Source organism: Bidens hawaiensis, unplaced genomic scaffold (genome assembly GCF_021521415.1).
Source record: "Bidens hawaiensis isolate Kalapana, Puna unplaced genomic scaffold, B.hawaiensis_p1.1 tig00000416_1, whole genome shotgun sequence".
In the NCBI taxonomy this organism is placed as follows: domain Eukaryota; kingdom Viridiplantae; phylum Streptophyta; class Magnoliopsida; order Asterales; family Asteraceae; genus Bidens; species Bidens hawaiensis.
Window position 1 is genome coordinate 4,458,479 of NW_027491029.1, and position 72,089 is coordinate 4,530,567.

General features: G+C 37.3%; 2 protein-coding genes across 2 annotated transcripts; one reads left to right on the plus strand and one right to left on the minus strand.

Moving 5' to 3' along the window:
• Positions 1-34,239: 34,239 nt before the first annotated feature.
• On the minus strand, positions 34,240-34,923 carry LOC143624610 (serine/threonine-protein phosphatase 7 long form homolog). Its single transcript, XM_077095199.1, has one exon. The coding sequence runs from the start codon at positions 34,921-34,923 to the stop codon at positions 34,240-34,242; it is 684 nt and encodes a 227-aa protein (XP_076951314.1).
• A 21,676-nt stretch (positions 34,924-56,599) lies between these two features.
• Positions 56,600-68,685, plus strand: LOC143624790 (uncharacterized). Its single transcript, XM_077095326.1, has 11 exons — positions 56,600-56,721; positions 56,789-56,811; positions 57,184-57,301; positions 57,416-57,563; positions 62,301-62,513; positions 62,613-62,747; positions 64,388-64,525; positions 64,794-65,009; positions 65,705-65,829; positions 67,999-68,056; positions 68,500-68,685. Exons 1-11 carry the CDS (start codon positions 56,603-56,605, stop codon positions 68,608-68,610), a joined length of 1,404 nt encoding a protein of 467 aa, XP_076951441.1. The 5' UTR covers positions 56,600-56,602; the 3' UTR covers positions 68,611-68,685.
• Positions 68,686-72,089: the final 3,404 nt, after the last annotated feature.

Sequence of the window (72,089 nt, forward strand, 5' to 3'; positions counted from 1 at the left end):
CATCTAGTTCGATACTTATCCTAGCGAACTGGTAACGAATTGAAACCTTTAACGAACTGGTTAATTAAACGAATTGGACTTATAACGAACTGGGCCCTTAGCGAATCAGTCCGTATAGCGAACCAGTCCAAGTAGCGAATTGGACCTTCTAATTCGTTATTCCTTTTAACGAATGGTCCATACGAATTGGGATCTAGTTGGTTAACTTTTCTTAACGAATTTCCTGACGAAATGCTTCGAATTCATTAACTCTCCATTAACGAATTACCTCTAATTCGTTGACTTCCCTTAGCGAATTAGGGTTAGGTCAGGGAATGTCAGAACATTCCCTGACATCCTTAACCTCGTATTAACTTTTCCTGCGCCGCCTTTCCGGCTGCGCCGCCGGAAAACCACGGATTCGCCGGAAAAAACGAGTTTAGACTCGTTTTTCACCGTTTTTCGCCCCGTTCGATCCAAATCTGAGCTAGGGTGATCCCTAAGCTCATCTTAGGTTCGGTTTATACCCGAATCCACCCGGATCTCGTGACTTAAACGGTTTAACGGTGTCGGCTCGTCGTTTCGTGTTTATCTCTAACGGGTTTAAGCTCACACAATATCATACTATCATTACCTTGGATCGGGATCGGTTTCCTTGGTGAATTCGGCTTGAGAGAGAGAGAGAGAGAGAGAGAGAGTTATTAGAGAGAGAGCTTAAGTGTGTGTTTTGAGAGGTGTATGGAATATGTGTGAATGAATGAAAAATGGGTATTAAGGGTTTATATATTTATTGGTCATGGGCTTAGCCCATGGTCTTTCCTTCTTTCCTTCATAACCCAAGTCCATAACCCATATCCATTTACCCAACACTAGCCCGACTCGTAATAACTCCTATTTCATTTATTAACCGAAACTAGAAAAACGGGATGTTACAGTAATACTACCATTCGAAACATCTCCTTCCTTCGTAATCATTCCCCCAGAATTTCCCGCGTATGATACATAACCCCGTTGAATATTCTTCACATTGGTTAGTAGGTCAATGTTGCCGGTAATATGACGGGAACGTCCACTATCCATAGTACAGTTTTCACCATATATAGTCTTGGATAAACTCTGCACATAAAGGTAAAATGATTAGTTCAAAAAGGCAGCCCAGGCCTCAGTCTTGGCCACCTCCTTAATTTCACTTGAAGAGTTAATCTTGAAGGAATCCAAATGCGGTTTAGCTGCTTGTGAATAAGTCACAGGCCTTTTTAACTTTCGTCTCAAGTATGCAGCTTGAACTACATTTATGTTCACATTTTTACAAATTGGTTCAGTATGAAAAATTTGGGTTTTGACTTAACATTGTTTTCATCAACATGAATCACCTTGCATGGATTCACATTAGAAAACATGATGGGAGTCTCATCATCATAAGAAATTGGTCTTTTTAGAATTTCTTTAACCAAAGGAACTGGTTTGGATTGTTCCTTGATAAATGAATGAATATTCTGTGATTTCTTCATTCCATAGTTTCTAACAACGTGCCCATGTTTGCCACATAAGAAGCATGTTCTCATATCAACAAACGTACGTTGTGGTTTGACAGAAACTAGTGAAACAGAAGATTGATGAGAAACACCAGAAACATGCATTTATTCAAGTCATTAAACGTAACAGATTTCTTTTTTATATAAAAATCAAGGTTTTAACAATTAGAAAAACTCTGTAACGTGTCAGTTGCAGAGAAGTTAAAAAATTGAACATTCTTAACAAATTTTAGCAATTGTTTGGCTTTAACCAATGGATCTATTATGTTTGATACTTTAGATTTAGCACAAGCATGCTCAAGATCTTGTATCTTTGAAGTTTCATTGTTAAAGACACTTTTGATCAACTCAGGCTTGATCAAATTAAGTGGGATGTCTTTTTCAGAGAACACTTTGCTAAGACCTTTTTAACTTATACACTCGACCAGTGTTTACATTAGAAGGAGCTGGATTGATGAAACACATCAAATCCGCATTAGAAACTTTTGTTTTTTTTAATTTATTAGCCTTAACCTTATTTGGTTTAGTCTCTTTTATCTTAGATGTGCTTGATCCATACACAGATTTCTCAAATTCTTGAGGTTCACACAAAATGTGATTCGAACGCGGACTGTTCGATTACTTGTCTAAAAATCTGGTTCAACTACATCTTCAATAATGACTTTCTCAACAAAGACTTTGTTGCTTTGAATTTGTGGTTCTTGAGTTGAAGATTAGTGAATTTTTCTTTGTTACTTTGTTTCGGTGTCTCCACATGAAAAACTGGTTCGATTACAACTTCTTCTTCTCCCGCAAACGGATTTTGGGAATAGTCATTATGAAATGGTGGATGAATCTTAACAAATCCTAAACCGTTTTTAGAACCCTTTTGTTAACCAGATATTTCATTAATTTCATTCAAAAATAAGGATAAATTTCTAAACTTGTCTAGTTTGCTTTTCAACTCCAAAACCTCATTTTCAAACTCAGTTTTTAGTTATTTGTTTGAGAATTTCTTGAAATTGTTTTTCATTAATCGCCATTTTCACTGAAAGTTCTGCTTTCATATCATGATTACTTGCAGATAATACCTCAATCTTATCTGTAGATTTCTTATGTGACTCTAATGATTGTCTGTATGTATCCTTGATTGAAGCGAGTTCTTTCACTAGTGAATCATTTTGAACATTAATTAAGTCAACTTTTGACTTAAATGTTTCCCAATTTGAACAGGACACATTTTATGATAATTTAATATATGCAGATGAAGGACTAACCTCGTCGATTTCTTCCATGCATGCAAAGGTAGTCGGTTTCATGTTGCAAGAAACATCTGAATCTGGTTCAGTTTCAACTTCACTTTTAGAAGTCAATCCCACTCCACTAGCATCTTGAAAATTTTTTGCTTGATCAAACATTGCTAGATTAGATTGATTGCCATTGCCCAACAGTCGTTGATTCCAATCAATCCTTTCAACTGTGAGTAAAGCTTGTGATCCCGCAACCTTTGAATAATCTCCCAGAAGGTTTATCTTTTACTTCATTGAAAGTCTTTCCTGAACTTCTGTCTTGAGAATGGGGTCCATTGTATTCTTTCTTTGGCTTATCACATTCCTTAGCAAAATGACCGAACTCTTGGCAACTATAAAATTTGACCTTAGGTTTGTCAAATCCAACCCGCTTGTTTAATGACGGTAAATATGTACCAGTTCATTGCACAAACTTCTTCACTTTTCGTACAATCATAGCCATGTTCCATTTGAGGTCCATTATTTCTAGATCGTCGGGATCAAGCTGATGATAGTCTTTGTCAGTCAATTCACTCGTATCAATTTTTCTACCCAACAAATTTTCGTATGAAGTCTTGAATGCACAAAGAAAGGCAAAATTCTATTCAGCCTCTTTTATATTTACATTCGGTGGTGCAGTGAAGACATTAGCAGTTGATCCACTTGAATTAGCATTTGAGTCAGATGCCATGAAACATACATTTGGATCACTGAAGGAAGATGATCCATCTTATGAAGTTTGAGTGAGAAATGCATTAATCGGAGCTGTAGAACTCATCAAAGGTAAGCAACCTCCATGTTGGTTCTTGAGTTTCCTTCAACGACTTTTGGCATTTCAAGACATACTCTCTATCTTCAACTTTCTGCATGAATACTATTGTAGTAAGATCTTCATTCTTAAAGAAATTATTCTCTTTAAGCACCATTAGAAACGTTGAGTAAGAACTTGGAAGAGCATTTTTCACAATATCAATCTTTTCGACCTCACTAGGTTCCATCTTCAGCTTATTCATCTCAGCGATAAGATGATTGAACCTTATAAGAATCTCCTTAACAGTCTCTCCTTTCAATAAGTTAAAATTACGAAACTGAAACTTTAGCATAACCTTCTTACTTTCCTCGGTATTTCCCATACTTCTCATTTTAATGTGTTGAAACAAGGAAGCACATATTTTTAAACTTCCCATGTGATGGAAAATATTATCGGGTAATGCCATCGTCAACGTGGAATATGTCTTTGTTTCCATATCTAAAGCTTTTATTTCTTCTTGAGAATACTGATTAAAAGCCTTTGGGGTAAAATCAGTCGTTTCACTTGTCACACCCCAACCTACGGCGGAAATGCGGGGGCGCGAACTGATTGTCATAGCTCTCAAGGTTACTATCAAGCACAATAGTTAAATGACAGTATCTATTAATTTAATTAAGTTTCCAAATAAATCAAATACAACAAATACATAATCCATAAACGTACAACAATGCAACTTATATCACCAATGATCTTGATTAATTATTTTCTAACTTAAATTCTTCACTAAGTCTTCATCAACCTGCATTAAGTTTCTATGATAACCTGCATATGCGTATAAAATAGAATTTTGTCAACAACACATGTTGAGTGAGTAACACACCAGTTTAGTTTTACATATAGTATATATAACAAAAATACGTAGCTCCAACAAGTCATATGAGAATAACAAATTAACCAAATGAGCAAGTATAACTGAGATGTCAAGAAGCACAAAGGCTAATGACTGACGTATGATCATACTAGACTAAGATTATGTTGGACCTCTCCGAGTGTGGAAGCATACAAAGCAAGTAAGCACATAAACAAGTAAGGTATTAGTTGTTAACACATAAGACAATAGTTGCAGTTTTTTGTATAAGTATTTGTGAAAAGTATATTTACGCATATGTCCCCAAAACGTGAGAAAACAAGTAAAATAGGGGAATGTGGTACTCACCTCGATAGAAGAACAGAAGGTGATTAAGATAATGGGAAAGTCACACTCGAACGTTAAAGCCTAATAATGAAAAACGAGAGCAAACAGATATGCTAAGTACAAGATTTAATTACGACAACTAGTTAAACAATAATATTATAATATATTATAATATATATAAAGACTTATTATATAAAATTATATCCCTTTAACATATTCTTATAATCTATTATATTAATTTATTAGTTTGGTTTATATAGGTAAAACACATCTTAAAAACATTATTAGTTTATTAATCCGCTTAAAAGTATTATAATATTTAATATATAAAAATATTATATGAAATAATTATATCTTTAAAAACTATAAGTTTGTTAAATTATATAAATATATATAAAGTTTGCCTTTTGTATATATATATTAAGCCAAAAATATTAGTTTACGTTATATTATAAATATATATTTGTCTACATATATGTGTAACATCCCGTTTTTCGGGTTTCGATTAATAAATGAAAGTATGAGTTATTAGGAGTCGGGCTAGTGCTGGGCTAAATGGAATTGGGTTGGACTTGGTTTATGAAGGAAAGAGGAAAAGACCTTGGGATTGAGCCCATGATCTATAAATATATAAACCTTTAATACCCATTTACTTTCATTTCACACATATTCCATACACCTCCCAAAACACACACTTAAGCTCTCTCTCTCTCTAGCCGAAACATAGAAGAAGAACCGATCCCGATCCAATGTATGATAGTATGATATTGTATGAGCTTAAACCCGTTAGATATAATCACAAAATGACGAGCCAACACCTTTACATCGTTAAAGTCATGAGATCCGGGTGGAATCGGGGTATAAACCGAACCTAAGATGAGCTAAAACCTATCTTAAACATTTGGCTCTGATACCAATCTGTCACACCCCAACCTACGGCGGAAATGTCGAGGCGCGAACTGATTGTCACAGCTCTCAAGGTTACTATCAAGCACAATATTTAAATGACAATACCTATTAATTTAATTAAGTTCTCAAATAAATCAAATACAACAAATACATAATCCATAAACATACAAAAATACAACTTTTATCACAAATGATCTTGATTAATTATTTTCTAACTTAAATTCTTCACTAAGTCTTCATCAACTTGCATTAAGTTTCTAAGATAACCTGCATATGCGTATAAAATAGAATTTTGTCAACAACACATGTTGAGTGAGTAACACACCAGTTTAGTTTTACATATAGTATATATAACAAAAATACGTAGCTCCAACAAGTCATATGAGAATAACAAATTAACCAAATGAGCAAGTATATAACTGAGATGTCGAGAAGCACAAAGGCTAATGACTGACGTATGATCATACTAGACTGATATTATGTTGGACCTCTCCGAATACGGAAGCATACAAAGCAAGTAAGCACATAAACAAGTAAGGTATTAGTTGTTAACACATAAGACAATAGTTGCAGTTTTGTGTATAAGTATTTGTGGAAAGTATATTTACGCACATGTCCCCAAAACGTGAGAAAACAAGTAAAATAGGGGAATGTGGTACTCACCTCGATAGACGAACAGAAGGTGATTAAGATAATGGGAAAGTCACACTCGAACGTTAAAGCCTAATACTGAGAAACAAGAGCAAACGGATATGCTAAGTACAAGATTTAATTACGACAACTAGTTAAACAATAATATTATAATATATTATTATATATATAAAGACTTATTATATAAAATTATATCCCTTTAACATATTCTTATAATCTATTATATAAAATTATTAGTTTGGTTTATATAGGTAAAACACATCTTAAAAACATTATTAGTTTATTAATCCGCTTTAAAGTATTATAATATTTAATATATAAATATATTATATGAAATAATTATATCTTTAAAAACTATAAGTTTGTTAAATTATATAAATATATATAAAGTTTGCCTTTTGTATATATATATATATATATATATATATATATTAAGCCAGAAATATTAGTTTACGTTATATTATAAATACGTATATATATTTCTACATATATGTACATACACGGACGAAAGAAAACACAAGTTCTATAATCGATTCTTTATAAAATATTTCTATTTTTTCTTTATTATTACTATTATACTTATAAAAATGATGTAAAAAGAAAATTAACAAAAGTATCTAAAAACCCGGGGTGGCAGGGGTTCGAATCTGCTACCTGCCCCCGTGAGTCAAGAGAACTAACCAGCTGGGCTACCAGCAATATGCAAACGAGTTTGGTTTCTATTAATTAAATAAACAAACAGATCTTACAAATTTCTGATCAAGAACCCTAACCATCAACTTAATTAATCCGTCGATATTAATCAAATCATTATTGGGGCTTTTGATCAGCACGTAAACACGATTCAAACCATGTAAAAAATTACCTTTAATTGTGATCGGACAGGGCGAACAAAAGCAGAACAGGATCGGCGAAGAACGGAGATGAACAGGGTACCAGCAGCTCGTTATAACTAAATTAGTTATGGGGGTTTCATTGTCGATAGGTAAGAGATGGTGCGGCCAGAAATAATTGAATTATTATGGTCCTCTTAATGTATAACCATAAACGGGTGATGTCGGTTTACTATAATAAGGAATCCGTATCCAATTGATCATAGTTTCTAAATTACTTATGTCGGTGGACTCGTTTAGGCAAGAATTACAATACACGAGATTCAATTTCCAAGTTTAACCGCGAAGATTGAGGTCCAAGTTAATGGTTTATGAATTCAGGTCCAAGAAAGGAAAAATGGATACGGGTTTGGGTAAATGGATACTTAGTTTGTTATGTGGGTTATAACAAAGATATTACAATCTGGTCCCTGGAGTTTAGGAATGGACACAAGAAGTTAAAACCGAATACTTTGGGTTAAAAGTGTATAAACATTAAAGATATATTATAGATAATTAAATATAAAGTTAATAATAATATAATTAAATAAATTTAAACTCGATTAACGCAATATATTTAATAAGATGACTCGAACATCATAACGAAGCGGGTACTATATAAATTAGAAAACCCAAGTTGTTACAGTCTCCCCTACTTTAGGAAATTTCGTCCCGCAATTTAATAATACTATAATAAACCATTTAATTTTGAGGAAAGGAAAGATTTTAAAATAAAAATCAATAACTTATCATAGAATAGAACTTTGTATAGTTAAAATAACGCTCCAAATGCAAATCCGATAAGAACATTTATATATAGGATGTACCAGTGGCGTATCCACAATGTCTTTATCATTTCTACATTTGTACCGTTATCCCAACTACTTTCAATTCTATATTATGACACACAACTTAACGCTTCATGATTTCCATGCAAGGACTTCGATAATTATGTTCCGGACCATAATTATTGTTATCGTCGGATGGTCCACATGATTCGTCTCATCGTGTGGATTTACAAATGATTAAAACATGATTTTTAAGAAAACAAAAGTTTTAATGAGTTTTTTTTTTATACTTAAAACGCTAGAAAAATTAACAAAACAATTTCAAAAGTTGCAGTGGATTTTAGTAAGATAAAGAAATTTCTAAACATCTTTTAAACGTGAAAGTATAAGTATTTAAAGTTGAAAATATGCTTCTTATTAATAGTTGAGGTCTATAAAATGTGTTATGATGGGTAAAGGTAAGAAAATTAGTATAAAGGTAGACTTTAATAAACAATCCATTTAATCAAAAGAAACTTCATTTATTATAGAAGATAAATAGTCCAAATACGGAAATAACTCAAAGCAATAAAGAGGCGTTACAATACGTAAAGAAAAAGAAAAAATAAATTAAGATAGGTAAAGGGAACGGCAAAGGTCTTCGATATCTTTGAGTAGCTTAATTGATGTGACTTGAGGCACTATGAGGAGTTGCAGGAGTAGGAGCAGTTGGGTAGATTGATTCGGCTTTGTTTGGAAAACCGGAGCTTGAACGGGTTGTAAGAGAGTTTTTGGGTAGAAATATGTTTGGTAAACTTGAGTTTGAGGTTTGGTAAGGTTGACCTTGATTGATGGGAGGAGCTTGAGGAACATGAGGTTGATGGGTTTGAGCCGGGTAAGCATGGGTCAAGTAGTAAGGTGTAGTCGTAGATTGGGCTTGATGAGCTTGGGTAACTTGAGGGCACGCGTTACGAAGGTGATTTGGGTTTCCACAATGGTAGCAAGCACGGGTATTAGGAACACCGGGTTGAGCAAGAGGGGTAGGTTGTTGCGGAACAACTTGTGAAGTAGGCATGTGTTAACAAGATGGCCATAACGGTTACATTGGGTGTAGCGACGGCATAGGGATTTAACCAAGTGATGACGGTTACAAATTGAGCATAACGGGAAAGGACCTAGTTAGGGTTTCTTGTTTGAGAAGACTTGCGGGTGAGTAGGACTTGTTGTAGCAAGATTTTTACGTTTCTTGTTGTGAGGATGAGTGGAGGTAGATGGTTTGTAGTCACCAGCAGAGGTATTAGTGGGAGAAGTTGAATGCACTGACGTTTTGAATTTGCGTCACTATCCTAGGGATCGCAGCCGTTATTTCCTTGGCGATACAGACAGCCATACGATGGTCGTGAGAATCAAACGATTGATGTCGAGGATGACGACGGTTTCTTAAATGAGACATTCTACGAGGACCAAAAGAATAAAGGTTTATAAGATGACAGATAAGTTGAGGAAATTCATAAGAATGGTAAAATGTTTAACTATGAAGACAACTTATAATAATGTTTCCTTTAGAAGTAAGAGGAATTGCGTCATGAGGATTAAAAGTAAAAGTTTATAACATGAGGGGGTACATTGCGTAAATAGTTATTAGATGACGTAGTCAATATGAAATGTGTGATGACTACATGAGGGGTTAAGTCAATTTAAAATTTAGATTTTTATTAAGTTTATGTTAGGACATGAAATGTCATGTGTATGTCCCCAGTTCTATCAGGATGGTTCGATATGAAAATAACGATCGTGAAACCAAGTTAACGGACTGAAAATGTCAAAAGAAACTGATTCGATCGAATCAGTGACTGATTCGATCGAACCAGGACTCATTCGATCGAATGAGATACTCATTCGATCGAATCAGTATACGATATATAAACGAAACTTAGGAAATTTCACAAGGGAGAGCACACATTACACACAGTCACGAACCTGCTACTGCCGAAAATCCTCTCTGCCAATCTTCGTCGTGTCGGTCTTTTCCTCCGTCCCTAGGTGTCAAACCGTCTTAGGAATCGTAACCGTGCGTTGTTGATCACCACCGAATCGCCGTGTTAGAGGATTCCGCACTCTAACACGTTGCCCCGTGAATCGTTGGGAAACCGTGTCCCGCACCGGTCCGACTAAGTGGTATCAGAGCCTTTGGTTCTTGATTCACGTTAGATTCGTGGTGAAATTCGTGTTTTTCTCGCGAAAATCGTAATTTTTGCCGGAAAATTCCGAATTTTTGGTGTTTTTGATCTTGGTGTTCGTCGTGTTCTTGTCAAAAACTGTTAAAATTGTCATATTTTGGTGTTTTGATCTTAGAATTGTGTGTTAAAAGTTCGAGTTTTGTCAAGAACGTTCTTCGCGTTCTTCTTGTTCTTCGTATTTTTGGTGGTTTTGATCCGTTTTTTGGTTGGTCTTAAGTTGTTTTTGTGTTAAAAGTCATATTTCGATCTTAATTTGCCTCTTGATCTTTCAAAATTCGTGTTTTTGATTCAAAATTCGAAAATCCGTCAAAATCTTCTAATTTTAGAATTTCCAGAAATTTCGATCGAACCAGTCTATTTTTGGAACTCATTCGATCGAATAGCCTTCCTATTCGATCGAACAAGTTTGAACTTTGACCGAATCAGTTTTTCCCGCCGAGAATTACTCCTAGTTCATTCGATCGAACCAGATTTGTTCATTCGATCGAATTAGTCACCATTCGATCGAATAAGTCTTTTATTCGATCCGCCGATTAGATCTTTGTCTTATTCGACTGTCAGAACCCGTTCGATTGAACCAGAAACTCTTTCGATCGAACCTCTCAACCCATTCGATCGAACCAGATTCACATTCGATCGAATAACTTTCAGAAGATCAGATCAGTATTTCAGAGAGACATTCGATCGAACCAGAACACATTCGATCGAATACTCATCCGATCGAATCAAACCCATTCGATCAACAGTTCAACGTTAAAGCAAAGAAACAAAGATGGCTGCAAGTTCGAGTACCAACAAGAGGATTCAATCGATTCTCGAAAGTGATTCTGAATCGGGAAGCTATAACAAGCCACCAAAGCTAATGACTTTAAACGATTTTACAACCTGGAAGACAAGATTTCAAATTCATATAACAGGTGTGAATCCTGGACTTTGGGAAGCTGTTCAGACAACTTGGGTGCATCCGACAAATGATGATGGTGAGACTTTGAGTTACTTTAGGCTGTCTGAAGATCAAAGGATAGCCTTTGATGCTGAGAAGAAAGCCTTCTCGTTACTGTCACAAGCACTTTCAAGCGATCTCTTCCATCAGTTTAACCAGTTTACAACAGCGTCAACTCTTTGGAACGCACTGGTTGAACGATGTGAAGGATCTGACTCACTTAGAGAAATTCACGCACGGGAGCTCAAGCGTGAATTTGATTTGTTTGGTCCAGAATCGGGAGAAGACATTGAATCGTTACTGTCGAGATTCTATCATCTAATGTCAGAACTCAAGTCCTATAATGTCAAAACAACAGGGACTGAAAAGGTTAGATGTCTTGCTCAAGGACTTCCAACCAGCTGGAACACCTTCCTGACAGTAATGAGAAGAAGTCATCAGCTGGAGACGATTCTCCTGTCTGATTTTATTAAAGAAATCAGACAAGAAGAGGCTGAACTAAGAGCCTCCTCCAGAAAACCGAGATCAGCTTCTGACAAATCACTCTACATGTCAAAACCTCCTATGTCAGATTCAACTGATCATGCTCCGATGAAGACCGCTTTTGTCTCCTCAACGTCAAATCAATCAAAGGGGACTGAAACGAGATCTTCCGTCCCATCATCAACTTCTGGAAATTCAAGTACTAACTCCGGACCCAAGTCAACGGAGAAAGCAACGTTGAATACTGAAGGCTTGGGAACAGTAACAGTGGAGGTTGCCAAAGAACACATGGCAACTCTAGGCACGATAATTGAGTCCTACAGTTTAATGGTGGCGGGTAAGCTAGGAAATAGTCATCTGGACAGTGATGACTATGAACAGCTTGACGAAGATGATATGGAACGCATAGACATTATGTGGGCTCTTGGCAGTGCGTTCCGAAGGGCCAGAAAGTGGACGAAGAAAACAGGTCAGGCCCTCTCAATAAACAACAAATCCAAGTTCGGCTTTGATAAAAACAAAGTAAAATGCTACAACTGTGGCGAACTTGGTCACTTTGCCAAGGAGTGTTCGAAGCCAAGAAGGGAAGGTCACCAATATCCCTTCCGAACCACTTCATCATCATCCACTCCTGCTGAAGCTGCTGCAACTGTCAACCTTGAGAGACAACTGGTCCCTCAAAATCAAACCGCAGCAAACAACGTCAACATCAACAATGAAACTGCTCTTGCAGTTCAAGGGGATGAAGGCGAGACATGGAACTTCAGCATCAACATGGCTGATGTCACAATAGTAGATGGAAACTCTGAAACCGAGTCTGTTGTTTCCTCGACCAATGAAGAATATATTGTCGATGAACCAGCTGCTGAAGTCCATGAAGAAGAACCTGAGGTTGAAGTGGTATCTTTGGAGATTAAGGAGGATCACGATAAAGAGTTAAATGTTCCTCAAATATCTCCATGTTCGACAATTCCCGCAGAGGCTGCTAAAGTTGAAGAAGTCAACGAAGTAGAGTCTAAAGCAACTTCTGCATCGTTTCTGGAAAAAGCTGGGAATCTTTGCTTTGCATTCATGGCAGAGACATCAAATGCCAAGGTAAGTTCTAACCCATCAACTCCCAAACCAGAAAATGTTAAATGTTTAAAATGTGAATTGTATGAACAAGAAATTCAATCTCTAAAAGAGAGAATTGAAGATCTCGAGGCTTACAAACAAGCAGCCTCAAGATCTTTAATGGAACTGACTGACGCGCTTGCACAGAATAAGGCTTGGAAGCTGAAAGAGTCTGCTTTTAAAGAAAAGATTGATAGCCTTAAGCGTCAGAACAAGGAACTTGAAATATGTGTTCTGAATCAACAAGATTCTATCAATTTTCACATAAATAAGAATAATGTTTTGAAAAAAGAATTGGAAAACTTGAAAGCTGATTTTGAATCATTGAATTTCAAATTAAAAAGTTACTCAAATTCATCTTATTTATTAGAACACATCATTCCCGAGTTCCGAGGCAAAAAGGAAAAAGGCGTGGGATATAACAATGTCCCACCCCCGATCCTGAATCAATTTGCAAGAACACCAGGAGCTGTGCCGGATGATGAATCAAATGATTATATACCCGAGGACACAAACCAAATTTCTAAGTCTAAGGGAAAAGAAGTCATTGACCCGGCTCCTGAGTCCAAACAAAATGTTGTTGCCACAGACTTAGGTTCCACAACTAAGTCGGGCCCACCACCATCTAAGTCAAAGGCAACAACAACAAGAAATTCTCAGAAGAAAAAGTTTAATCCTAAATCTGAGAAAGTCTATATGGAACATAGTACCCAGTTTGTAAAGGAGGGTAACGTTAATGAAAAACATAATTTCCCAAAACACCCTCCTAGACAAACTACACCCCAAAATGTCAAATCCAGGGGGTACTATGATAACAGACAAAACCAGAGCTATTTCTCTCCACCAAGTCAAAGGGGGAGAAACTACTGTTTTTCGTGTGGAGAGGTAGGGCATATAGCAAGATTTTGCTATAAGTACACGGATCCTAAGCAGTACATATCGACTCCGAATCCGAGGTATGCCAAGTCACCTCCTAGGAGGCGACCGACCATTGACGTTCAAGGTCAAGAACGGTTTCACACACCGAGGTCGGTTTCTCCTCGGAAACCTCAGCCAACCTCACCACACCAATCCCCAAACCCCTCAGATCCAAATGTTTCCACTTCGACAAGTGAAACTCAGTCTTCAACCAGCTATCTCAAACATGTTGAGAAGAAGACTGACTTTTGGAAACCAAAGAAAACTAACACTGTTGATAACAACGTCAAATCTGAAAACAGTGTTAATGAGGGTAAATGGATTGAATTGTTCATTCGTGATGAAGATGGAAAACCCAAGACCGTAAGGGCTTGGGTTTCCAATGATATTTAAACCTTTTGTTTTTGTGTGCAGGTTGCTCTATATGATCCAAGATTCAACATGTGGATCATAGACTCAGGAGCTTCCAGGCACATGACTGGAAACATGAATCTCCTTTCAAGTGTCAGACAAATAAAAGGAGGTGCAGTTTCCTTTGCAGGAAATCAAGGAGGTTATATCACGGCCCAAGGAATTGTGTCTAATGGGCGAATTTCGTTTGAGAAAGTTAATTTCATCAAAGAGTTGGAGAACAACCTGTTGTCGATAAGTCAAATCTGCGACAAAGGTTTCAAAGTTATGTTTGACGACCGAGATTGCCACATCTTGGCTAAGGATTTCAACTTTCCTGAAGACAAGGTTTTAATGTCAGCTGCACGCCAGAGTGATCTCTACATTCTGGATATGGCTAAGGCAGGGTCATCGTCTCCAACGGCGACATGTTTTGTGTCCAAGGCATCCGAACGTGATACTGTCTTATGGCATAGACGGATGGGACACATAAATGTCAGGAACATGAACAAGCTTGTGCACAACAGACTAGTTGAGGGAGTTAATCTGAGAAGCTTTCGTCTCCCTGATTCGTGTGTGCAGTGCAAAGCAGGAAAGCAAATAAAAAGGTCCCACAAGTCTAAGAGTTTCCACTCGATTGATATTCCGTTGGAACTCCTTCATATGGATCTTTTTGGCCCAATAAGCATCAAAAGTATCTCTGGGCACTCATACTGTCTAGTGGTTACTGATGAATATTCTAGATTCTCTTGGGTGTTTTTCTTGAAAGTAAAATCAGAAACGTTTGGATGTATACAACTGCTGGTTACAACTATTGAATCTCAATACAATCTGAAGGTTCGAAGAATGCGGTCAGATAACGGTACAGAATTTAAAAATGCGAATGTTGAAAATTTCTGCAAAGAAAAAGGGATCGTTCAGGAGTTCAGTGCTCCATATGTTCCACAAATGAACGGGGTTGCTGAAAGGAAAAATCGTACGTTAATCGAGACAGCAAGAACAATGTTAGCCGACTCAGTGTTACCTGTTACGTTTTGGAGTGAGGCAATTGCCAACGCCTGTTTCACATTAAATCGGGTAGGCATTGTCAAGCGCCACGGCAAGACAAGTTTCGAGCTTCTTCAACGACGAAGGCCTAACTTAGAGCACCTGGAACCATTCGGAGCTCTTTGCACGTTACTTAAAAGGCACGTTGATAATAAGTTCGAGGAGAAGATTATCAAGGGTTATTTTCTGGGTTACAGCGTACCTCTCAAAAGGGTCTTCAATAGAACAACAAAATTAGTTGAAGAATGGTACCATGTCGATGTTCAACGCTACACAGAACCAGCCAAGGGGACAGGAGAAGACTGGTTGTTTGATTATGACAAATTGTTCAAGTCTTTCAATCTGTATGAGATTGCTATTCAAATGATGTATGAGGCGCAAAATGCACCTCCTGATGAATCTTTGCAATCTTCAACTCATCCTGGTCCGTCATCATCTTCCTCCACAGAGTCTAGCGATCAAGTTCAAGAATCTTCCGAATCTGAATCTGAAGATGAATCTCCAGCAGATGATGTACAATCGGCACCAACTCAGGTTACTTCACAACCTTCATCGTCAAATCAAGAAGTGCCGAATGCAGATCAGCCTCTAACGTCTACTTCAGAGGCACCACAATCCGCTCCAGTTCCTGAGCCGAACTTAACTAACTTGGAACAAAATGTTGTCGTTCCTGACAATCCGGTTGTTAGGACTGAACGTGATCATCCACAAGACAACATTATAGGGGACATTCAACAGGGTGTCAAAACTCGTCGACAGCTGAATTTTGGTCTCTACACAGAAATGATGGAGTCAGGATCAGTTGCTCTTAATGCCCATGAATGCTTCTTAGCACAAGAAGAACCACACAGCACCACCGATGCGCTGAAAGATCCCAACTGGGTCTCAGCCATGCAAGAGGAATTATTGCAGTTTAAAAGACTTGGTGTGTGGAAGCTGGTGGATCTCCCCAAAGGACAGAAGAAAATTGGCACTAAGTGGGTACTAAAATGTAAACGTGACGATCGTGGAGTGATTGTTCGCAACAAAGCCCGCCTGGTGGTCCAAGGGTTTAGGCAAATCGAAGGCCTAGACTACAATGAGGTATATGCTCCGGTTGCTCGTTTGGAGGCAATCCGGATGTTCTTGGCGTATGCATCTTTCAAGAAATTCAAAGTATATCAGATGGACGTCAAGAGTGCCTTTTTGTACGGTCACATCGAAGAGACCGTATATGTGGCACAACCTCCAGGTTTTGAAGACCCATATCACAAGGACAAAGCCTATCTGCTCAACAAGGCTTTGTACGGTCTTCACCAAGCCCCGAGAGCTTGGTATAAAGAACTATCCAAACACCTTCTGAACAACGGGTTTAGAAGGGGAACCATTGACTGCACGCTATTCTCAAAAGAAAAAGAAGGAGATCTAATTATGGTACAAGTGTACGTGGACGACATCATCTTCGGGTCCACGAATAAAACACTTTGTAAGGAGTTCGAACAAGTGATGAAAGAAAAATTTGAAATGAGCTCCATGGGTGAGATGAAGTTCTTCTTAGGACTTCAAGTTGATCAAAAAGATTCCGGTATCTTCATTCACCAGACAAAATACGTCAATGACATCTTGAAACGGTTTGAGATGTTGAGTTCTTCTTCACAGGGAACTCCTTTAGAGGTTAATCACGGGATTAATCCTGACTAGAAGGGTGAATTGATCAATCCAACTCACTATAGAGGGATCATCGGATCTCTAATGTACCTGACTGCTTCTCGGCCAGACATAATGTTTGCTACGTGTCTCTGTGCACGTTACCAGTCAAAGCCGAAGGTCTCCCATCTGATTGCAGTCAAAAGAATTTTGCGTTATCTGAAGGGTACTCCAGATTGGGGTCTTTGGTATCCTTATGATGACAACTTCGATCTTCATGCGTATAGTGATTCGGATTATGGTGGTTGTAAACTCGATTACAAATCAACAACAGCAGGATGTCAGTTCTTTGGAAGTCGTTTAGTAACGTGGCAATGCAAAAAGCAGACGTCAGTCTCCACTTCAACAGCTGAGGCGGAATATATTGCGGCTGCCAGTTGCTGTTCTCAAGTTATTTGGATTCAGCAACAAATGCGTGACTACGGTATTGAATGTTCTACTACTCCCATATATATTGATAATTCTGCTGCAATTTCAATTACCAAAAATCCGGTCCATTTTAGCAAAACGAAGCACATCGAAATTCGATATCACTTCCTTCGTGACTGCTACGAAAAGAAGTTAATCGATGTGATAAAAATCCCCACTCAGGAACAACGCGCTGATCTCTTCACTAAAGCATTTGATAAACCACGGTTTTTATATTTACTAGAGATCAACGGCGTTAAACGTATATCAGATGATGTTCCTGAAGATATCATTTAAATTGTTTTCATTTTTTCTTTTCTTAAAAAATTTGAAAAATCCAAAAAGATTTTGTTTTTTATAAATTCTAGGGGGAGAAAGGTTTCAAGAAAAACCAAAAACAATATAAAATACAAAAACCCAAAAACATTATAAAAAAAAAAAAAAAAATTTCAAAATTTTGAGAAGTTGATCTTGTTACAAGAAAGGTGATAGTACACAGACGCTATCATACTGAGACATCAAAAAGATTTGTTATTTCTGTACAGCTTATTTTCATTTTTCTTATATTAAATTTTTATACATCACTATCGCTTAAAATTATGTCGGTTACCTCAGTTTGATGGACATATTTTCGGATGTGTTTTGGTCCTTACTTCTACTAGTAGATTATGAGGATAGCCATTAACCAGATGACTGAAAGTGATCGGGGCGGGTTTTGATGGGTTTTTATTCTTTCGCTGAAAAATAGTCGGTTATACTTAGTTAGAAGGACACATACTCGTATGTGGTCGGTCCAGTTGATCCATTGGATCTTCAGGATAGCCGTTTACCTGAAGACTTTGACTTGATCGGGGCGAAATAATTTAAACGTTATTTTTTTTAAAAGACATTCATATATATTCAGAAAATGAGAAATTGATCCAACCTTGGAAAATGATAGATACACTGATTCTGTGTGCTTAACTAGTGAAGTTATTAGGCTTAAAAGGCTTTAGAACGGTCATTGTGTGTCATGGTAGCTTTTTATGGTGCGTAAAAGTAGATGTGATACAAACTACATCTACTCGATTTTACGTGGAAACTCCTTAAGAGTTTTGTATGTCTTCATATATATCTTTCCGAATGATAGGCAGAAAAGCGATTACCCAGTCATACACGAGCCCATAAGTGTTCTGATTCCTGTAAAGATAGTGTGTGAAGAAACTGCAGTGATCCAGATTCGGGACTTGCAATTGTTTACTACTCTGAAGTCTATGTAACATTCAAAAAAAAAAAAAAAAAAAAAAAAAAAAAAAAAAAAAATTACCTTATGAGTGATTGAAACATTCTAGAGTTAACAATGTCAAGACTTCTCAATCATGGAGTAAGAAAGAAAACAGGAAGCAGATGAAGACACTTACAACCTTAATCAGACACTATGGGTCAAGGTCAATTCGGGGTGACTTGGGGAAAGCCAAATACGCTTTGAGAATAGATAGGAGGCATCATAATCTCTGAGTTGTTACCCACTTAAATTTTGAGACATAATTGAACCTAACTCGTATCACAGAAACGATGAAAACCATTTTAAGTTATTTACATGCTCACAACCTGTTTCTTTATGTCATAATACAGCTAAACACGGATCTGTGTGACAGTCACGTAATTAGTATGATTCCTGTTCGGATCTTTCTCACAAAAAGAATATTCATTATGTCTTGTTTAACTTCGTATATTCTGTTAAAAAAAAAAAAAAAAAAAAAAAAAAAAAAAAGTCTCAGTAGATAGTCATATACGTCTGTATGATTTCTTATTATAGATCCTTCTCAACCAAAAATAATGTGTTTTAAATTTTTGTACAGTTGTTTATTTCAGTTTGAATATTATAAAAAAAAAAAAAAAAAAAAAAAAAAAAAAACATACAAAAAGATTTTTATTCTGAATTAATTTTTTTTTAATTTTATTCTGTTTTTTTTTAATGAGAAATCATCGTGACAGGTAGTCTGATCCCTGTCTGTTCCTACTAAATGTTTATCCAGTGTGTAGGAATGAAAGAAAACTTCATGCAGGTTGCTAAATGTTCATCTGTGCAACAGGCTGTGCATGAAAGAAAGAATGAAGTGACAAGAAAATCCAAAGATGTTTGAGCCTGATATTTTTCCATTTGTTACTAATGTATCATGATCTATATGTTCTGTAGGAACGAAGCTCTCAGGATTGGAAAATGTCTAAGAAAACTAACCAAGTGTCAAAAGTTTATGTTTTCGTGCAGGTTCAAAGGCATCACGATCGATGGATGGGAAATAAGAAATTTAAAAAATTTATTTTTCAAATGTTTTCCCTCATTCGATCGAATAGGTTGCTATTCGAATGAATAACTCGATCGAATGGACAGTTTCGATCGAATCAGTGTGTGAGAGAATGCGAACAGTTGTGAAGAGACTCATTCGATCGAATAGAATCTCATTCGATCGAATGATCCAAACGAACAAGTCCATTCGATCGAATAAGTCCAAAAACAGTATAAATATTCAAACTTATTCGATCGGACAGAATTATTCGAAAAATATTACGGATTTTCTCTCTCAAATTTGTTTTTCTCAAACCCTCTTTTTGATCCGATCATTTTATTCAGTTTTTCACGTAGATTACAAAAATGTAAGTTTTACTTGTTTTTAACCGTGTTTTGATCGGGTTTTTGGTCGTTTTGGTTTTCCGGGTTCGGGTGTTCTTCATTTCTGGGCTTCTGCTTGAATGAGTCGAATCAGTCTATTCGATCGAACGAGTTCCTTATTCGATCGAATGTGACTTATTCGATTAGTAGTTCAATCGAATCAGAAGTAAATGATAAGATCTATCTCATTCGATTGTCTGTTATCGAACCAGATCTCATTCGATCGAATGAATAGCTCACCCGATCGAATGTGTTGCTCGTTCGATCGAACTAGTCCAGAAAATTTGAAAATTTTAAACGCATTCAGTCGTTTCGATATCTGTTCGTTCTAACACGTTTAAGTTTACAGATTCAATGGCTGAAGTTGCAGAAGTGGTTGCTCCATTCAAAACGTCTATCAAGCACAATATCGTGGCTTTCCTGGACGAAAAGTCTAGCCACGGGAAGGATTTTGCAACAGTTATCAAATTTCTGAAGAGGTCAAGGATTTCTGGACCTATCTCGAGGATCGTTGAGCCTATAATGTCAATTCAACAAGAGTTCTGGAGGAATGCCACGCACGACAAAACAGTCGTGCCGTCGGTTATTCGCTCCACGGTCAGAGGGCATGCCATCGTAATATCTGCCCAGGTAATCCGAGAAGTCTGCGGCTTTGTAGACTTAGAATCAGACCCTACATCATTACATCCTGCGGCAACTAGAGGATGTTTCGCAAGAATGAAGTATGACGGCGATCTCAATGCCGGTCTGCTTCACAAAGCCAACCTGTGCCCCGAATTCAAGTATCTGGCACACGTGGTGATGCATTGCTTGGGGCCTCAACGAACTAGCTTTGACAAGCTGAGGGAAAGCATGCAGTTCACCGTAGCTGCTCTGGTGATGAACCGCCCCTACAACTTCTCTCAAATGACGTTTGGTCATATGGTGGAAAACATCACGTTGAAACAAGGGAAGAGCGAGAAGTTTCTTCAGTACCCGAGGTTCGTTCAGATGATAGTTGATACTCAAGCACCGGGTCTACTGAAAGAAAATGAAGGTGATGTGGTGAAACTGGACCACATGAAGAATGAGACTCTCAACCGTCTCAAATCCTACAAAGAACGTCCCACCAGGCCACCACTCAAACGATGCTTCGGGCATATAGTCAATCCGTCCTACAGGGCCCCTCCGAAGAGGAAGTGGAGAAATGCTGCCAGTGATTCAGACGTCGAGAATTTACCGTATCAGGAATCCAGCGACGATTCTGACACTGAGGAGGTGGCGGTCCCGGAAGACACAAGGACAGAAGAGGAAAAACAGGCTGATTGGTATTTAAATGTTGAGGATCTGGAGGCTGGTGAAGAAGTTAGAGCCGAGAAACAACCGGCTGAGATAGATGCGACTGAAGAAAGGCCTGCAAAGAGGCAGAAGAAGAAGGTTACAAGAAAGTATCGGAGTTTATTTTCCGATCAACCACGTCCTTCAATGGTACCATCAGTTGGGACTTCTGCTGCCCCTCCTGCTCAACCAGCACAGCCACCAACACCGCAGTCAGCACCACAACCTACTCCTCAACCTCAACCGGAAATGTCTATACCTCAAAAGGTTGCATCTGAAATTGCTGATCTTCACAAGGCTATGATGAAGATGTTATTGTTCAAGACAGAGCAAGAAGAACAAAATCGACTCAGAGATGAGCAGATTGCTAAACTTCAAGCTGAGAACGAAATGCTCAGGCTTGAAAACAGTCAGCTAAATGCTACTGTCGCTGAACAAGGATCTTCGATCAACAAGCTGAAAGAGTCAAATCTAAGCCTTGAAGCAAAAGTGACCGAGCTGAAAGGAGATGTTCTTCGTCTGGAAGGTCCAACCAATGTCGATGTGGACACAGACGAACTGGACTCTTCTGATGATGGAGGTGAAGGTATTTAAGAGAAATTTGAGTGAATGTAGTGAGGACTTAAATGTTAAATCTTTTTAATTAATGATTTGTGTGTAAACTTAGTTTCATATGTAATGGTATTGTATTTCATGTTTATGATATTACATATGTTTATTTAAAATTTGTGTTACATTGTGGTTTTTAATCAACCAGGTGATGCTGATCCGTTTAATGTCCAACCGCTGCAATCAAAAACAGCAGCGGAATATTTCACGTTTTTACTGGACAATCCATATGAGCAGCAAAACTTCGCAAGTGGAGACTTGGAAGAAGGTGAAATTTCACACAATTTCACAGAAGAAGAACTGGAACAAATGTTTGAGCTATGCAATGAAGAAACAGGCAAGTATCTGGCTTTGCCTTCAACAGAACAAACATCTTCTTCGGCTGCTACACCTGACTCAACATCATCTACGGCCGCTGATCCCTCTCAATTTGATGAAGTTGAAATGGAAGACTTGACACAGGAAGAATATCCAGAATACTACACGTCTCAAACTGACAATCTTCCTAACTCTGCAAGTTTCTTCCAAAATGTAACAGAGGAGGAAATACAGAAGAAGGCTGACAAAAGGTCAAACACAATGAAACAGCCTTCTGAAGCAGATCAAGCCGAATTCGTTGAGAAAACAGAAGAATGCAAGAAAGCTTTCAACGCTATTCTTGAGAAGATAAGGTCCAGACGACAAGCAAAGCCGACCATTCCTCACACAACGTCTTATAAAATGAAGGGTCGTAGAACTTCAGGAGAGATTATTGCTTGGGCGTGTCTGAAGGATCTTAATTGCATTGCTATCAAGAGAGAAAAAGGGGTTGAGTACTTTCAACGTATCACTGACTTGAAGACTCTTCCTACTTATGATCTAAACCGTCTGAACTATCTTGATATGCTTTACGCCAGTTCATCTCCATTTGCCACGTACTATCAGAGTGTATTGCGAAAGGAATACAACTCAAAATGGAAGATGATCACTCCACAGAGGCCAAAGAGATATACAAGTAAAAAGGAGATCGATCCGATCACCAACAGGCCAATGATTATCTTGAAGTACATGCCACCACTCGCGATGAAGAAGATTCCTCTAAGAAAGATGAAGCAGGACTTCTACAAAGCATTCAGGCATTGGTACTATGATGGAAGACTGCATGAAGCAGTTATCGTGCTCAACGACAATGGAAATTGGAGCACAATTCGCATATTTGATCCTATGTGGCTCACAAACTTGTCACGGGAGGATGTCTATACACTATACAAGACAGAGATTCTTTATGCCCCCGAAGACAGAGAGCAAGCATTAACGTATAGAAATGTCATTAGGATTTGCTTTGCCTATGACATACATGCAGGATCAAACTGGAAAGAGCAACAGAAGAAGTATGCACAAGAAACTGAAGCTTAATTGTCATGTTTATTTTGTTTCTTGTTGTAATTCAAGGTTTAATCTTCTGATTGTAATTGTTCTTGAGTTGAATGTAATTTGTTTTGGAACATTGTGATAGATTGTGCTTAAATGTTTATCTAAAATTCCAATTGACAGCTTCTCAGGATTTGCGGAACCTATGGTAAGTCTGACTGACTGAACCATTTGATCTTGAGAGAACTTCATGAAGAAAGGAGTTCGTGGATGCAACGTGCGCACCACTAGCTTTGAGAAAAGAGAGAGTGAGATAACTCCAAGGGGGAGTTACGATCGAGCAAGAGAACTCGATTGATTATAAGTAAATAGAACTGGCTCCAAGGGGGAGTTTGTTAGGACATGAAATGTCATGTGTATGTCCCCAGTTCTATCAGGATGGTTCGATATGAAAATAACGATCATGAAACCAAGTTAACGGACTGAAAATGTCAAAAGAAACTGATTCGATCGAATCAGTGACTGATTCGATCGAACCAGGACTCATTCGATCGAATGAGATACTCATTCGATCGAATCAGTATACGATATATAAACGAAACTTAGGAAATTTCACAAGGGAGAGCACACATTACACACAGTCACGAACCTGCTACTGCCGAAAATCCTCTCTGCCAATCTTCGTCGTGTCGGTCTTTTCCTCCGTTCCTAGGTGTCAAACCGTCTTAGGAATCGTAACCGTGCGTTGTTGATCACCACCGAATCGCCGTGTTAGAGGATTCCGCACTCTAACACGTTGCCCCGTGAATCGTTGGGAAACCGTGTCCCGCACCGGTCCGACAGTTTACAATAAACTAACGAAATGTAAATTGTGGATGTTGGCCTCCCATGAGCTTTCCATGGCAATTTGAATGACCCAACAAAACTAACGAGTAAAAAAAGAACTTAGTTGGACAGCCCATGAGCGTTACATGGCAATTTTATTGTCCCAACTAATTAGTGAATTAACAATGCAATGAAGTTTGTCGGCCCAATGAGTGTTACACTGCGCTTTAACCGACCAAACTAAATAACGAACTATCGAAATAAATATGGGTAGTTGGAGTATCTTGTGAACCACCACGTTTGATTATTCCAACAAAAATACGAAAACAAGTTAAGAAATGGATAGTAGGAGTGCCCATGGGTTTCATGGATTTTTCACCCAACTAAACATTTAAATAACGGAACAAAATAATCGGGAAAACCGAGTTTAGCCACGAATCACCGTGAATTCGGTTAAAATCAACCTAAGGTGTCGGTCATATGGCATTATGGGTCTTGCTTGGGTCCATAGGGTTGAGTACTGTGGTCAGGTTATCACCCAAGTAAGGAATAGCGTCTTACCTTTGGTTCTTGGAACCGTTTTGCCAATGCCCAACTCACAGTTTCTCTTCCCCTTTCATTTATCATAGGGACATGCCACATAACCTAACCTTAAGGTGTACGAGTGAAAACAACAGGTGGAAATTCTTAAGGAATTTCCAGAAAATAAAAGCAATCTAATTTTTGAAAAGTTTTATTTGAAAGTTGAGGCATAGCCTCGGAGTTTGTGTGTGTGTGCATAACAATACAATAATTAATCAATAATTATCTAGGAAAGCTGTAAACAATTTAATTTGAACACATAAGGTAAACAGATAGGCACGTATAGGGGTCCTAAACATGTGTCTAATGAAATTTCTAACGACCTATCTTAAACCTTCGGCTCTGATACCAATCTGTCACACCCCAACCTACGGCGGAAATGTCGAGGCGCGAACTGATTGTCACAGCTCTCAAGGGTTACTATCAAGCACAATATTTATATGACAATATCTATTAGTTTAATTAAGTTCTCAAATAAATCAAATACAACAAATACATAATCCATAAACGTACAACAATGCAACTTATATCACCAATGATCTTGATTAATTATTTTCTAACTTAAATTCTTCACTAAGTCTTCATCAACCTGCATTAAGTTTCTATGATAACCTGCATATGCGTATAAAATAGAATTTTGTCAACAACACATGTTGAGTGAGTAACACACCAGTTTAGTTTTACATATAGTATATATAACAAAAATACGTAGCTCCAACAAGTCGTATGAGAATAACAAATTAACCAAATGAGCAAGTATAACTGAGATGTCAAGAAGCACAAAGGCTAATGACTGACGTATGATCATACTAGACTGATATTATGTTGGACCTCTCCGAATACGGAAGCATACAAAGCAAGTAAGCACATAAACAAGTAAGGTATTAGTTGTTAACACATAAGACAATAGTTGCAGTTTTGTGTATAAGTATTTGTGAAAAGTATATTTACGCATATGTCCCCAAAACGTGAGAAAACAAGTAAAATAGGGGAATGTGGTACTCACCTCGATAGAAGAACAGAAGGTGATTAAGATAATGGGAAAGTCACACTCGAACGTTAAAGCCTAATAATGAAAAACGAGAGCAAACAGATATGCTAAGTACAAGATTTAATTACGACAACTAGTTAAACAATAATATTATAATATATTATAATATACATAAAGACTTATTATATAAAATTATATCCCTTTAACATATTCTTATAATCTATTATATTAATTTATTAGTTTGGTTTATATAGGTAAAACACATATTAAAAACATTATTAGTTTATTAATCCGCTTAAAAGTATTATAATATTTAATATATAAAAATAATATATGAAATAATTATATCTTTAAAAACTATAAGTTTGTTAAATTATATAAATATATATAAAGTTTGCCTTTTGTATATATATATTAAGCCAAAAATATTAGTTTACGTTATATTATAAATATATATATGTCTGCATATATGTGTAACATCCCGTTTTTTGGGTTTCGATTAATAAATGAAAGTATGAGTTATTAGGAGTCGGGCTAGTGTTGGGCTAAATGGAATTGGGTTGGACTTGGTTTATGAAGGAAAGAGGAAAAGACCTTGGGATTGAGCCCATGATCTATAAATATATAAACCTTTAATACCCATTTACTTTCATTTCACACATATTCCATACACCTCCCAAAACACACACTTAAGCTCTCTCTCTCTAGCCGAAACATAGAAGAAGAACCAATCCCGATCCAAGGTATGATAGTATGATATTGTATGAGCTTAAACCCGTTAGATATAATCACAAAATGACGAGCCAACACCGTTACATCGTTAAAGTCATGAGATCCGGGTGGAATCGGGTATAAATCGAACCTAAGATGAGGTTAGGGGTCACCCTAGCTCAGATCTGGGTCGAACGGGACGAAAAACGATGAAAAATGGTGTAAAACGGTGAAAATACGTTTTTCCTGTGAGTTTTGCGATATTCCGGCAATAGTGGCGCCGGAAAGGCGGCGCCGGAAAAGTTATTTACGAGGTTAAGGTGTCAGAGAATGTTTCTGACATTCTCTGACCTAACCCTAATTCGTTTACGGAAAAATAGCGAACTAGCATGTAGTTCGTTATGGAAATAAGGACGAACTAGCTCATTCGTTAAGGCCATTCGATAAGAGAGGGACGAATGAACCCCATTCTTTATAGGGTTCATTCGTTGACCAGATCAGTTCGTCTTAGAGGTCAATTCGTTATGCAGATCAGTTCACAAAATGGGTTAATTCGCTACAATAGTCAGTTCGTTATGGGGGCTAATTCGTTAAGGATCCTCATTCGTTAAGAACTGAATAATGAACTGGATGTTTGGAAGAATGTCAGAACAGTCCCTGGCCTACAAAAGAATGATATAATTACACATTAACCCTTGAACTTTTAAGTTAGCAAATTAATTAATGATTCAAAATGTTAATGGAAAATGTAATAAGACAGCTCGACCCCAGCCAGGGGCTCTGCCCCTTGGACCCTGCTAGGGGCTGCTGCAGGGTTATGATTGGACTAGAAATACGATTTGGATAGTGATAGTAATTAAAATGCGTAATTGTTATACAGTTAATCGTGCACAGCTAGAATACCCGTAAACAGTGAAGGCAATCGCATTGAGGTGAGTTTCTAGCCCCACTTCCTTGTTATGTTTTCGGGGCTGTGTGTATACTCTATGTGATAGTTATTACACTTACCTTAGGTGGTAAATGTATGCCTTGTATGATTTATGTATGGCGATTGCTTGACGGTGCGTGAACGATCTTCGGATATTGCATGTGTCGTCAAGTGTTAGTTAATGGTATGATTGATATGTATGATGTATGAATGACGTATGTATGAATATGTACGATGTATGAACAATGTATGTATGAAATATTGATGGTACGTGAACGCTCTTCGGAGATTGCACATATTGTCAAGGAAAGTATGTAAATAACAGGTATGTTATAGTAGCACGAATGTAGGGAACCGACCCTAATAATATCGGCGAGTGAAGGGAACTGACCCTAATAGTATCGGCGAATGTAGGGAACCGACCCTAATAGTATCGGCGAATGTAGGGAACCGACCCTAATAATATCGACGAACATAGGGAACCGACCCTAATAATATCGGCGAAGGTTATAGGGCGGAATGCTCTTTAAAACGTACATGTATGAATGAAAGTATGTATGTAAGTATGAATGAAAGAATGAAAGTACGTATGTAGGTAAGTGTGTAAGAAAATATGAAGGTATGTACCTCCGGGTGCATATGCTAGTATGTGAATGTATTGTATGTTGCCTGATTAACTAGAACTCACTCAGCGTAGCTGACTTTTAGTATACACGCAGGTGAGTAGAATGAGCAACTTGCTTGAGGGGAAGCACATGGCATGGATTTGAAGACACTGGCATCTCAATGAAGTGTTATGTTATGATGTTTTTAAAAGACAAAGTTTTAAGTTTAAATGATTTGAATGTTCGTTAAAGACAATAATGATGGATATGTAATATATTGGTTGAAGTTTATTATTTTCGCGAAAGTTTTAATTAACTCTGATATTTAGATATATGTTTATGAGTAAATCCAACACTAATGTAGGGCTACCGGTAATGGGGCCTTACAATATGTACATACACGGACGAAAGGTGAGAAAAACACAAGTTCTATAATCGACTCTTAATAAAATATTTCTATTTATTCTTTATTATTACTATTATACTTATTAAAATGATGTAAAAAGAAAATTAACAAAAGTATCTAAAAACCCGGGGTGGCAGGGGTTCGAATCTGCGACCTGCCCCCCGTGAGTCAAGAAAACTAACCAGCTAGGCTACCAGCAATATGCAAACGAGTATGGTTTCTATTAATTAAATACACAAACAGATCTTACAAATTTCTGATCAAGAACCCTAACCATCAACTTGATTAATCCGTTGATATTAATCAAATCATTATTGGGGCTTTTGATCAGCACGTAAACGCGATTCAAACCATGTAAACAATTACCTTTAATTGCGATTGGACAGAACGAACAGAAGCAGAACAGGATCGGCGAAGAATGGAGATGAACAGGGTACCAGCAGATCGTTCTAACTAAATTAGTTATGGGGGTTTCATTGTCGATATGTAAGAGATGGTGCGGCCAGAAATAATTGAATTATTATGGTCCTTTTAATGTATAACCATAAACGGGTGATGTCGGTTTACTATAATAAGGAATCCGTATCCAATTGATCATAGTTTCTAAATTACTTACGTCGGTGGACTCGTTTAGGCAAGAATTACAATACGCGAGATTCAATTTCCAAGTTTAACAGCGAAGATTGAGGTCCAAGTTAATGGTTTATTAATTCGGGTCCAAGAAAGGAAAAATGGATACGGGGTTGGGTAAATGGATACTTAGTTTGTAATGTGGGTTATAACAAAGTATTACAATCTTGTCCCTGGAGTTTAGGAATGGACACAAGAAGTTAAAACCGAATACTTTGGGTTAAAAGTGTATAAACATTAAATATATATTATAGATAATTTAATATAAAGTTAATAATAATATAATTAAATAAATTTAAACTCGATAAACGCAATATATTTTATAAGATGACTCGAACATCATAACGAAACGGGTACTATATAAATTTAAAAACCCAAGTTGTTACATCACTACCAACCATGGGTAGCGTATTAACATCGTCAAGACATCTTGAAGAATCTGAGTATACAGACCCTAGATGTGCTCTGAATCGTGGATTCCATTTTGCAAAATCACTAAACTTCATTAAACGTGGACATTTTGAATGTGACCCGATCTCAGCATCGAGATGTAACATTTGTTGCATCAACAAGTTTTGAGATGTCAGTGCGTAAAACCAGCCATCTTAAAAGTAGATTAAAATAAAAGTTTAAGGTGAAAAATGTCCAAGTTTGAAACTTATTGGTTTAAAAGGTAAATATTTGTTAACGAATGGTTGTAACGAATGATGAACAGTAGCTAGTGGAAAAATGAACAGTTTCACGAATGAACTAGGTTTACGTATGAGAGTGACGAATGAGGTGACGAGTGACAGTCAGTCTACATGAATAATGGTAACGAAAAACTTTGACGAATGTATATCCAATGATGACGAATCAACACCCGAATAACTTGACAAATGGATAATGATTGCAGTAACGTATGATGTTTAGGTAACGAAGGAACTTGGCACGAATGGGTATCAGTGACGAATCAGTTAAGGAATGAGTGATCACGAATAGCTGATAATGAATCAACTACATTAGCGAATAAGGTTGTTATTCTGTTGTAACAACTTAGACACTTGACACAATTCAGTTATACCTTGATAGCGAATGACCCCCAAAAGCATAACGAATGAATAAATTCATCATAACGAATGGTTATATGAATCTTCAAATCTTCAAAGTGTTTTACAAAATTTGTTAATTTTCCAGATCCAAACCTTGATCCAAACAATCACAAACTTATGGATTATACACTCGAATCTCAACCAAATCTCATAAATAACCACTTAAAATGTTTGTCTTAATCCCGCGAACAAACCCACACTAATCCGGACACTCAATTCCAGATCAATACCAAATCAAAATCCATAAACCATTCAAACAAACAACTCTGTTTCCAAACCTTACAATCCCAGTCCAATTCCATCAATCACTTTCATAGTATCTCAATTCAATAATTACGAAGAACACAAACTCAGTTCCGAATCTAATTCCAACCAATTTTGCCTCCAATTAACATATCAACATGTTAAATAAGCTAAAATCAATAAAATCAACTCATATCTAAAATTCACAATCAATCAGCGAATTATCAATCAATTCATTACGAATTACCTATACACATACACAATCTAACCTTTGGAGCTCTGATACCACTTGTAGAAACACGCTATAGAGCTTCAGTTACAACTGATCAATTCATAGTGATCAATCTACGGATATAGTTATTGGATATGTGTATGTGTATAATAGATTAGTGAACGAAGTGTGTGAGTAAACAAATTGGCAGAGTAACGGCTTGGGAGAAATACTTTAAACACTTGTTAAATTACTAAGGCATGAACATCCTTTTTATAGAAGACGAATGCCATTCGATACACATGTCGTAGCGAATGACCTTCTTTCGTCTTCATTACAATAAGTAACCTAATGCTATAGAGAATGACTCATTCGCTATACCCCATTCGTTAACATTCCATGACGAATGGGTACAAAACAATAACGACTAAGGTCCATTCGTTAAACATCCTTAACGAATGGACACGAATAATAACTTAAACTCTCATTCGTTAAACATGCTTAACGGACGAGCATACATAACTTAACAAATGGCTTGGTAATTACCAAAATGACCTTACATAATAATAATAATAATAATCATAAATTACAAAAGATTGTAAAGACTCGAGACGACCAAAATTGTGCACTAACAATGACTTCGTTATAATTTTAAAAGGATAGCAATATGAGGAGTGTTGATGTGAAGAAAATATAGAGAGCAAAGGAGACAGTGATGAAATAAGTTTAGGCGTTGATGTGGCTTTGTTTCCTAGTTTTGTTCGAAGTAGTTCGGGTAAAATGAAAGCTTATGATTTTAACATGTGCCTTACATTTGTATGGCCCGGATGGGAGGGGACTGCACATGACACGAGAATATTCAATGAAGCCTTACAGAGACCGGACCTTAAGTTTCTACATCCAACTGGTGGTTAGTTATTTTAGTAATGCTATTTTTATGTTTTTAATACTTGTTTGAAACGACTAACAACTTTTTTTTATTTGTAGATAAATATTACATTGTTGATGTCGGATACCCAAATACTAAAGGGTATCTTGCTCCATACAAAGGTGCGAACATCCATTATCATTCGGATTTTCGACGTGGACAGACTAATGCTATGTGTGCTCCTCGATGATCGAAAGAAACATTTATCTATTACCATTCATCATTGAAAAATATCATTGAACAAACTTTTGGAATGTGGAAAGCTAGGTGGGCGTTATTGAGAGATATGCATGTTAATTACACATACGATCACCAAGTGAAAATTGTGGTAGCATCGATGGCTATCCATAACTTTATTAGAAAGGCCGGTAGGTTTGGTGAAGCATTTGAAGCGCCCCAACAAGAATCTTACAATCCCAATTAAAATGGTCCTAGTTATGAAGATCATGAAGAAGTTCCGACTACAAATCGTACCGGTAGTGATGCTATGCACATAGCAGCGATAAGAGATATTATTACGCAAGATATAATGGAATCATGGAGAGGAATGTAGTATGACATTATTTTTTTTTATGATTATGCATTTTGTTGTTTTTTTAACAGTCTGAACGTAATATTATTATGGTCTAATCAAGACATTACAATATATGTAAACGAATTTTATGATATATATTTTGTTATTTCTTTTTCAATATCCTATCGATAAAAAAAGTATATAAAAGCAATCCCAGGCACTTTTTAGAAACAACTTATTCACTTATACAAAAATATCCTTTTTGGTCATTTTACATCAATAAGCTAAACCAAACACTTTTTAAAAAATAACTTATTGACTTATTCTCCTATAAGTTAATCCAAACACAATTTTGGAAACTCCTTCTTCATAAGTCATTAGTCCTTTTCAGCTTATCACAAAAATTCCTTTTTCAACTTAAATAAGGAATCCAAACACACCCTAAACTAGAGGTGCACAAACTATTCACTCACACGTCTCACAATTTTTATGATACTTTTCCCCTTTCTTTTATTTCACCATTAGGTTACTTAGTTACCTATGTCACGCACGGGTAAAAATTAAAGAAAAAATAATATATATGTGTATGTTATATACTTTAATGAATTGTATATGTCATATTTATAAGAATAAAAAATTTTACATTAATTATATATTACATTGTTGTTTTTATTTAAACAAAAAAAACATACAAAGACAAACTGAGTAAAATTATAAATTAAAACATTTTTCTATTTTAAACCATTAAACCATAAATATATATTAATAAAATCTTCATCATCTAATAAATTCATATGTGATATGCCAAAAAAAACTTTGCTATATCCAAAAAGTCTTGTTTCTTAATCACTGAAACAAAAACAAATATGTTGTAATTTTTTTAAATCCCAAAAATAGTGGAGACAATGAAGGGCATGTGATGTGCTTGAAGTAGTCAAATAATAAATAACTAAAGTTATACTAATCTAGACATTAAGTAATACTCTAGACCCTTAAACTTAACTTAAACTACTAACCGGCAACTGAACCGGTCGACTCTAGTACAGCTAGGTAAGTCCGGTTATCGAACCCACGAGACTCTATAAATTACGAAACTAGCAAATTAAACTCAACTACAAGATGCGACTATCTATTAATAATATTTGAGGGGGAATTTAATACTTATAATTAAAACTTAATAATAACTAACTAATGATTGCTTTAATTACTTAATAATAAAACTAATAATAAAATATTAAAACCTAACCCTAATTAATATAATAATAATAATAAAACATAATCATAAGCTTAAAAATTAATTAATTAATTAGTAAAACCTTAACCCTAATTACTTTAAACTAATAAACAATTTAGAAAGCTTTGATTAATTCAGATGATGAAGATAACTACCTAGGCTAGAATCCCAAAGTTACGGTTATTAATTAAATGGAAAACTCAAGTTATGAAACTGGGATCATGAAATAGACCCTTGACAGAAAACCCCAACAGGACCCTTGAACTTCAAGAAGACGCCTATGGATTTCTAACAAGTTTTAAGACTCACCAGTTTATTAATTAAACTTCCTTACGGTTATTTAATAACTTATGTCTAAGTATCTTTATGAATAAAACCTACATTACAGCGCGGAATTCAAAGACAGCAAAACAGACTCAATTAACTTAATAGACTAAGCTGAAAATCAAACTTAGACGGACTCCTTACGAAGAACTAAATCTAGTAATCCCGACAAGCAAAGATCTATTAATAGCCTATCACCTTACAACTTTTTAGACTAGCAGCTCACTTTTATCTGTTTAACTGAATTTATTGTTTTTATGATTTTAACCGATATTAATCACATACTAGTCAAGAACACACAGTAAATGACCTAAAAAAACCCAATCCTATGAAACAATCACCGAGGGCAATGTGAAACAATAAATTCAAGTAAACAAAACCAAGCAATCATACGCATTAATTAAATCAAACTTAACAGTTTACTTAGAACATAAAATCCATAACGAAACGAAATCCAAACAAAATCAAACCGAACTAAGGTTCATCATGACCTAGGTAGTTTATGGAATTTAGCCTAGCATCTTAAAGTCTAAATCAAACAAAACAAATAATAATGAAAACATTGTGAAAATCTAAAGAACGAAGAATCAAGGATGATAAAACCTGTAAAACTTCAAACGTGAACGTGTAGCTCTTCACCGGCGGTCCTCTTGCCTTCAAAATCACCAAGAAACTCGAAAATATGCTCCAAGGTCTCTCAAATTCGGCTGGTGGCTTTCAGGTTCTGTCAGCTTTAAGTTAAAGGTGTTTAAATACCCAAAAAAAGGCCCAACTAGACGCAAAAAACGAAATAAATCATGCCCATCTCTCTCTAGGCACCGCGCGACGGGCCTTGGGCACCCCGGTCGTGCGGCGTGAAACATGATTTAAACTACTAAACCGTCAACCCAACAATTAATACAACCAAACATTATAAAACATTATATAATATTTTAATACTTTACTCCATATGGATGGCTCCAATCGATTTGTTGATTGACAATTGTGGGTCTCATTGGTCGAATCCGGGTCCATGCCCATACTTGTAGCAGTGACATTGGGCCACCAACTGCCTTTGTTTGGGGTTTGCTTCCCTTGTAGAGTTCTCTATACAAACACGCCAGGGCAGCAGAACCCCAACTCAGTCGCCCACTAACTTGATAGTCTTTCAAATGATATAGTAAATGCAATGACGCGTACCCATTATTTGTATCTGCTAACATGTTACTAGAAGCCACTATTAGGCAGACACAACGGGCACGTTGCATACATACTCTATCAGTAGATTCTTCAGTTATTGGGTAATCTAACATATAGTTTACTATACATTTGAGTTTTAAAAATTGATTTTTATAATCAGATTCTTTTGTAGTAAAACCCAAATAAGTATAGCACATTTGCCTCCATTGGTTGTAGTCAAACGATTCCTCGTACCCAGCTAACGCCTCGCCCTCAATGGGTAACCCCCATAGAACGTTAACACCCTCCAAGGTGACAGTTGCCTCGCCACATGGCAGGTGAAACGTGTTCGTTTCGGGCCGCCACCTTTCAACCAGAGCTTCTACCAACGCTCGGTCTACTTTCCTATAACCACAACGAACGATACCGCCAAATCCAAATAAATCAGTATACTCCATAACTCCACCCTCTAGTTTTATGATATCTTCCGAGACTCGCTCCCAAAATGTACCATCCTCCGTTTAAAATCCAATATAGAAATCTCCCCCTCTAGTGGATTGAGGAACAAATTTCGGGCTCGGTGTTCGGCTCCTAGGTACAAGAGAATATCATCCCTTGGACCTGGGTTAAGATACAAGTTTGAATTCATTTTCTTGGGTGAATTTGGGTGTGGGTTTGAGGTGTTAGATGTGGTTTGTGAGGATTGAGTGTGAGATTGTAGAAGTGTGGGTTTGAGAATGAAGATAGGGCTGTTATATATATAGTATTTAGTAGAAGTAAGTTGTTTTTGTTTTTATAAATTGTAAGTTTATAAATTCTAATTCAATGTTTTTGTTTTTTATTTTGTTGTAGCATCCCCAAAAGTTCGATCCAAAAATGGCAAGTTAATAAAACTAAAGGGGTTTAAAAATAAAAAAAAATAAAAATATTGATTTATTGAGCCATCGCGATACGCGATGGGCATAGCCAAAGAGGCTATCGCGATACGCGATGGTCCTTGATGACACATCAACACGTGTCACCCGGAGGTGACACGTGGCAGATGACGCGACACGTGGCAGGCCACGTGTCAACACGTGGCAGAGCGTGTCTTAGAAAATGACACGTGTCCGCCACGTGGCAACACGTGGCAGAGGGTGGTTAAGACAGTGACACGTGTCCGCCACGTGGCGACACATGGCACTCTCTGAGTAACGCGTGCCATTGCGGTACACGATGACCAAGAAGAAAGTGTCCGTCGCGTACCGCGATGGGACCACATTTCAGCTATAAATAAGAGGTCATGACTCTTTCATTTTCACACCCAAATCCCACTCTCTCTCTCTCTAGAATACTTTCTCTCTCTACCTCGGTTTCCGTGCCACCGACTCGACGATCATCACCTTCTAACCCGTACCATATACCAACGACACCTCGAAGTTCGTACCGACAATCCAGACGACCGGTGTACCTCGTTTTGCGTGCCGACCTCGTAACGCGTGACGACCCCGTAAACCGTGCTGACCCAAGACGACCCAACGTCTCGCCTCGAAGTTCGTGCACGACCCGGCGACACCCGAACGTTGCTTAGAATTGTGTGCCGAGGAGTTGTTGATCAAGATTCTCAATATACGTGCAAGCGTCGAAGTGCTGCTCGAGAATCTAGAAAACAATAAGCCGAACAAGGTAGGGATTCTGCCCAAATAAAATATTATTATTCCAAAAGGCTTAGACCCTAGTCAGGGGTATAGCCTAGACCTTGATTAAATTATAACAATTAAATAAAATTTCTTTATAATTAAGAAATACAAATTTATATAAACAAAACAAAGGTTACAACTAAATATAATTTCTTTATGGTTAAGAAATATAAATATTTATGGGAATATAGTTAAATAATATATCTTCAAGAGTAAGAAAGATAAGTTTACCTACAAGTGGTATAGTTAAAAAATAGTGTTTCTTTATGATTAAGAAAAATGAGATTTTATATACAAAGGTTATAGATAAATGACGTTTCTTTTTTAAGAAGAAACATATCATATACATTTCTTCTTGAAGAATAAACATAACACATAGTTAGCAAATATAGAGAAAGATTTCATATCAAGAATATTTCATTCAAACAAAATATCAATCAAGGTTTAAGCTATCAAAACCAGACTAAAGGTCAGTAGCCGGATTAAGAGACGATCCGGATATTTATATACACCTATTTTATTATAGGTCAATCATTCATTCACAAAAGGTTTTCAAACGAGATCACCACATCATTCAGAACAGACAGTCACACGTGAATACGTTAAACCTTTTTCAGTCAAGATAAACGGGTTGTTTATCTTAACAAAGACAGTCAAATAAAGATTTATGGGATTACGTGATCCCTATTAAAATACAAGATAGAAAATAAAAGCAACTCAGACCGAGTACACATGTGTCTGGATCCAAACATAATCAATCTAGTCTATCAGTCAAGGCTACGTGACCGCAGACTAAAGGTCATAATAAAAGTTCTCCAAAGGGTATCAACTCCCGGAGAACCATAATTGTGTGTGTATGGCAGTGGCACAACCCCAGAAATAATAGACGTTTCTGCTGAGATTGTTTCATGAAAACTATCTTGTCAGTCAAAGAAAGATTTATAAAATGTTTTTATAGTCAACGATTCACCAGCATATCGCTGACGTATTTCCCCCCCCCCCCCCCCCAATATCACAGGAAATAAAGTTAGCACAGATATCAAGGAATTATAGTCATCCAAGGAGATAGATGCTCGCAATGTAGAGATGGCTCAGTTTTAAAATGTTTAAAATATTGCAAACAATATTTAAACAAGTTTTATAAATCAAACAAGGTTTACAAATCAAACTCTCGAATATTTATTATTCGAAAAGCTTTCTAATAAATCAAATATTATTATTGTTATAAATAAAGATTTTACAAATGAACTAATGTTACAAAAATATAAATTAATATTTTATTATAAACTAAAGACTTCCGCTAAAACTCTGATATATTTTCAAAACAGGTACCAACTATTGGTCACATGCTTAGGCCCTAAGTCGGGGTGTGACAGGTTGGTATCAGAGCCATCGATCTTAGCGAATTAGGTATTTAATCATACCTAGGCTTCGATCAGAAATAAGTTTATAATAATCATTAGTATCCAAAATAGGATATCAAAGAAATAATTGAATGATTAAAAATTAAATAATAATAAAACGTAACAAGTACGGATAAGATAGGGAACGCGCTCCTAATATAACCTCGCACAGAGGTACGATCGTCAATCTAGCGAAGAATCTGTTAAGCTTCGTTCAGGTAAAGGAAAAGGCTACATGGGGACATCTTTTCTCCCAATTCCTGTATCTAGCGACGAAAGTTCATACCAAACAGCAATGGAGGAAGATTCAAATTCGTTTGATTCTAACATTCCGCTATCCCAGATTATTCCAAATCAAAACACATATGGAGACGTATCTAGTAGATCCAAGAAACCAATGGTGTCGAAAGGAAAGGAAGTAATGACTTATTCAAAAGAAAATCTTAGGGACAGGAATATTATTCAATGTTGGTACATGATGTCAGTAGTTCAGTGTCTAGTGTCTGTAATCGAGTCGTTTGGATTTGAGTTTGTATGTAAGCGAAGTTGCTAACAAGTTCGCTGATATAGGCGAACTTGTTAGACAAGCGAAGTTAGTGACAACTTCGCCTGAACATGCCAGGCGAAGTTGTCGTGATATATATGTCCTAGGTTACGGCTTAGAGAAAGAGATAACAATTGAACGAGTTCATTATTCAGAGAACGAGTTAAAGAGAGTCTGTATTTTGGTGATCTTTGTATCACGTGTTTACGGTTGCAATATAACGTGTTTGTGTTTATTGTAACGTGTTTAATCGTTTTGTCTTCTACGCTCGTAACGTCTTGCGTAGGGATTCCGCACCTACGTAGAACGAGATATCTCGTGTAGATCCGGCTGGGAACCTACAATTGGTATCAGAGCTTTTGCTCGATTGTGTGGTTCGGGATTATCACGCGGGTGTAGAAATCGTTCCGTTCGACTATTCGCGGGACGAGTTTTCTGAGTTTTTGTGTCCTACTCATTTCCTACAATCATAAACAACCCATAACACCTTAACAAACCTCGTAAAGTCCAGAAATCAAACCTGCATATTCATCGTGTTCATCAGGTGAAGTTGCCGTCACTGTTCGTAGGGTTTCAACGAAGATATAAGGTTAAGCGAAGTTATCCACAACTTCGCCTACCTTCACAAGTTCGCTTATCTCAAGCGAAGTTACCCACAACTTCGCCTACTTCACAAGTTCGCTTACCTTAAGCGAAGTTATACACAACTTCGCCGAATCAGGCGAATTTAAAAAGGAAGCGAAGTTCAGAATCAGCGAAGTTCATACTTAAGCGAAGTTATCCACAACTTCGCCTACAGTACTGTTAAAAATAAAATTTTTATTTTTCGGGTTTCTATGTGTTTCGTGAAAGATGTCTTCAATCAACATTACGGAACTAGTTAAGATGGAAGTGGAAGCGGGTTCGGCTACAAAGGCACCGAAGATGCTTAAGAAAACCGATTATGTAGCGTGGAAATATCGTTTTGAACAATATGTCAAGTACCAAGATGCTAAGATGTGGGTATGCATACAAGATGGTTACATTCCACCTACTGCTGAGTATGAGGGTCGTGATCAGATAAAGAAATACAAAGAGATGGAAGAAGAAGAGAAGAAAATGTATGAGGCCGAAAGCAAAGCTCATGCAGCAATTACAATGGCTCTTCCACAAGAGATTCTGCACACTTTCAGAAAGTACAAAACTGCCAGAGAGCTTTGGGAAGCGCTTGAAAACCGTTTTGAGGGTAATGTGGGAATCCGTGCTTCAAAGATTAAACTACTTAAAACCCAGTTCTCGGTCTTCAAGTATTTGAAGAATGAATCACTTGATGATATCATCACTAGATATTATCATCTGATGACAGAACTCAGCAATTATTCTATTACTTACAAAGAAGATAAGATTGTTGAAAAGCTTCTTGATGCTCTTCCACCGAAATGGGAGATGTACACCGTGTTGATGAGAGAAGACAAAGACTTTGCCGACTATGGATTGGAAACGGCAGTAAACAAGCTACGAACTTTTGAACTAAACATGGTTCGAAAAGAGACACCTACTGATCAGTTTCAAGATCCAGGAATGTATGGTGCCAAGGTTAATACAAGTTCAAGTTCGAAGTCTGATTCGTCTGCTTACTACTCAAAGGGAGAGTCGGGCGCTAACTCAACACATGAAGGTCATGTATCTCTCAACATGAATGGTGATGTATTCTTTGTAGCTGGAGGATCAAATGCTTCTAACCCTCAAGCAACCAAGAGTAGTTTTACCCCAAGTGTTTCGAACAACAACTACTCAAGGATGCCCATGAGTGTTAAATCTGCTGAACAGCAGTTTGCTCTCTATGCATCCTTTATTGCTTCGTATGAAAATTACATTCAGGGTAAGATTGTTGATCCAGCAATATTGGATGAAGATTATGATCAGATCGATGCTGATGATCTGGAAGAGATGGATCTGCAGTGGCAGATGGCGATGATTGTGAGAAGGGTTAAGAGGTTTATGAAGAAGACAGGAAGGAAGTTTGTTGGTGAGAGACCGGGTTTTGACAAGTCAAAGGTGCGCTGTTACAACTGTCAGCAGAATGGCCACTTTGCGAAGGAGTGCACGAATGAGAGAGTTGAACGTAGTCAGAACAGGTCGACACACCAGAATGGGAGTGGTAATGATAATAGAGACATGATTTCCAAACAGAATGGGGAATATAACTGGAATCTGCAGGTTGAAGAAGTGTTCGAACAGGCAAATGTGGCGAATATCGAAACTGCAGATACTGAGGAAGTGACTGGCGAAAGTGAAGCTTACATGGCAGAGGCTCAAAATGAAGCTTGTATGGCAGATGTGAAAGATCAGCTCACCGAGGTAAGTACTAAACTCCCTTGCACTAAGTGTGAAAATCTGTCTGAACAATTGACAACTATAACTGATCAGTATGTTAGTTTGGATGCTCAATTTAAAACCTTAAAAGAAGAACATCATTTCACTAAAGCTAGAGAAAATAGTTATAAAGTGAAAATAAAAGCTAGTGAAAAAGATATTAGAAGTCTAAAAGCAAATCTAGCTGAAAAAATTAAAGTAATTGATCTGAGCTATGAAGTGTTAGAAGAAAAAACCAAACTAATAGCTGAAAGGGATAAACAGATAGCTGATCACCAGGTGAAAGTGGTGGAACTTAACAGGAAAATTGAGAAATTTAGAAATTCCACCGCTATACTTGATCACCTCGTTAGTGATCAAGGTTCCCCAGTTAAAAGGGGAGGAATTGGTTATCATGAAGTTCCACCACTTTACAATCATAATTACACTTATGATCCTAGTAATCAGAAATCTGTTGATGTTGATTATAGTCAGACAGTTCCGGTTAAGGTAACTATTAAAGATCCAGAAGTTAGTAAAGGCGAAATGAGTAAGCCTGTGTCTAATGTGAAAATTTCTGTGCCTAGTCCTGTCTCATCTAACTCGGACAAGTCTTCCGAGTCGAGTGAGACAAAACAAGAGGCAGTGTTACCAAAAAGTGGGGAGAAGCATAAAACAACTGAAAAGAAATCTCCACTAAACCCGTATGTCCCACCTTATGTGAGACAAACGGGCAGTAATACAGCCTCAACATCTAAAACAACTATGGAAAAAAAAATTGAACACAGGAGTTGTTTCAGATGTAATCGATTAGGACACCTAATTGCTGATTGCCCTCTGAAGCAGAAATTCAGAGGTGTGAGGCCTTCAAAATCTGAGAAAAGAAACAGTAATCAATATAATGAAAAAAATGAAAACCCATCAAAATTTAGAAATTGGTCTAATTCAGGTTTTCAAAGAAATAGATCTCAGTTTTTCACTACTAACAACCAAACCATAAGTAATAATTCATTTAATTCACGACGGTTTGGATGGCCTCATAGTCAATCTCCAAGAAGGTATCCGCTCAGGACTTACAGAAATTATTCTGATGCTAACTTTGGACAGCCAAGGTACGGGATGTATCGACCCAAGACCAAGAGGTCTTGGGTCCCCAGATTTTAACCCTCTGCTTTAATCGTGCAGGAACAGTTGAACAGGGCTGCCAACAATCTATGGGTTGTGGATAGCGGCTGTTCCCGGCACATGACGGGTAATAAGAATTTGTTACACGAATGGAAACCTGTTCAAGGAGGAAGAGTGAGTTTCGCTGGAGAGAGCGGTGGAAGGATCACAGAAATTGGGACTGTGACGAATGGAAAGATGACTTTAGAGAAAGTGAACTTTGTTGAAGAATTGAAGCACAATCTGCTGAGTGTTTCGCAGATCTGTGACAAGGATTACACCATGCATTTTACCAATAATGAGGCGATTGTGTTGCATCCTGGTTTTAAGATACCCGAGGATTGGATTGTTATGAGGGCTCCAAGAGAGAAGAATACGTATATCATGGACATGAGGTCGACTGAAATGGCCACAGAAGAATCGTGTCTTTTGTCGAAAGCGACTGAATCGGAGTCCGAATTATGGCATAGGAGAATGGGGCATATTCATCTTCGGAAGATGAACTACATTGTCAAGAATGGGTTGGTGTTGGGTGTTCCCTTGAATAATTTCAACTTCGAAGACCAATGCTTATCATGCAAGAATGGAAAGCAACACAAGAAATCCCATCACACCAAGAAGATTAATTTTATAGTCAGTTCCTTAGAACTACTTCACATGGATCTCTTCGGTCCAGTGAATGTAAAAAGTCTAGGAGGAACATCTTAATGCTAGGTGATCACTGATGATTTCTCTAGATATTCCTGGGTATATTTCCTGAAGTCAAAGGATGAAACTGTTCAGATGGTAAAGAATTTGATTACCAAGGTTGAGAATATCATGGGAAAAAGGGTTAAGTACATCAGAAGTGACAATGGGACTGAGTTCAAGAACTATGAGATGGAGATCTTCTGCTTACAGAAGGGGATTGAACACCAGTACAGCGCTCCGTATACACCGCAACAAAATGGAGTGGCAGAGAGGAAGAACAGAACTTTAATTGAAGGAGCCAGAACCATGCTGGCTGATTCGAAACTTCCCGTGGTGTTCTGGGCTGAAGCAGTTGCAACAGCCTGTTATATCCTTAATAGAGTGTTAACTGTTAAAAGATTAAATAAAACCTGTTATGAACTTATGCATGGGAGAAAGCCCAACTTGAGTGGTCTTGAACCATTCGGGTCACCGTGTTCGATATTAAAGACCAATTCTAAATTTGGTGAAGTAGCCGACGAAGGAATCTTAGTCGGATACGTTGTTGGAACTCCCAACAGACGGGTCTTTAATACATCGACCAGCAAGGTTGAGGTGGTGTGTAACACTGATATCACAAGTTACAAATCACCAAAACCAAGCACGGGACCCGCCGCGGTTTTCGACTATGATAGACTTTTTAAATCTTTTAACATGCCTTATTTGGATTTTGCAGAAGTTGAGGAAAGAATTGCTACGAAGATGATATGCGATGAGGAAGACACTTTGGTACAACGACCACAGTATGATGAATGTCAGCCTTCCTCGTCAAGTGCTGTCAATACCCCTGCTGCCTCTACTGAAGAGGAATTCATCAATCCGTTTCACTCTCAACATCATTCACCTATTGATGAGCTATATTCGAACTTGGAAGATAATCTGAATGTCAGTTCGGTTCCGACTACGAGAATTCACAAAAATCATCCTCTGGAAAATGTGATAGGTGATCTGTCCGATGGTGTACAAACAAGACAAAGCTTGAATGAGCACACCTGTGTTTACACAAGCATTAAAGAATCAGGCATAATCAACGAATGCTTGTACACCTGCTTTATCAGCCAGATTGAACCAAAGAACTATCAAATGGCTCTCAAGGACAGCTCGTGGGTCGAAGCCATGCAAGAAGAATTAGCCCAGTTTAAGAAGATGGAGGTATGGAACTTGGTTGCAAAACCAAGGAATGTGCATGCGATTGGCACAAAATGGGTCTTCAAATGCAAGAGAGATGAGAAAGGGATTGTTATTAGGAACAAGGCGAGGCTGGTTGTTAAAGGCTTTAATCAGCAAGAGGGGATTGATTACAATGAGGTGTTTGCTCCTGTGGCAAGATTGGAGGCCATTCATTTGTTTTTGGCATTTGCTGCTCATAAGGAGATGAAGGTTTTTCAGTTAGATGTGAAGAGTGCGTTCCTAAATGGTAAAGTCGATGAGGTTGTGTACGTTGAGCAACCTCCGGGTTTTCCTGACCCGGACTTTCCCGATCACGTGTACAAGCTAAGTAAAGCACTGTAGAGACTACATCAGGCACCTCGTGCCTGGTACTCAACGTTATCCGACTATTTGCTTGAGAATGAGTTTGAAAGAGGTAAGATTGATAGCACATTGTTCTTCAAGAGACAAGGGAGCGACTTTCTACTGGTGCAAGTCTACGTGGACGACATTATCTTTGCTGCATCAAAGGTCGCCATGTGTCAGGAGTTTGAGGCCGTCATGAAGAAGAGATTTGAAATGAGTGCTATGGGTGAACTAACTTTCTTTTTAGGACTGCAGGTTGATCAGAAGAAAGATGGTATGTTCATTCATCAGACGAAGTATGTCCATGATGTTCTCAAACGTTTCAAGATGGAGGACAGCACTCCATACGATACTCCAGTCTGCGTCAACCACAAATTGGGTGCTGAGTCAGACAACGATGAAGACGTGGACCCAACCCAATATCGGGCTATAATAGGTTCTTTAATGCACTTAACTGCTTCTAGGCCTGATATAATGTTTGCTGTTTGTCTTTGTGCTCGCTTTCAGGCAAACCCAAAGGAATCTCACTTGAAGGGTGCGAAGAGAATATTGAGGTATCTCAAAGGCAAACCTAAGCTGGGGTTGTGGTACACAAAAGGAGGAGACTTGGAGTTGGTCGCCTACACAGATTCTGATTATGGAGGGTGCAATCAGAGTCGGAAGTCTACAACTGGTGGATGTCAGTTTCTTGGTGGCAGACTAGTGTCCTGGCAATGCAAGAAGCAGACCTCAGTCGCAATTTCAACCTGTGAAGCAGAATACATAGCAGCATCCAACTGCAGCTCCCAGGTTCTTTGGATTCAACAACAGTTGCGCGATAATGGTCTGAATTTTACTCTTACTCCTATTTGCATTGATAACACTGTTGCTATCTCAGTAACTAACAATCCCGTTAAGCACAGTAAAACTAAACACATTGACATACGTCATCATTTTATACGGGATTGTGCTGAGAAGAAACTGATTGAGCTCGAAAAGGTTGATATGCTAGATAATTTCGCTGACTTGTTTACGAAAGCGTTTGACAAAACTAGATTTCAAAACCTTGTTGAACTGAATGGGATGATCAATCCCGAGTAACTATACTTTATGTTTTTGTTTAAAAAAAAAAAACGTCACTATCGCTTAGAATTATGTCGGTTGCCTCAGTTTGAAGGACATATCTTCGGATATGTTTGGTCCTTATTTCTACTTGTAGAATATGAGGATAGCCATTAACCAGATGACTGAAAGTGACCGGGGCGGTTTATGATGTGTTTTTATTCTTTCGCTGAACATTAGTCGATCATACTTAGTTAGAATGACACATACTTGTATGTGGTCGGTCCAGCTGATCCATTGGATCTTCGGGACAGCCGTTTACCTGAAAACTTCAATTTGATCGGGGCGGTTGAAGTTAAATTTTTTTTTTCTTTACGGGAGATGAAATTATTTTTCAAGTCTACTACTTCGTAAGAAGTACCTTTATTATGTTTAACAGAAAATTGATCCAACCTTGGAAAGTGATAGATATACTGATTCTGTGTGCTTAACTAGTGAAGTTATAAGGCCTAAAAGACTTTAGAACAGTCATTGTATGTCATGGTAGCTTTTTATGGTGCGTAAAAGTAGAAGTGATACTAACTAAATCTACTCGATTTTATGTGGAAACTTCTTATGAGTTGTGCATGTCTCCATATATATCTTTCCGAATGATAGGCAGAAAAGCGATTACCCAGTCATACACGAGCCCGTGAGTGTTCTGATTCCCGTGAAGATAGCGTGTCAAGAAACTGCAGTGATCCAGATTCGGGACTTGCAGTAGTTTATCTGAAGTTGGGTAAATATTTAATAAAAAAACAAAAAACAAAAAAAAAAAAAAAAATTTGAGACATTCTAGAGTTCATAATATTTATACTTCTCAATCAAGGTGTAAGAAAGAGAACGGGAAGCAAAATCTAAAGATCGAAGAGTACTTACTATTTAATCAGACACTACGGGTCGAGGTCAACTCGGGGTGACTTGGGGAAAGCCAAATACGCTTTGAGAATAGATAGGAGGTATCATAATCTCTGAGTTGTTGCCCATTTAAAATTTTGAGCTTAATTGAACCTAACCCGTATCACAGAAACGATGAAAACCATTCTAAGTTATTTACCTGCTTACAACCTGTTTCTTTATGTCATAATACAGTTAAACACGGATCTGTGTGACAGTCATGTAGTTAGTATGATTCCTGTTCGGATCTTTTCTAAAACATGGTAGTCCCTATCGAGACTGAAATTTGATCCCGTGTATTTTATTTTTTGAAATTTTTCTGCTTATGTAGTTGTTAGATTTTATACCTGGTTACTTGGTCTTGATCGTATCATTTAATTCTTTAAAGGTTGTTTTAAAACTTAATTGCAAATTGTTCAAATTATAGGGGTTTGTTTTGAAAATTTTCATATATAGGCGAACTTATCCATAACTTCGCCTGCAATAGGCGAAGTTATCCATAACTTCGCCTGTCAAATTTTGACCCTATATAAAGAAGTTTTAAGGTCAAACAGTATCATTATTTCAAAAACCAGCGAACTTAACTTTCTTGTCAACCGGCGAACTTATCGTTACTCTAACCGATCATATTTCATCGATCAATCTGTGTTCTCTTTTCAGATTCTAATCCGATTAAAGGTGTGTAGGGTTCTAATATCAATGTTTTTGAGGTTAATCATCGGTCGTTTCGACTCGATTATCGACCTCGTCTTTCGAAACCTTAAACACCCGATTTCAAACTTGTTATTACGTGCTCGTAATATACCTGAACGTCTAAAACTTCATAAAATCATGTGTTACGGAGTCCTCGATCTCCAATTTCATCATCTACACGTCGTTCGATAAACCTAACTGTTGCCGATTCGAATTCGGCGAAGTTACAGTTTAGGCGAAGTTATCCGTAACTTCGCCTGAGGTTTAACTTCGCCTGATTATAGATTTTGAAACAGTTTATGAGGCGATGTTGTGGTTAGGCGAAGTTATCATTAACTTCGCCTGGACCTTTTTACTTAACAGTTATCAGACGAAGTTCAAGTTGAAGCGAAGTTGTTTCCCAACTTCGCCCCACCTCTAACTTCGCCTATACAGAATAAATCACAACTTCGCTCATGGTAACAGGCGAACTTGTGATTTGCGTTGACGTGTATCTAACTTAGTCTGTTTGATGCAGATATGGCTGCTGTAGGTGGTGCAGACGGAGATGACGGTGGTGATAACCAGAGACAGTTCTTCCCGGGTCACAACATGTATATAACATTAGACCCGGAGGCGAGCGGAGTTGATGATTTTCGCGAAATCATCACATTCTTACTAAGCTCGCGTATATTCCACGCGATCACTACAACACTGCCGATATCCTTGCCCAACATTGAGGATTTTTGGCAGACCGTGGAATATGACTGTAGAGTCGAGCCCCCGGTGATGCGCGCAACAGTCAACAATCAGATTGTTCAGTTCTCTTCTGAACAGATCCGGGCGGCTTTACGATTTGGAGATGAGACGAGGGATGACCCGACAGAGTTTGTGGCTCCTTTCCGTGATGGAGCGTTTTTGAGGATGGGATACTCTGGTCCCTTGGGGGATACGCAGAGAAGGAAAGGGTTTTTGCTTGACCAGTGGCGCTTTCTCATGCATGTCATGATTGTATGCATGTCAGGGAGAAAGGCGGGCACTGATGGCATGGGCGCGACCATGCAGTCGACGATGACTACTCTGACTTACAACAAGCGATACAGCTTTAGTCAGATGGTCTTCTATGAGATTGATCGTCAGAGAAGGGCGATGGCGCGTGAGAGATTCATCATGTATCCAAGATTCCTACAGATGATCTTGAATCATGTTGCTCCAACGCTACCTCAGCGCCGCCCAATAAGATACGTTGAATGTGTGAATAAACGGATCTTCGCCCAATGTAGATCTTCGAGTGCGAGGAGCAAACCTGAGCTCCGTCCTCGCCATACTCCACTGTTTGGGTACTTAATCAACCCAGGGTATGTGCCTGCTCGAGGGGACGAGTTTCGGGACCCGGCACCACAACAGGCAGGAGCACCTCAAGCTATACCTGCTGCTCCTGTTGTGTCACCGGAGGAGAACGTTGACCTTGACGCAGAGTTTGGCGGTCAAGGATTTTTTGACATGGAGAGGGTTGATCCAGAGGAGTATGTGCAAGTCTCGGTTGAGAGGGTGTCGACTGTGAATGTTACTAGGACAGCTGCTACGCTGGCTGGTTCTGATGAGGCAAGAAGGATTATGGTAACTCGAGAAAGACTACATGGGAAGAGAAAGAGAACTGATGATGATAGCGAGTCAGATTACGAGGAAGAGGTACAACAGTTAATACGTAGATCAAGAAGGGAACGGATAGGTGCAGGTTCTGGAGCTGGTGAGAGCTCGAGGGTGGTACGTTTCACCCCACCCGCACTGTCCGGTATGACAATGGTTCCCTCATCATTACAGGTTACAAGGCCAAGCGCCACGGACGTTCCCGTGGTGGCTACCTCATCTGCCTTTGGCCTCCCACCAACTTCATTCCAACTACCGACTCCGGAGATCGTTTCGTTGCCGCCTCCGACTGTTACTCCAACGGAGGTCGTGGCACACTTTATTGAGTCGACTATTTTGGCCACTGCAGGGTTATCGGTGACGATACCACCTGCGGTTACGTCTTTGCCTACTTCTGAGGTCCCGGTTACATCGGAAATCCCTCCTCAGTACACTCAAGATATATCACATCTGAGGTTTGATTTCGATGCAACCTTATCAGACTCAGAACGAATAGCAGCACTTGAACGGGTCGTGGCAGAACAATCAAGGATAAATCTTATCCAGACCCAGGCTATTCAACGCCTAGTTGCAGAAAATCAGATGCAGTCGTCCCTGCTGGTAGAACATGGAAAAATCATAGATGCTCTGAAGGAGTTCTTGGCATCTCAGGGGGAGACGAGCTGTAAAGGCGATGAGTTGAGGACCAAGAGGAGAAATGATCGAGACGATGATCCCAATGCACCGAAAGGTGCAGGTGGTGAGTTGCCAAGAACTGTACAAGCTCTTGGAACTTCCACAACTCAGGGGGAGTCGACAACTGCAGCTGGTGGTGATGATGTGGTGGTAGTGGAGGTTGAGGAGATGGATGATGACTATATAGATGATGATGATGTATTACCGGTGGATGAGATAGAGAAGATTGGTGCAGAGATAGTGATTGATAATGATATAGAAGAGGGAGAGATAGTAGAGGAGAATGTGGAGCATGAGATACCGCAAGTCGAGAACGCAGATATGAGTCAAGAGATTGGGAATGATGAGACTGAATGGGAAGAGCAGCCTAGATGGAAAGAAGGCTATGCTCAGTGGTTCGTCAAAACGAAGAAACCAGCGGTCCCTACAATGTTTATGAAGAGTTACAACATTAGAGGCTATGCTGAAGCGAGAAAGGGGATTATTTACTGGTTATACGATGAGCAGTTGAGGCTCTTTGTTATTAAGAGGTATGATGGTGTTCAGTACTTCAAAAGACTTTTAAGATCATTGAATACACTGCCAGAATGTGAAGTGAAAGACTTAGCCAGATTGGGATTGATAAACCGAAGTGATGATAATATGGCTAGAGTTATTGGGAAGATTGTTTGGAAGGAAAGTATAAAGGAAAAGAAGTTTGAGCTGTTAAAACCACAAAAGGGAAAACTTATCGAAGACAAATATCGTGGATTGAGAGCAGATGGTAAACCTTGGATGATTATGAAGTATAAGCCGATCTGGTGCCTTAAAGAAGTGCCGATGAAACAGATGCCCAAGGATGTGCTCAAAGACCTAAAGTGGTGGTATGTTGATTGTGAAACAGCTGAAGCAGTGATGGAAGACGAAGATGAACAAGAGCTGCTAAGAGTTTATGATCCGATGCATCTAGTGAACTTGTCGCAAGCAGATCTGCAGGTGCTGAATGAGAAGAAAATCTTTTATATTCCTGCTTGGAAAGACGAAGCGAAGAAATATCAAAGAATTATATCAGTTTGTGTACGTGAAGGAGTTCATGCTTGAAGATGAAGATGCAAGGTCGTTGAAGATTACAAGACACGTGCTTGAAGGTAAAGAGATGAAGCTACTGCCAAGGGGGAGTCTGTTGGTACATGATGTCAGTAGTTCAGTGTCTAGTGTCTGTAATCGAGTCGTTTGGATTTGAGTTTGTATGTAAGCGAAGTTGCTAACAAGTTCGCTGATATAGGCGAACTTGTTAGACAAGCGAAGTTAGTGACAACTTCGCCTGAACATGCCAGGCGAAGTTGTCGTGATATATATGTCCTAGGTTACGGCTTAGAGAAAGAGATAACAATTGAACGAGTTCATTATTCAGAGAACGAGTTAGAGAGAGTCTGTATTTTGGTGATCTTTGTATCACGTGTTTACGGTTGCAATATAACGTGTTTGTGTTTATTGTAACGTGTTTAATCGTTTTGTCTTCTACGCTCGTAACGTCTTGCGTAGGGATTCCGCACCTACGTAGAACGAGATATCTCGTGTAGATCCGGCTGGGAACCTACATTCAACGATGCAAGATCTATACTTAACCCACATTGAAGGTGAAGGTCAGAACATGGAGATGTATGACATTGAAGATGATCTGACTCATTATGAGGTCAATGTTACCAAACTAACTAAAGCAATGGATGCTAAGGAAAGGCGAAGATAAAAGGAGAAAGTAGAAAATACCAAGAATGACAACCAGATCAAGAAGCTGATTATTCGATGGAGGAAATAAGAATTCTTAGTAGTTGTAAACAATGCAATTGTAATAAATGTCGTGCAATCTGGTAACAACATAAATAAGATATGTATTTAAATTTCCTCAAAATTTGTAATGTATCTTTTAAGGAAATATGTCAAGAAAAGATTGCATAAACTCTCTAGATAATTCTTCCAAGTACATCTGGAAGTATGAGAGTAATAGCTATAAATGAAGGAAAAGTCCAGGTGGACAAATTGAGCAAAGATTAAAAGAATCAGACCTAGAAAGAGAAGTATAGAAATTCTCGTAGTCTATTTGTACACAAGGTTTGTACTAACCACTTTAAGAATACACAACTAGAAAATATTGTTGTCTCTCAAAGGACCCCATCGACTATCATCGTTAAAATACTTGGAAAATAATTATCGTTTCATACGATTATCTCAAACATCAAATTCTCAAATAAAAAATAATAAGAATTGCGTCATTACAAGACGAACAATACAAGAAAGATTAGAAAGAATCCTCTAGAAATGCGATAAGCTTAATTAAACATTTCATAAACGAATCAATCTTTTACACTAACATCAAATGTCACACATCCGTTGTAAACATTCAATCATTAGTATATAAATAAAGAATTTCGTTCATACTAAAATCTATTCTGTTTACAGAATGTCAAATCCAAATAATCAAGGGAATGATGATGAAGCTTCAACTCATAGAAGCAATAAGGATACGATAAAACCTGCACAGGAGATTCCTGAGCAGTATCTATTAAAAATTCAAGACATGATTCATAATGTGATGACTCCCTTCATCGATGCAATGAAAGAAGGGTCACACAAACATAAAATAGAACATTCAAATAAATCATCAAGAACGCATCCGTATAAGAAACCTTCTCATCATGAGGAAAGTGTTCATAGCTCCAACGCTGAGAGTAAACTCAATCGTAAATTCAAGAAACAACTAGTAATTCAAGGCAGTAATTTTAAGAACTTCAAGGAATTTGGACCAAAAGAATTCTATGGCGATAAAGGTGCCATATCAGCTGTACGATGGCTTGAAGAAATCGAGTCCATTGTTATCATCAGCAATTGTACTGATATTCAAAAGATTCAATACTCCTCTCAATATTTTAAAGGTGAGGCTTTGGAGTGGTGGAATACCCTGATCATGTCAAAGGGTAGAGAAACTATGTACCAATTGAAGTGGGAAGAATTCAGAGAACTGGTGTTACGAAAGTTCTCTCCCATGCATGAAATCGATCTTATTCAAACTAAGTTTTTGAACCTCAAGGGGGAAGACACTAATATCAGAGAATACAATACTAAGTTTCATGAGTATTGTAGATTGGTACCACATTTGGTAATACCCGAATCCAACAAAGTAACCCGCTACATTTGGGGTTTACCTCGGGAAATTAGAGATGTGGTAAGATCACAGTTGCCTCAAACCGCTAATTTAGCCATTGAATTAGCCGGTTATCTTATGAATGGTCTTATTAGAAATCAAGAAGAAGATAAGAATGACAAAGGAAAGAGAGAAGAAATCGAGGAAAAGAGAACAAATAAAGGCAAAGAAAAGGAGGAAGGGTCTTTAAATATACAAGACCAATCTGCCAAAACTGTGGCAAGAGACATCACGGGAAATGTTTAAGACTAACAAACTTCCCCAAAGATATTCCATTAATCACATGCAACTTTTGCAACAAACTCGGTCATTCGGAAGACGATTGTAAAAGGAAAACAGTTGTATGTTTTAGCTGTGGAGAAAACGGACACTTCAGCTCAGAATGTCTGAATAAGACAAACAACGTTATTAGAAGTGGTGCTAAGAAAGGAAAGGCTAATATGTTAAACATACAAGATGCATCCAACCAATAATAGAAGTAGACAAGAGTATGCCAACGAAACTCAAGATCTAAAGGCATTAGAAATAACTAATAGTTTAGTTAGCTCTTGTAAAGTGTTTGTAATCTCGTTTAAACGAGATATTTTGTAATCATATAAGGGTATTTAAATCCCTAATGTATATAAAAAAAAATATTAGCATACAGAAGGTGTCTTTACATAAGAATGCTAATACCTATGAAAAGAGATATTTAAATTCAGACTATATCATACTTCATCATCTATAGAACGATGAATTAAAGATGAAACGAATAAACTAAACTAAGACATAAGAACATGTCTACTCAAGGAAAATCAGTTATCCGAACATTTAAAGTTCAAGAGTATAATTGATAGTAATAAACGGAGGGAATCCGTCAAAATCAAGAAGTAAAGGAATATTATTACTCAAGTATGAATATCTTGAAGGGTATCAAAATGAGTAACTTAAAAGGATTCGATAGACTGAACCCAAGAAGCAATCTTGTTAACATCAGTAAATGTTTAGAATACAAAATGTAAAGTAAATAGTTAACCGCAACTGGCCACTGTGCTTAACAATTTACAATTACTTATGATATTCTCAACTATTGACTGAATATGTCACCCAAAGATATAAGTTAACAACAAATCATAAATTGCAAACCATGCAAATGGTTCAAGTTAAGCTCAAGCAGCAGATTAGAAAGAGTCTGATTGTAAATCGATAAGCAGGAAATCACTCACCATGAATCTCGAGGACGAGATTCATTCCAAGGTGGGGAGGATGTAACATCCCCAAAAGTTCGATCCAAAAATGGCAAGTTAGTAAAACTAAAGGGGTTTAAAAATTAAAAAAATAAAAATCTTGATTTATTGACCCATCGCGATACGCGATGGGCATAGCCAAAGAGTCCATCACGATACGCGATGGTCCTTGATGACACATCAACACGTGTCACCCGGAGGTGACACGTGGCAGACGACGCGAGACAGGCCACGTGTCAACACGCGGCAGGCCACGTGTCAACACGTGGCAGAGCGTGTCTTAGAAAATGACACGTGTCCGCCACGTGTTGCCACGTGGCACTCTCTGAGTAACGCGTACCATCGCGGTAAGCGATGACCAAAAACAAAGTGTCCGTCGCGTACCGCGATGGGACCACTTTTCAGCTATAAATAGGAGGTCATGACTCTTTCATTTTCACACCCATAAGACAGTGACACGTGTCCGCCACATGGCACTCTCTGAGTAACGCGTGCCATGGCAATCATCATTTATTAAAAGCACATTAAAAACACATAACAACTATAATAAAACATAGATTACTTCCAATGGCAATCATCATTTGACCACTCCGAATCCACTGAGTGCTCTCCAGGATACGGGTCATGGTAGTACTCCGGTTCAACTTCTTTTTTCCCTTCGTTTTCATAAATACTCTTCAACATATCTGGGTCTTCTAACAAATCTGGATTCAACTTGTCAAAAGTTAACTCCAGTGAGGGGGGTTTGTGTGGGAGGGTGTACTTTTGCTTCAGGCTGAGGAAGCTCACAATTACATTAAGAAAACATATATTTAGTTACCCAATCAAAAGACATATTTGATCAAGATAATAAATACATAAACACTTACACAATGTAGGATCCACGTATCACAAATCATACGGTAGAAAGTAGGAGCACCACAAAGGTAACATAACTCCTTGGGAATGACTCTTGTTGGACTGCTAGCATACACAACGTTAGGATCCATTATAGTCGATGATGAATTACCAAGTAATTTACCAACTACTCTCACTATTTATACACTACTTTGAAAATACCGTGTACAAATTAGGGTTTTAAATATAACTCCTAATCCGTCATTGGCAATGGCGGATTAGGAGAAAACTTTTTTTTAAAAAACCCTAATCCTCTATTGCTAATGGAGGATTAGAAACATTTTTTTTTTGAAAAAACCTAATCCACCATTCTTAATGGCGGATTAGGAAAAAATATGTTTTTTTTTCTGGTTCAAAAGAAAACATAATCCTCTATTGCATGTTTTATAGAATCCGGATCAAGCTTCCTGCATACAAAATAATGTATAGTTCTTGGACAATTGTGATACTCACCCTAACGATCTCTTCACAATCGTCACAAAACAGGTTAATCTAAGACATGTAAAATTTTTGGTTTGAAGTTTATAATCAACGTAATGTTTGTTGTTTCTAATGAATAATTTACGTAATATACATTATAATACATTTTAACTGTATTCTATTAGATTTATATAATAATATAAAACTAATGGGGAAAGTTACAAAAAATAAGTGAATGGTTACAAAAGAACGGGCTGGGAGGGGTTTGAACCCGCGACCTCCCATTTCGTAACAATCGACCTTAACCAGCTGGGCTACCAGCGATGCGCATTAGAACTTGGGTTGTTTAATTTAAATACTGAAAAAGGGAAAAAAGGAAAAAAAAATCAACTCCTAATCCGCCATTGCTACCAGCGGATTAGGAGAAAACCTATGGCTTAGGAAGAAGATTTTTTTTTTTTTTTTTGAAAACCTAATTCACCATTAACAATGGCAGATTAGGAATAAACATTTTTTTTCTGGTTCGTCTTCTTTCTCCCGAATGAAACCCTACATGGCAGCTTTGAAATTGAATTAAGCATGTGACTTTGAAGACAACTTTGAACATGTGAGTGGTCAGCTTTGTTCACGGGTCTTTGAAGAAAGCTTTGAACGTGTGAGTGGCAACTTTGAAGCTTTGAATTATTATGTAGCAGCTTTGAAGACATGCATTGAAGAAGATGGCAGGAGCTCCCTGCGCACAATAATGTTGGCCTGCATGTGTAGGTAAAAAGGAAAAAATCAATAATGTTAGTTGGGTAGGTAAAATATTAATAACTAGGTCTTAAACTTATTTTGGTTAGTTTGAACATAACGGAACAAAAACGGGGTTGTATACGTGTTCTTCATAATCCGTTATTGGCAGTGAAGGATTAGCTTCCGATGATTGATCCAATGGCAGATCCAAGTTGTGTTTATTCCTAATCCGCTATTACCAATGGCGGATACACTAGGGGTATGTTTGGTTAGAGGTAATGGAATGAAGGGGGAATGGAATGGGAGAAGGAATGGAATGAACAAGGGAATGAAATTGATCATTACCATTCATTTGTCTTGTTTGGTTAACCTATGGGAATGTAAAGAATCATTAGTTAATGTTATTTGGTATCCAAAAAAATTACAGGAATGAAATATAAATAATAAAAACACTTTTTTCTCAGAGTAAGTTATTTAACAAAAAAAAATGGTGGTGGCGACGGTGGTGGTAGTGGCGGTCAGGCGTCAAGGGCGGTGGTTATGGTGGTGGTGGTGGGTGGGGTGGCTGTGGTCAAGCGATGGTAGCATTGATAGTGATGGCGATGGTAGGGTGGTGGCGACAGTGGTTGAGGTCAGGTGATGGTGGCGGTGGTCAAGCGATGGTAGCATTGGTATTGATGGCGATGGTAGGGTGGTGGCGATGGTGGTTGAGGTCAGGTGGTGGTGGTGGTGGTGATAGTCAGGCGGCGACGGTGACAATGGTTTGCGGTGGTTACAGTGGAAATGGTAGTGGTGGTTACGATGACAATGGTGGAGGCGATGGCGTGGTGGCGGTGGTAACGCTAGTGGTAAGGTGGTGGTGGTGGCGACGACGGTGGTGGTGACGATGGTGGTGGTGGCGTCGGAGATGGTGGCAGAGGTGGTGGTGGATCGGCGAAGGTGGCGGCAGGTGGTGGTAGCTATGGTAGTGGTGGTTGTTGATGTTGTTAGGTGGTGATGTTGTTAAGAAAGTATGGTGAATGAGGATGGAATGAAAAAAAAAAGGGGGTGAAAAGGAATGGTTTTGATGGAATGAGATTCCATGTGTAATGGATGATTCCATTCCATTAAGCAACCAAACACCATATTTTTCATTCCCAGACAATGAATCATTCTATTCCCTCTATGATTACTGCATGCCAAACGCTATCTAGCTCTTTTTTTTTTATACTTTCCCGTTTTCTTTTTTTTTTTCTTTTTTGTTTTGAATACGCCCCCCTTTGAAAAAAAATTCCTGAACCCTTGTTCCCCGGGGCAAAATAATATCAAACCTCGAGTGAGCAGTGAAGTGCAAAGAATGAAGGAGAAAGTAAAGTGTTTGGTTTTGGTCGGCGCCGGAGCTATTTTAGGCTCCGTGGGTGCCACCGTGGCGCTGCTTCTTCTTCTTCGTCAAACTCGTACTTCTTCTTCTTCTAGGTATTATTATTAATCTACTTCTACTACCAAACATAAGTTACTTATTAGGTTTTCATTTTTTCTGCAGAGGAGCACCCAGTAATGCCAATGGTACGTTTCCAGATTCATTCTTATGATATCGGTCCTTTTCCACATTAATTAACTGCGTAAGCTTATTGTTAATTAGGTTTTCAGTTCATTGTGTTATGTTGTAAATATTTGAGAAGTCACTCCATCTTCTTCTTCTTTGAATATTTATATCTTTTTATACCACAAGTAACAGTGCTAAATGAGAAGAGTAGCTAGCTATGTTTGATTGTTTTAATTCTTCTTCTTTCTCTTTCTAAGTCTAATTATCAGCAATTAGGGTTTCTCTGTTGTCTTACATTTTGAAGAATTGATATCCCAAAACTTCTTAAGTGCATATGACTCCGCCAACATTGATTGGTGTCGCTCTGCTCTAATAGTCTAATTATTTCATAGGTAAGGCAGTTTTATACGCTCCAGCTGCAGAAGACAGTAGTTCTTTAAAAGAAAAAATGCATGACGTGGACCCCGCAGACCTTTTAAAAGACGATATAGTCTCTGAACAGCTCACCAGGTACTTTTGTCTTTCCAATTGATCATCCAAGTTTGACAAAGAACTTGAAGTGGATATGAGGACTGGTATTTAACAAAGTGTAATTTTTGTATTTTACATTCTTTTTGGCGTCAGGAATATTCAGTTCTTTGGTTTTGATGGCCAACAAAAAGTGACCAAATCTTATGTTGTAGTCATTGGCCTTGGAGGGGTTGGGAGTCATGCTGCATCAATGCTTTTGAGATCAGGAGTTGGCAGGCTCCTTCTTGTCGACTTTGACCAGGTATCTTTGATTCTTGTCTTTTAAAAATTTAGGATAATGGTCTCTCAGGTTAGAAATTAGATGTTCTGTTGTGACGTATCGATAGATGTGTACATGCAAATGGAATAATTTGACCTCTGAAGTGTTTTAAGTTATGGATTTACTCTGTGCATCCATAATGCATCAACCGCCACTTCATTGTTATCGTTTGGATGCTTTTTTATATATCAACTAGCTTTAGGACCCGTGTAGTACATGGGATGATCCAAATAATTAAAATATAAATAAATCCGAACACTTTGGAAAAAACATATTATAATTACATGAGCCTTACGACAATAGCTACTAGTAATTGTCCCTTTTCTTTGAACGACCAACAAACATAGAATGCCTAGGTACTCCGTACAGGGTGACCCAATGGCAAAAGGCCACCGCAGTCTGGCCCAACCCAGCCGTACGGAGCCCATAAGTGCCTCCAAGTTATCTCCAGTTCCGGGGAAAACCCACCCACACGAAGGCCCACTGGTGGTAAAACCCGGACGCCCTCAGGATCAAGCTTGAGATCACAAAGATCTCAGTATTCCTTCATTGAGCCGCCCATGTCCCCTAAAGTGTTGTAAGTGGGGTTTGAACTGGGTCTCCATTGAGAAACTTATGTTTCCTACCACTACACCACATTGGAAAAGACACTGGTAATTGTCCTAAACCTTTATTGTCTAGCAGTGCTCAAAAAACCAGAGGTGAAAGATAATAACATAATATTATCTATTTTTTAAAAGAGACCTGATAAGTACTGAATTAGGAAATATAGAAATGATAAATCAAATAAACTATATTGAATTAAAGAAGATGATCTCACGGATCTACAATTGGATAACTATCCACCGAAGTGGTCCAGGGCTACGCCCTACTCATGCTAATGCAATGAGCCCTAACAAACTATGTAATATCTCTCCTCCCTCTCTAATTAATGATTGATCCTTATTAATAGAAATAGAACTTACGCTTACCCCCTCCCACAATTACAAAAGGCTATTAAGTAACAAACTCGAATAAGATCTCTATCAATACTCCCCCCATAACACAAGACTTGTCCTCAAGGCTTGATAAAAGACCCCACAGTTGGAAGAGTAAAACCATCCGTGTGGGAATTGTCCATATGCTCCAACTGAAAATGCATCCCCTCGAGTCCATCTAATTCATCATCCCCGAGCAACAAGTCAACAACACACGAAGTTTACCCTCTGGGCACCTATGAGCTGGACTATAAAGTTGTCCACACTTGTAGCAGAGTCCTTTCTTCCTGCATTCCTCCCACTCAGTGCGAGATAAGGAACGAACACCCCGATCACGGCAGCCTAGATGCCCATTAGTAGGTCCATAATGCCCAACAGGTTTGGACACCGTATTGCCCAATGAACGATGTCCAATCCCGGAATCCTACGATGGCAGCCCTGCATGTGGAGAGTACCGAAAACGAGACAGCAACGTGCCGGAATCCAACGGCCGAGGCATCAACTCGACATCCTTAGCCAAAGACATCGCATCAATACAAGAAGATGGGCGATGTAAACGAACCCTCGGTTTGACATCATCCTTCAATTCAGCGATAAAATACCCTATAGTTTAGGACTCCGGTAAGTGAGGAACCAAGGACAACAAATACTCGAAATCATCTATGTAATCAAAGATGGAATTCGATTGCTGAATAGTAGCTAAGTGTTCATAAGGATTCTGAATTGCGAGACCACTGAAGCGTTGTAACAATTCAGATTGAAATTTGATCTAGGTCAAAGAAGGGCGAACCTGGAGGATGATCTTAAACCGGTGTTGGGCAACACCGACCATACTTAATTGAGCAAGATGCAACCGAGAAGCATCGGAAGTGTGGTTGAGATCGAAAAACAAGTTAGCCTTCTGGATCCATTCTTGAGGATCAAAACCAAAGAACTCAGGTAGCTTCACCTTCTTAACAGCCCTCGGTAAACCAAACGTTGCACTAGTATCGGAGTCGGAATTAAACTGTTGTTGCGATGTAACACCCCCCCCCCCCCCCCGGTTTCCGGAAAGACCAGATTCAGCCGACGGAGAATCGATTGGTCGTTTATCCTGTTGCTTCATCCAAGCGAGGACGGTTTTCTGAAATTCGCTTGATTCCGACCGAGCCACGGCCAAAGACGCCTTAATCTCAACAACATCCTGTTGTAATTGCGTGATCTGTTGGTCATGAGTATCAAGACGAGAGGTTTGATTCACCATAATCGAACCTTAAATTGAAGGAACAAATATATGGAGGAATTTGTAGTAGAAACTGTAATTAGAAACAGATTTAGATCCGATAAGCAATACTGAAATCTAATTGGAACTGAGATCTGAATGGGAGCACAGATCTGGAAATTGAAAATGAAATGAGAGCAGAGGTGAGGCAGGTCGGACCAATGATAAATACTGAATTAGGAAATATAGAAATGATAAATCAAATGTGTGAACTATATTGAATTGAAGAAGATGATCTCACGGATCTACAATTGGATAACTATCCACCGAAGTGGTCCAGGGCTACGCCCTACTCATGCTAATGCAATGAGCCCTAACAAACTATGTAATATCTCTCATGCCTCTCTAATTAACTATTGATCCTTATTTATAGAAATAGAACTTACACTTACCCCCTCCCACAATTACAAAAGACTATTAAGTAACAAACTCGAATAAGATCTCTATCAAGACCTCTCACAATTTGTAGCATAATGATCTTTTCCATCTTGATCCACAATGCAAATTTTTGGTTAGCAACAAAAATAAAACCTTGAACATACACAAAGATAACCATAACAAAATGCCATATTTATGAGTTTAACCATTGTTCTTGCTATAAGTATAAGTAATTTTAAGTTTTTAACTCACCATAATTCCCTCAAACTCCAGCCTTTGTCCAATTCTTCACATGCAACAAAATCCTCAACAATTTCATCGTTTACCAATCCCATCCGCCCTATTAAATATAAAACATAAAAACATCAATAACTACATAATAAAAACATTAACATTTCATTTTGATACAATAATAAGTTGTTTGATTGTGACTGGAGTTTTTATACGTCCCGCATATCTGGTTGTTTGCAAGTAAAACAAACTGGAGTTGCCTACTCCAGACTACTTATTTCAAAAATAAGTAGAGGATAACTGGATAAGCACTTTCAATAAGCAATAACAAACAACCCGAAGAAAAAACACTACTTGATTAATGTCACATTCACATATACGTTTCCAACAATAATTTACAAAAGAAAAAGTGTGTACCTTAAGATGAAAAAGACAAGGTGCACTAGTAGAGTTAATCAAAGCTGAAAATTTTCTAGCATGTTAAAATTTCTTGAAATTTGAAAGTGATCATGTTTTACATAATAATCCAAATAAGATAATATCATTTAAGGATTTACATGTAAAATGACCCCTAAATCACCACCTATTTCTTATCTTAAAAAACACGATTAAGGACATCAAAAACACTATACACATACACGACTCTTGACCAATTTAAGCCGTTTGACCCCATTTGATTGTTCTCACTTGTAGTAATTTTTAAGTAGTTTATCATTTTGACCCGTTATCAATAAAACACAGCACAAGCTGAAACAGTTGAAATTCGAAATATAAAGTGGAGAGGTTATCAAACTTATGTCACCTGCTAATGGAAGTGATAAAAAAACAAATATGGGGCACATGAAACAGAATTTGTATTTGCATGGGTATAGTGATGCTAATTATACACTAAAAAAACAAGCACAGTGAATACTTGGTAATAGAAGTTGGAAAAAGGACATTAAGATTTGAAAATCAAGAACAATCATTTAGCAGTAGTAATTTCATCACGCTAAGAAAAAAAGCAAATAAACGAAAACAAATCTAAAAATAAAATATATGGAGATACAGCAGCACCTAATTGTGCCATACTGCCATTATTAGATCACCTCAAACCCAGACACGTAGCAACAAAAGTAATTACCTGACCACGAGATATCACAATCCAGAAAAACTAACCTCATCTTCCTCAAGCTCCTCATCAGTGGCATCGGGCGATTCCATTCTCATCTTTGTCGGAATCAACAGTCCGTGCAACAGCTTCAAGTTCTTCCTCGTCCTTTTCTCCTGATGACGAACCAAATCAGAATATGAAAACCACCATGACCATTGGATAATCTGCCTAATGCAATGTGTTTGATATAATTCAAGGACTGGAACAGAGAATCTGATGGAAATGGCTGTTTGTTAAGGTCGGGTAAAGATCTTTAACTTATTCAATTCCTGAATTTCCAGTGATTAGAGAACGAAAACCGACACCTGAGTTTTTGCGACCGGTGAATCACCATCATCGGATGATATTCCATCGTGGTTACCCGTGTTTCTTGACCCCATTACAGAGAAATTGATTTTGAGTATGAATGTGGAAGAAATAGGGTTTACTCATTATTGGGTTTGGGTCATAAGATGTCGGTCAAAAATCCGTGTGTTTTGGTTATATGGGTTAATGGGCAATGGGAGGGAAAAATAGTCTCACAATTAATCACAGCTTGCCAAGTGTCTTCAGTTATTTTACTTTATTAGAAGAGTAGGATAGGATATTGTATGATTTATATAAAAAGGTGCATCAAGTACAATGCACTAACATCTTTTAAAAGCTCTAACACATCATTTGTTGTATGCTCATGTATTTATTCGCCAATAATAACTAAACTTTACTTTGTATATGGTCAGGTTTCATTATCATCTTTAAATCGGCACGCGGTTGCTACAAGAACAGATGTTGGCACCCCGAAAGCAATATGCCTTAAGAATCACTTCTCATTAATTTATCCAGAGTGTCACATAGATGCAAAGGTTCTGTTATATGATGATTCATCAGAAGAAGAAATTCTCTCGGGTGATCCTGATTTTGTTTTGGATTGTATTGATAACATTGATACAAAGGTACCTTTCCCAGTAAATATTTTACCTCCAACTGCATTTTTTCTTTTGTGAAATTATTGATTTTTCAATAATATTATTTTTGTTTAATTCGTATGACAGGTGGCTCTTCTTGCTGCATGTGTACGTAGGGGTTTAAAAGTTTTATCTGCTACAGGAGCTGGTGCAAGAGCGGACCCCACAAGAATACGTGTAGCTGATTTGAGAGAATCCACTAATGACCCTCTATCTAGATCAGTAATGCTTCTGTCTAGGCCTGTAAAAGAATCGAACGAACATGAACGGAGCATGTTGTGTTCGTTCATTTAACTTTAACCAAACAAACAATCAAATACAAACTATTAAAAGAGCGGGGTTTCTTGTTCGTATTCGTTCGTTAAGAAAATGAACATGTTAGTGTTCTTTTATGCTTGTGCGTGAACAGTATAAAAGGATGGTTCACGAATGTAAACGAACAAACATAAGTGAGCATAGATGAACGAACATAACTGAGCTGAACTAGTTAAAAAGTAACGTGAGAATTGAAAAACATTGTGTTTGGGCCTAAATTAAAACTGAACTAAGTTGTAATGAGCCAAAAAATTTTAAATGAATATATTAATGAATGTAAACTAACAAGCTTAAACAAAAGCAAACTAATGGACACAAACGAACGAGCATAAACGGATTTAAGTGAACAAATGTAAACGGACGTGCACGAACATAAACAAACAAACGAGATATGTGTTCATGTTTGTTCGTTTAACTAAATGACAAAAATGTTTTGTTCATATACAAAATATTTTGTTCATGTTCGATCGTCTATTAAATAAATGAATTTCTGCCGAACGATTCACTGAACATTCAGTTTGTTTACTTCTGTTTTCTATATCCACGTTTTATTGCTTATTGAGTAACGGGTTGATTTTGGCTATAGTATGCCTTTAATGGGATTATGGGTCAAAGGGTAAAATTGAAAAAAAACCGGTTAAAGTGGAAACATGTTGAACGGGTCTTACAGATCAAAAGTCACCCAAAAAATGCATTAACAAAATGCATAAACTCTCTTAAGTCATTTTATATCAAAAACTATATATTTTTGATAGTGACAATAGAATTTTATCATCATACTTGAAAGTTAAAATATTTGTAAAACTCAATAAAAGAAAAAACTAAAAGTGTTTGTGGGTCGGCTCACTGTTTTGACCCATTCCAAATTACACATTTGCCATCCTGCCCCTTTGCCACCTCTACATCTGACATTTTCATTTGACATGTTAAATTGGCAAACATCATCCTTTCTCATATTAACCGTTAGGGATGTAAATGAACTGAGCGAACACGAACAAAGCATTTTTCATATTTGTTCATTTAACTTTAACTAAACAAATGATTGAACACGAATAATTAATGAGCGTGGTTTTTTTGTTTAGTTGTTTGTGTTTGTTATAACCGAACAACATAGATGAATGAACCTAACAGAAGGAAAACACACATTAAAAGTAAACATGAACATAAATGCAAGGCCTAAAAATTTATTAAAACTAGACAAAGTTATAATGGACGTATTTTAAACTAGAGAAAATTGTAATGAGCCCAAAAAATTTAGATGAATATGTTAACAAACTTGAAAAAAAAATAAAAACTAATGAACATAAATGAATGAAGATAAACGGACATAAATGCAGGAACGAAACGTGTGTTCATGCTCGTTCGTTTAACTAAATGGACAAAATATTGTTCGTGCTCGTTCGTTTATTAAATAAATGAGCATAAACGAGCTTCCCGCTGAACGATTCACAGACCCTTCACTGAACGTTTGGCTCATTTAAAAGCCTATTAACCGTCAATCCTGATGTGAATCAGTATGGCCTTTTGATATATAAGTTACTTTGCAGGTTAGACAACGTTTAAGGAGAGATCATAAAATCGAAGGTGGCATTCCTGTAGTTTTCTCTTTGGAAAAACCAAAGGCAAAACTGCTACCCTTTAAGGGACCTAATGGTGGAGATGAAGAGAATCCTTCAGATTATCAAGTAAGGATGCTTACTAATTGCTATCTATCCAGTTGTATTTTATAGGTGTCAATTCCGACCCATATACTATTAAATGGTTCAATCAGGTTTATGTTTAATTTCTAACACATCAAACTATAAAATAAAAAAGATTAGCTTGAAGAAAAAACAGACTGACCAAGTCAAAAGCTGCCTAAAATGTATATATAGTATGTTAAACTTCCTAAAGCCTAAACTGTATGATTCAAAAACTTAGATTATCATTAAAATGTTTGGTTATAATTGTCAGGTAGTGCCTGGATTTAGAGTTCGTATAATTCCTGTTCTGGGAACCATACCTGCTATTTTTGGGCAAATCATGGCATCATACGTTGTGACACAGCTGGCAGAATTTCAAGTCCACATGGAGCCCATTGTGAACTTTGATACGGATCATTACAGTGTCCTACATCAGCGCCTTATTGAGCATGAGGAGTTGATGTATGACACATCTATAAACGTTCAGGTACTTGGCTTTAGTCCTTATTTTTGACAGTATTTTCTTTTCAATCATCTTTTTCTTGATCTTACATTAATTAATTTTTTAAATATTATGTTTATAACTTCAAAACTTTTGAATGTGTCAATTTAGAATCCGTGTTTATGTTTTTTTCTTGTCATATATCGATATCGACTGATTTTATAACCCGGAGAATTGTAACAAATCGTTATTAGTAGTTTCCTTGTCAGTAGATTAGCATTAGTTCTATTATCGTTAGCTTGGTTTTAAAATGCACAAGACACACATCTAGTATGCAAGGCGTTCATTATAAAAAATACTAAAAAGTTATTTATAGTTGGTATCTTATTTTAACTTGTTAACATTTAAATACTAAAATATAAGATATTATCATCACTTGAGGTAAATTTGTTTGTTGGGCAATTTAATTTGTTCAAATACTCAATTGATGGTTCTTACACAGAATAATATTACACTTGAATACCTTTTAGATATAATACTATATAACTAGCCTAATACCCTCAAAACAAATATCTTGTTAACAAACAAAGATTTTATAGAGCAACATATTCACCCCTTCTAGGTTCTTACAAAATAGTAATTGTTCTTTCATGTTATTTAGATGTATACGGGTCTCATCACAACCGAATTATTTACCTATTGTTTTTTTGTCATTGTGTTTTTCTTTTTGGATCTCTAAGGTGGATGTTGAAGAAGTGATGTATGTTGCTAAAGAATTGTGGCATTGTCGAAGCGCAAGAGACCAAGATGCAAAAGAAGTCGGGCGTGGAATGTGGCGATCTGTTAACGAGTTGATGCTTGTGAGGTATGTATGGCATATAGTTTTTAAAATGAAGCTTAGAAAATTTTGGGTAGACAACATAGTAAACAATAAAAAAAGATTATGGTGTTTATATTAAGACATGAATAAACTTGGGGTGTTTATTATTCAGTTCGAAACCAATTAAACTGAAAACTGAACTGAACCAAAACTAACTAAAGCCGAACCAATTTACAAATTCAGTTTTTGGTTCGGTTTTAAATCAAAACTGAATTGGTTTTACAAAATCTGAATTCGGTTCAAGCTGAATAAACGGAATAAGAAATAATGATTATTTAAATTTTTGTCATGTACCTCAATCCAATTACAATTTCAGCCCAACCCGATTCAGTAATAACTAATGGTTAAAAACTTGGTTTAAAAAAGCGTTAGGCGAGGCGAGGCGTTTTGGTTCAAAAAGCCGAAGCGCGAAGCGAGAGCTTCATGTATGTGAGGCGCTCAATTTAAAAATTCCTAAAAATTAATTATACATGACATATTCTACTTGAAGTTGCAAAAACACTTAAATTCTTAGTGAAAAAGTATAGTAAAAAGTAATAATGAAGAAAAATACCTCTTGAGTCATAATCATATGTGTAATAATTAGGTGAGTTTAAACCGATTTAAAAGATGAAAGTAATAACTGAGGAGAAGATAAACTTGAAACGTCTAGAAGGTTGACATTTGGAGAAGATAAACTTTGAATATGAAAATTAAAGAGTGGTTTGAATTAAAGATAGAGTGATAACTATATATAATACGGTTGGGTAATGTTTTATGGATGAGCCCTAACGTTAATATTTTCGGCAAATGGGCCCAAACAGTTACATTTTTAATCTAATTTAGACTGCATCACATGAGGCGCTGCCTCGAACGCCTCGCACCTCACCTGCTAATGCGCCGCCTCAGGGCACCTCATGTATTTTATCGCCTTACGTAAAATAAGGCTTTTTCAAAAACGCCTCGAGCGCCTCACGCTTCAGGCGCGCCTTTTTAAACCAAGGTTAAAAAAGAGTATAAACAGATACAAATAATTAAAGAATATAAGAAAAAGTTATTAGATTGAAACCGAAACTGAACCAAATTCGAATTAGGTCTTCCAGTTAGGTTTGAACCTTGCTGAATTTGGTTCGGTTTTTTGTTTCGACTGAATACAATTTTGCACCGAATTATCCAGAAACTGAACCAATGAGCACCCATAGAATTAACTAATTTATGAAAGAAATACTTGAAATAAACGAACTAATCTTTTAATTAGGGGACTAACGTAAGGTCATTAACCGTAAGAATCAATTATCTTTCCCGAGAGGAGATAGTCTACTGCAATTATGACCGGGGAGAAATAATAAAGGCCCATTTTGGGGATTGTTTTGGACATTATTGTTACTAAAAAATAATGATATTGATTCGGGTTCATCGCCGTGCTTGTGGTGCGCGCATATAATGTGTGTGTGTGAACCCTCGGGTAGGCAAAAGTGAAATTGCACTAATTTTGACGTTATTGTACTAATCTCGTGAAAATAACGTTAAAAGTGGCGGAAGGTTAATCGGGCATCATGTGGTGGCGTTGATAGCCGAAAGACAAGGGTGCATGCACCAATCGGCCGGTGTCCTAATGGTTGAGTGTTATGTGCCTTATGTCCAAGGTTTGATGCAAAACTACTATTGAGCTGAGGGTCTCACCGGAAGCAGCCTATTTATTCTTACGGGGTAGAGGTAAGGCTGTCTACATCTTACCCTCTCCAGACCCTACCTAGCTTTGCTATTGGTGGTATATACTGAGTACGAGAATGATAATGATTATTAATTCGGGTTCATAAGATTACCTTACCATCTTTCTATTGGGGGTATTTTGGACATTTCACAACACAAATAGTCAAAACACTTTTCATGGAATATTAGACTTCTCGCTGCTCTAAATCCATTAATCCTTGAGAGACTATCTACATACAATTCCTTTAGTTATCTACAATTCCTCAAACTGAATGTATATAGTAAATTAGACACAAACATAAGTGTCAAACTTAGAACATGTTTGCCTGTTTTGTCCATTTTGAATTGGGTTCAAAAATAAGATACACAGTTTTCCTAGTGAAATAAACTATTGTAAGCCTTGAAGATTCTCCGGTTTTCGGTTGTTTTTTGCCTGTAATCATGTACTTTTTCTCCTGGCAGATGGGACCGATCAAAGCCAGCATCTGCATGGAATCTGATTCTTCTGAAATTCACCGAGGTATTTATCACTTTTTACTCTTTTCTATTAGACCCGTTGGGATTAAACATAGCCCGAGGAGTGAAAAGATAATTATTTTAGTTAAAAATGAAACGTGTCAAATGGGTCTGATGGTTAAATTGGTCGGGCATGTTTAACGCGTTCGCCAGTGGTGCACTTTTTTGTGCATACACTCTTAAATTACTTTATTCAGATATTTAGATTATTAATGTGATTATATTTTTTTTATAATCGTATTTATTTAACACATTAATTAGTTAGCTATAAACAATTTTGACAAAAAAACTGCTAGTGGCTTACAAAATTTCTAGCATAAAAGTATATTTGGGTTGGGCTACAGTTAGTAATCATCGATTACATCAAAACTGCATGATTAGATAATCTTTTCACCGGCAACTTTTAGTGATTTTTATTTCATTTTCTTGTCATTGAACCCAATGTAGGCTGATGAACACGAGTCTACCACGCTTGAATATATAAAAGAAAATGAACCTGAGTTTTACGAAAGGGTAACATCCACACTGAAGCGAGCGGAATTAGACTTCAGTCCATAGAGGAGTTGCATTTATCGAGTTAGCACAGCCAGCATTTTGTTTTGGTCGTTTCTTTTTGGAGCTTTTGAGTTGCCGTTGTTTAAATCCGTTTTATGAGAAACGTCAAGTTAAACTCGAATGTGATTTGACAGCTGAACGAGCCCTTTTTAGTATGTAAGTTCTAAGTAGAATTCATAACAGAGGTTTATTTCTATTGACAATAACTGGCTTGTTGGTTTTCTTATAGTGTGTCGTGATAAATATGTTTTCTTTGTTTTGTTCCTAACCGTGCACCAAAATATAGGCCTACATACTTATAATTTTCTCAATAGAGTTAATGGCCATTTTCGTCCCTGTGGTTTGCTATTTTCGCCACTTCAGTCCAAAATTTGTATTTTTGTCAATTTAGTCCTCATAGTTTTAAATATTAGCCAATTACGTCCTATCCGTCTAACGGCATCCAGCTATGCCGTTAGTTTAAGGGTATTTTTGTCTTTCTCCTTTTTATTTTGAGTTATTGGTCATTTTCGTCCCTGTGGTTTGATACTTTTACCAATTCAGTCCAAAGTTTGAAATTTTGTCAATTTAAGTCAGTTTTTTTTCTATAACCCTAGAGAGCGTTATCCAAGCCCAAAACAAGTCTGCATTTACTCTATCGACAACAGTAATCATACCCCCCTCTCGTATTTAGTTTCTAGACGGTTCCTAAACTCTCCCCCATGGTGGAATTCAATGGTAAAGTGGTCAAAGCAATTCCGTGAAACCGAATTGTACGGAAAAAACTAAAAATCGTTTCTTTGATGAATGCATAATATTTAGGGTTTAGAGATTAACGTATCATAATGAAATCAGGGTCGTAATCAACTATTATTATACATTAATCAACAAAACAATTTTTAGTTTTTTCTGTATAATTCGGTTTTAGGGAATTACCTTGACTACTTTACCATTGAATTCCACCATGGAGAAGATTTTAGGAAATGTCAAAAAACTAAATATAAGGGGGGGGGGGTATGATTACTGTTGTCAACAGAGTAAATGCATACCAGTATTTGAGGTTGCTCGATGGTTTTGGGCTTGAATTATGCTCTTCAGGGTTATAATCAAAAAACATAAAAAATAAAAAAAACTGAATTAAACTGAACATTAAATTGACAAATTTTCAAACTTTGAACTGAATTGGCAAAGATATCAAACCACAGGGACTAAAATGACCATTAACTCAAAATTAAAAGAAGAAAGACAAAAATACCTTTAAACTAACGGCATAGCTGAATGCCGTTAGATGGATGGGACGTAATTGACTAATATTTAAAACTATGAGGACTAAATTGACAAAATTAAAAATTTTGGACTGAAGTGGCGAAAGTAGCAAACTACAGGGACGAAAATGGCCATTAACTCTTCTCAATATATAGGACTATTCGACTAGAATTGACGGCGGTCTATTTCAAGAGTTATGTGACTACGTGAAGGAAGTTTATTCGTCTTTTTATTCTAACTTCCCGTGAAGTAGACTGTTAGGTATCAAAATAGGACTAGTTTGTAGTAGTTAAATAGTATAAGGTATATGTGGAAATTAACGTACAAATGAAATTAACATGCTAATTTGTTGAATCAAGTCGAGTAATTATGTAATTACTCTATGATTAATAGCATAATTACTTTATACTTGATATTCACAACTAGCACGCTAATTTCATTTGTATTTGATCCAAACCTTAGGGTGTCTTTGGTTAGTTAATCTGATTGTTGTACTTAAACAGAATGGACGTGAATGGTTAAAACCTAGACGTCTAGGCACAAGTCTCTTCAATCAATATCAATTAAAGCTTTCACCTCGTTGTCCAAAGAAAGCGGGATCATAAATTAAGTGGGAATCAAACCCAAAAGATGTCAAGATATTTCATAAATGGTGTTTTCTTTAACACCTCCTTCGAAAATGGAAACCGCTTTCATAACATAACGGGTGTTTCCAATGCTAGGAATTTTTCAGTGGTTGGATTTAATATTTACTATCCCAGGTCAAAGTTTACGGTCGCCTCTTTTTAAATAGAAATCGGCATTAGACCCTAAATGCACAATTTCAACACAAAGTCACGTTAATCAGTTGACTTAATGGCAAGTTTAAACACTGTAAATGCATAACGTTTATTTATATCATAAATCATAATCATCTTGAAAAATATTACTGCGAACCAAAACAAAAACCTTGGTTATTCATATTGAATTTTTGGATGGATTCGAAATCGGAATTAAATACTGATGATTGTGTATCGTATTGGGTAAGGGTCGAACGAAGAGAACATAGGCGAGGTCCTGAGAAATGGAAGGCCGATGCCTTCTTTCTTTATTTGTGTGTTTAAAATTCTAATTTTATTTAATTCATAATTAGCCTTTAAATGTTAACCGACTCATTATTAAATTAACCACAATTACCAAGTTAGTCCATAACGATTTCTTAAAGTAACAAGATTGAGTACTAAGGTTTATAAATTGCAGGTATAAGTACTAAGGTGTTAATTTTGTAACAATGTTAGCTACTAACTTTAACTTCCGTTAAAATTTAACGGAGTTTGCATCAATTCATCGTCGTAACGCTCGGTTACCAATGTCTAGGCTTCAACGCCCGGATTTAATAACACCCGATTTTTACCAAACGAATAAACCTCGTTTTAAATATTTTAATTTTTTTCGTACGTTAATCTTTTTATATGTTAATTCAACAAATTTATACTTTAGGTTTTATTAATGTACATTTTACTAAAGTAACCAATATGCGTCAACTCATTGCTGTAATTAAAAAAATTATTCGGCTGGTAAAACCGGGCATTGTGTTGCACTAGCGAATTGTGTCTTTTAATTAAAATCTGGACCATTTTCTTAGTTCATTTTGGTCACTCTTTTAACAATTTATATGGACAATTATTTAAGTTAAAAATTAATTATCATTAATTTAACATTATGTATACTATTTTTTGAAAGATCGGTTGCCGGATCATAAAATGTCATCGTCAACGTTTAATTGCAATACGATACAGACCGTATACGTTGTGTTACTATACTAAGCTATAAGGCTGAAACATAATAGCAAATGAATCAAACACATGTCAACTCAATGTAATTATCACTATATTCATATAACAATGTCAGAATACAAGTGATAAGTTTTTTCCCCAAAAACAATTTCAAAATATGACAAGATCAAGCATATTTATACACATCAGCCTATGGGCCGTATAAGCCATCTAGCGTACAAGACTTATACGCCGTATAAGTCTTATACGTTGGTAGACAACACTTATACGCCCTTATATAAATCTAACAGTCTTATACGTTGGTAGACAACACTTATACGCCCTTATATAAATCTAACAATTCAGCTCCTTTTAACCCTACAAGACCTAGCATTAGACATTTTGCACTAACATTTTTAATAATTTATTTAAAGGTTTTATTAAATAATTTATATTATAATATATTTTACTCAAATTTTCATA

Bases quoted from the DNA above. Each gene is read 5' to 3' on its own strand.
- LOC143624610 (XM_077095199.1), bottom strand. From the start codon at position 34,923: ATGGAGTATACTGATTTATTTGGATTTGGCGGTATCGTTCGTTGTGGT.
- LOC143624790 (XM_077095326.1), top strand. From the start codon at position 56,603: ATGAAGGAGAAAGTAAAGTGTTTGGTTTTGGTCGGCGCCGGAGCTATT. The intron at 62,514-62,612 runs GTACCTTTCCCA...TTCGTATGACAG, and splicing joins TTGATAACATTGATACAAAG to GTGGCTCTTCTTGCTGCATG. The intron at 65,830-67,998 runs GTATGTATGGCA...TTCTCCTGGCAG, and splicing joins AACGAGTTGATGCTTGTGAG to ATGGGACCGATCAAAGCCAG.